Source organism: Balaenoptera acutorostrata, chromosome 4 (genome assembly GCF_949987535.1).
Source record: "Balaenoptera acutorostrata chromosome 4, mBalAcu1.1, whole genome shotgun sequence".
Taxonomy (NCBI): Eukaryota; Metazoa; Chordata; class Mammalia; order Artiodactyla; family Balaenopteridae; genus Balaenoptera; species Balaenoptera acutorostrata.
In genome coordinates, this window is record NC_080067.1 from 70,712,918 (window position 1) to 70,785,006 (window position 72,089).

Genomic DNA, 72,089 nt, shown 5'->3' on the forward strand with positions numbered 1-72,089 from the left:
GACACTCACTGGAGATGCAGCTACCTAGGAATTCCAGGGTAAGCAGCAAAGGAAAAATACTTAGGAAAAATTGTGTGGGGTTTCCATTTTATAAAAACTGTGATTGTTTTTAAATATTAGTCACTATAATAAGGGTAGGTATGTGTAACTACATTCCCAAATGCATCCTGTCTCATACCCTTCCTGTGATGGGTGAGGAAAATATACTATTTGGGGCTTGCTCAGCAACCCATTAGAATCAGAGAAGTCCACAGGCAGAGAGCTCGTGGCCCATTTGAGAAGGTTTACTTCTGCTTTTTAGTTTGTATACTTGTTTTCATCGGTTATATATTTACATTTAAAGTCGATGATTTCACAGATTTGTTTTAGAAAGGAGTAATTCCTCTCCACTTGAGAGTCCCCTCCCCGAGACAATTTCTTTCAACTATTTCAGCTAGGTTTTAGCTTGGTTTAGTTTCATATTTATTCCAGATATTGCCATTTCTTGATTTTTTGTTTTTCTCCCTTCTCCATTATCACATATACACATCCTTCCAGCCACCCAAATATTCTCATGACAGTTACTTCTTAATTTGGGCTAGGTCAATATTCTGTTTCTTTTTACAACTATGTAAACACTCTTCCCAGCTGAATCCTGTGGTATTCACTGATCACTTTTCCTTTCTAAATAACTATTTTTTTCTTCAGAGCTAATGATTGTCTCATTGCTGTTGTTTAATTTGCTTACTTTTCTATGTAGATAACACTAACTCATCCAAATCACTGCCAACTATTCAGCTCTTGTCTCAAAATGGTCAGAAACATCCATCAATCATTCCAGCAGTCATATATACTTTTTTTCTTTTTTTCTTTTTTTTCTTTTTTTTGCCGGGCCATGCGTTTATTGGTGAAGGAACAGTGCTGGCCGAGGGTCCTCAGCGGTCACACAGGCATGAACTCGAAAGCATGGCAGTCCACCCACTGGCGGCTCTGCGCGGGGACGGCGCTCCCAGCAGCGGGTTCCGCACGGGCCTGGGCGCCCAGCAGCCCGACGCTCAGCAGCAGCAGCGGCGGCGGCGGTGACCCCGGGGGCCTGCCCAGCGGCGAGGGACCATGGCGGAGCGGAGGGAGACCGGGCGCCAGAGGATCGGGTACGCCGCGACAGCAGTGTGGGCGACTCGGAAAGAATTATATATTTTTGAGGCATTCTTTCTTTTGTTGTTTTCTCCCTTGTTTAAAGGAAGTACATTCTTTGGCAGAGAACAGCTCTCTGAAAAAGAGTATATTGCAGGTAAAATTTTGAGAACTTGCATCTCTGAAGATGTCTTTTATTCTCAAACCTGACTGATAGTTGGGTATGATATCTAAGTTAGGAATCATTTCATTCAGAATTTTGAAGGCTCCCCTCCATGATCTTCTAGCTTGTGTAGCTGTTGAGAGAAATCTGAAATGATTCTAATTCGTGATCCTTTGTAAATTATTGCAATTTTTCCTCCCCTCCCCTCCCCTCCCCTCCCTTCTCATTTCCTACTAGTACAGGACATAAGAAAGTTTATTAGTAGCTCTGGACTTAAAGGGGGTGGGGGGACTTGTTGACTGTGGACTCTACTGATGAGCTTGGGCCATTTTATACCAATGTCTGCAAATCTTTCCTCTTAGGCTGATCACAGCTCTGGGGAAGAATCCTCCAGTCTTGTATTGGAGGACACAGTCTGGTTGCTGGCATTCTTGTAGCTGTGTTGGCAGAGCTGGCTGGAGACCTCAATATTTAGGACACATGCTTTCTTGTCCTTGTTTTCAGAATGGTGCCATGCTATCAACTGTGCCTCGTAGCCTGTAGCCCAGGGGGTACCTGTTTTATCCTATCCAGAGAATACATCTCCAGTGTTCCACCAGAGTAGGGGAGCGTGTACACCTGGCTGCAAGGTGTGAGGGAAGGGATCTAGAGAACTGTGCCATGAACAGACTTTTAAGCAAGTCGATTCACTCCCAAGTCCTGAGGAACTTGGTGTGAATTCATAGGTTTTTGAGGGGTTCTGCATGTAATTCGGTTCTTTTTCGACTTTTACCAGTGCTAGTTTAAGATTCAGCTTTTTCTGTGCTGCTAAGTTAATTAGCACCCATTCACTTGCATTTGACTTCCTAAAATTTTGTTGCTTGCAACTTTGTCTTTTTTCATTTTCTCTACTCCTGTGGATTTTTGCCTTTTAAGATACCTCTCTTCGCTGTTGTTTAAATGGAGTTTGAGAATGGAGCAAAACGGCGTACATTTTTTTCAACCCACCATTTTTACCAAATGTTCCCTGAGGACGATGCTTTGAATTGGTAAGATTGGGGGCGAGAGCAGAAAGATTCAGACCACAGTATTTCCACAATATTTCCTCAGGCTTAAGGGATTGGATTTTGAGGCCAAATTCTCTTTCCAATTTGCTTTCTTAGTTTGTGGACCTTGTGAAATTATCGAGGACATCACATTATTACCACTTTCACCCCTGTCAAGATAAGATGACAATAGCTACGATTCACTGAGTGGTTATCCCACGCCATTGCCGAGCCAAGCACTTTACAAACTATCTCATTTAATTCTCATACCAACTACATAAAGTAGGTAGTTTTATTTATTCTCATTTTAAAGATGAGGAAAATAATGCTTGGAGAGATGAAATAACTTGCCCAAGGTCATAAAGCTATAAATTTGAGGAATCAAGATTCAAACATAAGTCTGTCCATCTGTATTGTGAGGTTTCTGCTTATTGTAGGCTTCTTGTGCCTTGGCTGACGCAGCTTTTTACTACTACCATCACCACAGTGCCACCATCATTGCTGTTGCTGTGTGTGCCCCCTGCAACATCAGTTTCACAGAATGCACTTAACAAGTGTACAAATCCCTGAAAAGTGACGTTCTTGGAAAAGGAAATAGAAATCAGAGGAAAATCATGGTTGCACAGAGGGGAAGCAATATGGCACAAGCATGGGAAACTCAGTCCATATCAAATTTTTTTCTCCCTGAAGTACAGTCTCAATTATTCCTACATTGTACACAACAAACTGATATTTGGCACATGCTCCAATTGGGGGTATGCATCCTGCTCAGAGAGTCAGTCATTACTATGACAACAACTTCTTTATTTTTTTCTGAATGAATGTTATAATTAGCTGTCACATGAAATCAGATACAGCAACTGACAGCATTGTCAGACCCTCTAACCCTAGCAATTCAAGATTTCTTGGTGGCAGCAAGCACCGGGAGCCTTGGCCAAGTGGATGTCTCCAGATCAGGGCAGGCAATTCAAGGATGAGAGTTTTAATGACAAGCAACTTCTCATTAAGGCAACCTAGCTCTGATTAGATGCTGCCTCACTCTCACACATATAGGAGAAATCAGACTCTGCAAAAGGAATTATGTTTATTGAGAGGTGGTTGACTCAGGAGAATATAATTGGTTTATTTCTCCAGGCATGAGGAACCATTAAAAGTCAGATGCTGCATGTTTGTATAGGCCAAGTTTTGTATAAGGATACATATGTTGGTTTTACTTGATCTGCAGCAAAAGTAGGGAGGGGAAACTAACTTCCTGCACTGCCTACATTGTGCCAGGAGTCTTGTTAAACACTGTCACAAATGCAATGCCCATTAAAACCTCACCTATTATTTAAGGCAAGGCGAAAGAAGCCTTCAATGGAGACTAAGTACATATTATGCATTTTCATTTTAAAGAAGATGAAACTATGGTTCAGCAAAAAACAGGAATGCTTTCTAGCTGGAAACATACTCTAGAAATCCGTGTCAAATGTCAAAAAAAAAAGGGTGGAGAGAAATAAATAGGAATAATTGGGATTTCCCTGATTCGTATAATTTCCACAAATCTACTGCCAACTCCTGGCCATCCAGTGGTCCACACACCACTGACGATAGTTGGACAGAATATGGGAATCAAGGAGGGGAGGAATTAGAGACGGGTCAGCCTACTGTAGTGATAGGATCACTGATTGCCCATAGATCCACAGCAATGGTAATGCTGATGGGACATAGAGGTCGAGTGCTGCTACTCCTCATTTTACAGAGGAGAAAACAGCCCTGTTGCCCAGTTCACAGGATGAGTAATCAGCAGAGGAAGAAAGCAGACCTCAAAAGCCAGAATGCTTTTCCCTCCATCACACAGCCTCCTGGGGATGTTATATCAGGATTTCTCATATAAACTCTCTGCCCAAAGGAATGTTTGACTGGGTTCCCTCATAGTGGAATTTCAGACAATGTTTTAGGTGAAAAATATTCAGAGATGCCTTCACTTCCCCTTTTCAACAACACCAGACAGCCACTTAATCCATCTACACATACTAATCTAACTTGACTGTGAAAACATAATCATTCTACATCCCAGTCGGAGACTAAGTCACCATCATCATCCATTTCACCCTTTTTCCATCTGATGCACTGATTAAAGATTCTGTGGTATTATATCAATTTGCCTTGTCTACTCATAGGTCCATCAAATACCTGCAGATAAAGATTTGATCATACAAGAATTGTAATTTGCTTCTTCTTTGAGTTACATTCCATTTTGACAGACTTCACAGATACACACTGGAAATAAATGTTGTTATCCATAGTGTTAAGATCCTTTACTTTTCTCTTACTTTTCACTGGGAAAATGTGTAACAACGATATTAAGTTATTTTTCTTTAAATCAATCTGATAAAGGGAAGACTGAACAGAGAGTATGGAAGCTGCATATTATTCTTCCCCTCTTCTTAGACTTATATATTTTCTTCAGTTGGAAAGAGAAGCTGAGCTTGAACACCATTCCTGATATTAATTTGACCCTGAGAAAGCTATTTAAGGTTTCTGAACCTTAGTTTTTTAAAAATCTTTTAGTTGAGGATAATAAAACATACTTCAAGGTAGGAAGGTTGATAGAATTAAATTAAATCATATTTACAAAAGGGCACTGCAATACGTCAAATACATAATACAGTAAATGATAAATGGCTGCTTAATGTAGTAAAATGTGCTGAGTGACTAACATGTGTCAGCCACTGTGGAAAATGTAGAGGTGTTATTAATCAATAATTAATATTAATAGCTACCATTTATTCAATAAATCTCATTGGGCACCCAACAATGTATCAGGCAATGTGCTAGGCAGTTCCTGCCATCAAGTTGCTCATAGTCTCATTTGAGGAGGCAGAAGTAGACAGGCGTTACAGGATAGTGTGATCAGTACTACTAAAATGTTAGGAACAGGGGAGGAGTACCTAATCCAGGCTTGAGATGTCAGAGAGGGCTTCACTAGGGAGGTGATGACACATGAATCAGATGAAGAGGGATAGCATTTGCGGAAGACAGAACAATTTCCATGAAGTCCTGAAGCAAAAGAGAACATGGAACATTCAAAGACTGTTAGTTGTCTAATGCGTAAAAGTTGGAGGTAGCAAATAATAAGAGATGATGCTACAGAAATAGGAAAAGGCTGGATTATAAAAGATCATAGGAAGTTTAAGAGGCTTAGACTTCAATATAAAGAGAATGAGAGACATTAACCAGGGGAGTGGCGTTATCAGATTTGAGCTTTAAATGGTCACTCTGGCTTCAGTGTGGACAATGGATTGAGTGAACACAGGAGGATCATGAGACACTGCTGAGGTCCAGGTAAGGAATGGTAGGGGCTTAGACTAGGTTAGCTGGCAATAAGGAAGGATAGAAGTTGACAGACTTGAAAGAAGTTTGAAAATATTTAGTGACTGAGTGGACCTGGAAGAATCAAGGTGACTCTAGTGGCTAGATGAAAATTGGTGCCATTCACTTAACAGGGAACCCAGGAAGAGAAACTGGTGCAGCGGTGAGGTGGACAAAAGAGTGTAAGACCCAGGCTTTAAATCTGGAAGCTGGCAGCAATAGCTTAAAATCTATTTCTATAGAGTATAGATATAAAACGGGACCATATGTGGATCAGAGGGGTTACCTGTCTTATTAGATAGGGCTAAACAAGCTGACAATTAGGATGGCCTCTTTTAGAGTTTTATGTTTATCTGCAGGACTAATAAGGCAGGAACACTCAGATTCAGGTTTATTAACCAAACTGACCTCAGGTTAAGTGGCTAGGTCTGCAATATATCCTATATCTCATGGCAGAAGTAATATGGAACCGTCAATGCAAGACTTAGATCAGTGGATCCAGTAGACAAAACACCCAAATCATACAAATGAAGTAATGATCCAGGTTGAAGGTGACATTTGCCTTTTACCTTAAAAACTTCCTTTAACATTTATTGTAGTGTGGGTCTGCTGATGAGATATCCTCTTGGCTTTCATTTATCTGAAAAATTTTTATTTTGCTTTCATTTCTAGGTATAGAAATCTAGGTTGCCTTTTCCCTTCATTCCATTGCCTTCTGGCTTGCATCATTTCCTAAGAGAAGTCTTCTGACATTCTTATGCTCATTCCTTTCTATATAATGTGTCCTTATTCTCTGACTGCTAAGATTTTTTTTCTTTTTTCTCTGATTCATCAATTGGATTATGATTTACCATTTGTGTGTGTGTGTGTGTGTGTGTGTGTGTGTGTATCTGTATGTATGGTGCATGTACACGTGTATGTGTGTTCAATATTTATTCTGCTTGGAGCTTATCAAAACTCTTGGATCTGTGGGTTTACAGTTTTTATCAAGTTTGAAAAAAACTTTTGATGTTCTTTCTTCAAATCTTTTTATCTGTCTTCCATCTTTCTCTTCTCTTTCTGGGACTCCAATTTATGTATGTTAGACAACTTGATATTGTCCCACACTCACTAAGGCTCTGTTCACTTGTTACAGTCTTTTTTCCTATGTGTTCCTCATTTTGGAGAGCATTTAATGCTACGTTTTCAAATTCACTGATGGGGTTTTTCTTCTGCAGTGTCTAATCTGCTGTGATTCCCATCTATTATATTTTCATTTTTGATACATCTTTCACCTCTACAAGCTCCATTTAGATATTTTAAAATATCTTCCATTTCTCCTTAACATGTTTGTGTCTTACTTTACATCTTCATAAATATTTATAGTAGCCATTTCAAATTCCTTATCTGCTGTCTCCATCATCACTGTCATTTCTGAGTCTGTTTCTATTGATTTATTTTTCTCCTTATTATGGGCCTAATTTTCAAGTTTTTTTGAATGCCTGGAAAATTTTGATTGGATGCCAGGTCTTATGTATTGGTTGGCTGTTCTATTTAGTTGCATTCTTTTTGAGAGTGTTGGTCTTTGTCACAGTATATAGCTAAGTTACCTTCAGATCGATTTGATTATTTTGAGACTTACTTTTAAACTTTGTAATTATAGTGAGTCCAGAGGAGCCTTAACCCTGGGGCTAATTCAGCACCACTACTAAGGCATGACCTTTTTCAATGTCCTATCAATACCCAGTATATATCAAGGTATCTCCAATGGTTGGTGGGATTGTAAAAATATTCCCAGCTCTATGTGAGTCTTTTTGTCTTATGGAAGTTCTTTCTCCACCATTAGGAATTTTATCCCATACATGTGCATATCAGTACTCAGTCAAAGATTTGAAGGAATTCCTCTGCAGATATCCAGTGTTCTCTACTTCTCTATGTACCTTCTTCATCTTTGATACTCTGCTTGAACACACATGTCTCATGTGAGTCATACTTGGTGAATGTTGAGAGTGAAGGGCATGGGAAAATAAGAAATAAGAAAAGGAGGTTTTTTGTGCCTGGGGCAATCTAAAACTAGGCCAGGACATCCTGTGTAGGATAAGACAAACCATAAACTATACTAATTTGTCTAGAAAAGGTTCACAACCAGAGATCACTAAAGATAACATAAATCACCATCCCTCCTCCTGCCATAATCACATAATAAATTAGAATGTAGGAATCCCACTGCAAGTAGTGTGGGGCATGAGCCCTTTCATTCAAATATCAAAAACAGAGACAGGTCAATTCTTCCCTTTTTTAGCTTGGCAAGGATGCCTATCCTTTCTGAGCTTCAATTTTCTCATTTGTATGTGAGGATAATAACACCCATATCATAGAATTGTGAGGATTAGATGAGATTTTGCATGCAAAGGACTTAACACAGTGACTACCCACCATAAATGTTTAAAACCTTTTTAGCCGAAAATCGTAGATAATCCAGTTGAATCTATCTTTTCAAATGTCTCCTAACTCTGTCCCCTCTGCTCCATCCTTCCACACACCCTACATTCTCTATCAGGAGTTTGTGTGTATATCTCCTTACTGGACTATGAACTCCTTGTGTAGAGACAGAGTTTTGCTTATCTTCACTTCCTATCCCACCTTATCTTGAATGTTCATAACAAATATTCAAGAAATATTTGTTGAATAGACTGCAGAATTTGATTTTCTCCCTATACTTGGTGCAATAGATAGAAGAAATAAAAGAAATACGGCTAAAAATCTCAAGGTTCTTGAGGGCTTAGATAATTCCTCGTGGACATCTGATGCAGAGCAAACGGCTCAGTAACTCAGTCAATACAAGTCACCCACACAAGGACCCCAAGGAAATATGGAGCCTATTAACTGGGAGTCTGAAAGCCCATTCTACAAAAAAGTCTAACCAGTAATTTTGTTTGACATGCTTCTTAGACAACACACAGCAATATTTGTCTTCAGGGGACAGAAGAGGGTAAGGGGCTGAGAACTGGAACGAAAAAATAAAGCCACAAAAGAAAACTCCCAGCTTCAAATTTATGATTATATGTATTTGTGTCATTACTTAACACATTTTCAAACACAACACCAGTTAAGTCTAGCAGCTTAATTGACAACTGATGAAAAACACCATATTGTTACTCAGTTAAGTCACACTGATCTTGCTATTTGATCTCTTTTTTCCAATGCCAGTAATTTGCCAGCTTCATTACTGACAATGTAAACTGCTCAAACTCCTATGAGAGACACTTTGGGGAGGGAAGGATATGACGTTGTGGTCCAAACTGACACTGTTCAAAAAATACAATCGATAACCAGGAATGGTACAGTCCATAAAATAAGCCATTACTGCTTATGAGGCAGCGTTGGACACAGAAATGGTGGTGTTCAAAAGAGGCAATTATAATAGCTTTGATTTTTCTAAGCAAATCCATCTGCTTAATTGAATTCATTGGTCCACCTGGTATGTGATAACAGTATATGTGGAAATCAAGGAGACATTTCATATAGGTGGCCTTATTCATGAAAATATAAAAGAATGTTCTGTTCAAAATGAACAGCTTTTCAGCTTTTCCAGTGCTTGAAATTCCACCAATACTGTCAGTCTTTATAGTCTTTCTGACCAGAAAAGATAACCTTTAACTAATCAAGAACTGGGCAAGTTTTAAAAAATGAAATGAAGTCCACTGTTACTTAGGAGAGAGCAGGTTAGAGGAAGTATGAGAATGGGGCTACGGGTTTTTGGAGAAGACAGAGTTCTCTCAGCTCAGGTCAACAGCCTCACATCAGTGACTGGGAGATAGAGGCAGAAAGACAACTGTGCTCAGTGAGCCAGCTGACTGACTGACTGATCACTTCCTGCCTGCTGCTCCTGCTACAGAGCTTTCATTATTTCTCTCCAAGATCACTGCAAAACCTTAGTTTTTTATTGGAGTATAATTATTTTACAATGTTGTGTTAGTTTCTGCTGTACAGTGAAGTGAATCAGCTATATGTATACATATATCCCCTCCCTCTTGGACCTCCCTCCCACCCGCATCCCACCCACCTAGGTCATCACAGAGCACCGAGCTGAGCTCCCTGTGCTATACCGCAGGTTCCCACTAGCTATATATTTTACACATGGTAGTGTATTTATGTCAAACCTAATCTCCCAATTCATCCCACCCTCCCCTTCCCCCCACCCCATCCCTATGTCCGTTCTCTACGTCTGCATTTCTATTCTTGCCCTGCAAATAGGTTCATCTTTACCATTTTTCTAGATGCCACATATATGCGTTAATATATGATCTTTGTTTTTCTCTTTCTGACTTACTTTTTATACGTTGCTCCCCTCCACACAAATGTCTACATTTCTTCTTAAACTATTCTTCTAAAATTTTGTCTGATCATGTCAATCACCTGTTTTAAAATCTTTAATGGGGTCACACTTTACCCTTAAATTAGCCCCACATTCCTTAAGCTGAACTTTTCTCTCTTAAAGCTTCATCCTCCAGGCCTCCTCTCCACAATCCCCATGTATCTAAACATGTCACGTCCTTCCAAAGTTCTGAGTTTTGGCCATTGTGCCTCTCTCCATCAGGAATTTTCCTCCCTGTCTTCTCTGTTAGGTGGCCTCCCACACATTCTTCAGGGCTCAGGTTAAAAGTCAATCTTTCAGTAATGCTTCGTTGGACTCACTCAGCCAGAATTAATCACTCCTTCCTGGGTGACTACACAGAACCTAGTTTATATTATGTGACTGTCTCATTGAAATAATGTCGGTTGTCTGTCTTCATTTATGTTAGATTGTGAGGGCAGTGACTGTGTGTTGCAGAGGCAATGGGATGTTTGCAGGAGAAAAGTTTATTTCCCTTCTGAGCACACAGAAGGACCATATTTCCCAATTGCAATATGTCTGGATGTGGCTTAAAGCTACCTCTGGCCAATGCAATGTGAACAAAAGCGATGTAAACCACTTCCCACTGACCCCTAACATTTGATTCATGATTTGCATTTTTTTTCTCTTGCCAATTGCTCAGCTACAAGTTGAGGATTCCAAGAAGCTGCTGGACGGAAGGATCCTGGGTCTCTGAGCTACCACCTGAAGGAAATCCATCACAATGAACATTGGTGCCAGATTTCTCCTGAGCAAGAAATAAACCTTTATTGTGTTAAGACACTGGGATTTGGGGTGTTACAGCAACTAGCCTTATTTACTCTGAATAATGCTGGGTCTTGTTCTACATTATGATGCCTTCTTTCTCATTGTGATTTACAGTTGTCCACTCCTCCTGATCCAGTTCTGGCCTCACTTTCCTTTAGACTGGATCCCTTGGTCAACCATTTAGTACTATTATTGCCATCACCCTAGAATCTTCTTCTGATGTTTTCCTTTATTAGTACTAGTGTAGCTGTAATAGCAGGAGCAGTAGCAGTTGTCGATGCTCTTTAGGAGCATGTAATGCTTTGCAGATTAAATATTTTTGCCTTCATTGTCTTACTTTGATTTTGGTGTCTCACGGTTTCTGTCTTACCTCAAAGTGCTTCCTACCTGCTATCTCCACTCCTAAATCTGAACTGATACCACAGAGAAAGTCACACAATCTTTGGCTCTCATACAAGTTAATGCTATTTCCTCACTGCTATTGAGCACACCTCTTAGTCACCTCTTATACTCTTTAAGTCTCCATATACAGCTTGTTAAAAATGTTTATTAAGACTTTTTTTAAGAGCACTATTAGGCTCTCAGCAGAATTGAGAGGAAGGTACAGAGATTTCCCATTCACCCCATGCCTCCACATGTGCATAGCCTCCTCCATTATCAACATCCCCCTTCAGAGTGCTATGCTTGTTACCACTGACACATTGTAATCACTCAAAGCCCATAGTTTACCTAAGGGTTCACTCTTGGTGCTGTACATTTTATGGGTTTGAATAAATGTATAGTGACATGTTTCTTTCATTATAGTATCACGCAGAATATTTTCACACCCTAAAAATCCTCTGTATTCTGCCAATTCATCCCTCTCCTCCCCCAACCCCTGTCAACCACTGATTGTCTGTCTCCACAGTTTTGCCTTTTCTAGATCATATGGTTAGAATCATACAGTAAGCAGCCTTTTCAGATGGGCTTTTTCCACTCTTCATAGCTTTTTATCCAATTTTTTTCTACTCTCCTCAAAACCTCACCCGTTATTTCTAAAATTAATCCCTCTCGTGTACTTGATCTCTCCTTCCAATAACTTTTTTTTTCTCATTTCTTTTAGAAGGGCATGGGATCAAAAAATGTGTCTTATCCCTCATCCTACCTCTTTTATCATCATGCTTCAACGCACCCTACATTCCAGACATACCAAAATTCTTAGTTCCCCAAATACAGCTCATACATTTTTACATGATGCTATCTTTTTCTGAAATGTCCATTCCCCACCTCCCCAACCTGGAAAACTCTTATTTATCTTTCAAAAAGCAGATCAAATATCACCCCCTTTATGACGTCTTCTCTGATATTCCCAAGCAGACATAGTGGCTCCCTCCTCTGTGTTCCCATAGCACCTCAACTATCATTGTGTTATATCTCATTGCATTATCATTATCTCTTTGCAGGCCTCTCTACCCCCTAGACTGTTAGCATTTCTGAGGGCAGGACCATGTTTGATGGCTTGCTTTATTCTCAGCACTAGGAACAATGCCTCACACAAGCAGTTCTTTAAGTCAAGAAAGCAGGCAATTGAGTCTGCTCCTTGGAGAACTGGCTCAAGCATCCTAAGCATTAACAGCTTAGGACCCAGAGTAAGTGGAGCTGAAGTACAGAGAAAGGAGAGCTATCTTTGTATGGGACATTAGGCTTGGCTCTATTCTGTAACAACAAATTATAAACTTAACCTGGCTGAGTGTTCCATGTTCTTTTAGGTGATGGTCAGTCAGTCAGGTGTGGCCATAAGAGGGGACACAGGAGAGACACAGGAAAGCTTATTATACCCACAGGTCCTGGAGAGACAGAGTCACCACACACCATGAGGGGCCACAAGGAAGGAGTGCCAAGGAAACCAGCTCAACCAAGCAGGTGGGGAGCCGAGGAAGAGGAAGGACCTGTGGGCAAGCACCTTTACTAGGGGTCAGGATGGAATACACAAGAAAAGGTGCAAGGGGACGTCACTGATGCCTTTGAAAGTCACTAGGTCAGGAGATGGTAGGAAGAGGAACTTGTGGCAGGGGCCCACCTATCATATTGGTGTACCTGGTCACCTGGGCAGGGTACTCACAGCCTATCTGCGGGGATGTTGAGGCAACAGGAAAGAAAAGATAAACATAGTATAAAGTTTTAGAATTTAAAATACATGGAGTATCTTAGATATGTCTTAAATGGCCTCAGAAAGCAGAACTATAACCTATAGACAAAAGTCACAAGTAGACAGATGGGCACTAAAGATAAGAAAGGACTTTCTAACCATCAGAGATGTGAAAAATGGAAGAAGTTACCTTGGAAGGCAGTGAACCTCATTACTGGAGGTATTCAAGCAGAGGCCAGATGGTCGCTTGTGGAAAAATTGCTACATAAATTCATACAGCACGTAGAACCCATGTGGTGTTGTGTGGAATACGCATCAGTGCAGATCAAGTCAAGGCCCACCTTGTTTGGGGAAGGCTTGCACAAGTTGAACAAGCAAAGGTCAAGCTATATGGATTTTATATGACCATTCTTTCCAAAGTCTTTTCTTCATGTTTCTAGTGCAATAAGATATTCCAAACAAAGAAATATTTCTGAAGTCAAATATATTTGGGAACTACTTCATACAGCGCCCTATTGATGATACAAAGCCACTCTCAAAAAGACACTGAGATTTCCTGAAATAAAGGGAGCCATGTCACTTGGCTTATCTCAGCATTTCCCAAAAGTTTTGTTCAGCAAAACTTTTTATTGTGTAATATACCTGTGAATATTGCATGGTAGAATTCCATCTAATTCTGCTTTCACCAGGGTAAAAATGTTTCCCCTTGGAGAGAGGCAAATACAGCATTTTCTCCTTTGATGATTTCAAATAACACCAGGTCTAAAATATACAGGGAGGCTGCAGGCATACTAAGGGCTTCTTGCACTCAGGGGAAAAAAAAAAGGTATTACCAAACTCATATACCTTTTTTCATTGAATAATGATCCCACCCTATAAGAAAAATGTTAGTATTCTTCTTTTTACATAGGGGGAACCAGAGGCAGCTAGTAAGAGATGAAGGATTCCAAAATCCATTATATCCCATTACTCAACTCAGCTGGCATTGAGCTGGGAGCCCAGAAATGGAGGAATTCAACTAAGAGACTGTCAAGACTACTACTAGCTTAATGGTCAATGATTCTTGACTTCATTATTTGAGAACTGACAGTCTCCAGAAGCATAAATGTCACCTTGATAGTAAGTACTGGGGCCCATTAAATCCAGAAATTTACTTTTTCATAGTTGCCACAAGAATGAGAGTGCAGGCAAATATAATCATTACTCATTGGCAATATGAAAATCAATAACCCATTACTTCTGTCAGCTGTATCCCCAGACTGGGCCACCTTCTGAAGGAGAGGCTGATGAGTTACCTCCTGGGTGTGAGTCAGGACCTATATAAACAGGCTGGAAGTAAATGACTTAGATATGTCCACAGACACTGGGCCAGGCAGCAAATGATGGTAAATTCTGGATATTTTTACTGTCAAAAAATACATTTTATTATCCTCAATGGGCTCATACTTTGCTACCAAACTATTAATTAAGTAAAATTCAGGTTCTCCCATTTGTTTTCATCAATGGCATACAGAACTGCCAATCAGAGCTTGAGACCAGCATCTTCCTAGATGGTGTAACTGTGTTAATTTGATGTAACTCCAGTCAGAAGCAAAGAAATCTGATATTTCAGAGGCTTTTGCCTTCTCATTTCAGGTAAAAGCAGAGCTTCTCTGGGGCTATTTAAAATACAGAAAATTGTTTGAGATTATGGTGAGAATGGGTTGAAGGACATCTTAAACTTTTTTCATATATTTTGCATAGGCTCATTGGTATAATTATCTTACATTGTTTTGTAATCTAAAGAATTAATAAAGCAGATAGTAATCAAAAAGGACAATAGCCTGGGAACCCTTATTACAGCCTTCATGGTCTTGTAAGGGTCTAAAAACTTACATAGAAAACTAACCTAGATCTATCTCAAAGGACCCTTCTGACTCAAAAAACGTCAAGAAAAAAAATCCTATGACTTTATGTTTTGTTTTGTTTTCAGGGAGAAATGATTGCCCTGCCCCCCCACCGCCACCAGTCTGATCCCCCTTAGCTGTTGTAACAATTCTGCAAGACCCTTTAATACTCCTGCTAATGAGGCATCCTTAGGTCCTTGCATTAGGTTCATTCAGTGTCTTGCTGAGAAGGCTGAGTGGTAACAAAATTTAAAAAAATAAAAAAATAAAAAGCCTTCTCATTTCCACAACACAAATCATAGCCAGAAGCAAAAAAGGGGTGGGGGAATCTCTAAAAACTCCATACTCCTGCTACCTAAGCATTTAAGTAATTAGTTTCCCGAAAATTGGCTGCCAGACTTGTAAACAGCTACAAAGGTCTTAATATTTATTTTACAACATATTTCCAAACTCACTGCAAACAGCCTACAGGTTGGCCATTAATTGGGTATCTTTTATTTATTTTCTTTGATTGGAGGAGGGGTTGTTAGGGAAAAGGAAAACAGAGAAACTAACTTTATCATCCTTCTTCCACTAAGTTCTCCTTAATGTTCTCTAGAGTAAAAGGAAAAAATCTGCAGGAGTGGGTCTCTTTACACTAGCCCCTTCCTTGTAAAACTCTCACTTAAGATGCTACTTTTCATTGCTTCTTTTAATGACCATATTATTTTGCTTTTATTAGTTTGGCTTCTTTCTAACTTCTACTAATGGATGAGTTAACACATGACTCACACTTATAGTTATTTATTCTGATGCTTGGGGATACAGAGATGCTTTTAAAAAATTCCATCTATATAAGCATTTGGACCACTTTGCATTGAAGGCCATATTTTATTACCCATAAGAGAAAGATGCTACCCTGAGGAAACCAGTAATACTGGTAAATTGATAGCACTTTTGCCTTCTTAGGAGTCTAGAGGACACTGAGCGGAGGAGTTGCATCCTCCGCTTAAATTATTCCCAGGGAGAAAGTGAGGTGCTGCATGCTGTATTTGGGCATTTGGATCTCAGTTTGCTTTAGCCAGAGCAGTATGATAGACCAAATGATTTCCTAAAGATACAGTATTAAAAATAACTGAAAACATACCCATTAAGGACAAGGGTAGGAAAGTTGGAAAGAAGTTCAATTTGAACATTTAAAAACATATATTATGTGTCAAACTTGGTGCTGGGGTGCTAGGGATAAACAGATAAATACCCACTCACATAAATTCAGAATTTGGCAGCAGGGTATACATAAACAGCAGTTGATGTATAAATAAATGTAACCTTAAAGAAATGAATTCCAGTTTTTCGTAAGACGAAGTAAGCAAACATCATCTCTCCCATTGGAAGTAACTAACAATACTAGACAGTATGCATGCAGCATCTATCTGAGGACTCTGAAAAGTAAAGGCTAGCTGGCAGTTTGGGAAACCAGAAGTACTATCAAACTGACAGTGCCTTTATAGCTCCAAACCCAGAAGAGCATGCCAGGTGCAAACAGAAATTGCTCTTAGTGAAACCCTCTCTTTCTGGTCCCAGGAGCCCCTGAAAGACAGACGGAATGTGTAACTTTCCTCTGGTGGTGGTGGTGTTGTTCGTTTTGTTGTTTTCCACTCTCTCTTTCCCCAGCCCTAAGGCAAACCCATGGTGGCAGCAGTGGCAGTAATAACTGTGCCAAATAGCAGAAATGATGGCAGTGCCAGTAAAGCAGATGCCTAAAACTCTGAGCCAAGAGCATGGAAGGAAATCTCACTGCTTTCCTTTTCCCATCAGTCCTCTTGCCACTTGACCTGGGAGTACACAGCAAAAAGTACACAGCAGGGTAACTAATTCAAAGCCTCAGCTTTCTAGCCAAAGGACAAAGAAGGGGGATCCTCAGAGCTAGAAAGTTCCCAGGAGATGTGTAACAGGGGAAACTGGGGGAAAATAACCCCATAAAGTTGTGCATCAACTCCTGGGCTGACTCTTAAACTTCACATGCATGCACCCGAACTTAAACAGTAAACCACAGGCTTTGAGAACTAATCTATACAGTAGAGCACTGCCCAGGTCCTATACTGGTCACCTAGTGGCACACAGCAGGGCAGATACAAGAAGCATGCAATGGCTTTGAAAACTGACTTGACATTTGAACCACAGGCCTCAGAAAGCCAGCTTGAACTTATGGCCTGAACCCAACTCAGTCAATTGCCTGCTTAAAACAAAACAAAACAAAACCACATTCATATTTTCCATAGAACATAAGACCAAGAGTCTTCCAATGTAATACTCAATGTGTCCAGCACACAATCTAAAATTACTCAACATATGAAGGGAGAAAATTTCTATGACTTACATTCAACGAAGGTAACCTGAAATGCTACAAATGTTGGAATTATCAGATATTAAAGAAGCATTTTAACCACGCTCCAAGTGAGGGTGCTCACTCTTGAAATAAATGGAAAGAGAGAAAGCTGCAGGAGAGAAACAGAAGATATTAAAAAGGACCAAATGGAAATTTTAAAACTAAAAAAATACAATAACCAAAATTTAAAAATACAGGGGATGTGTTCAATGGCAGAATAGAGATGACAGAGGAAAGGTCTTTGAACTTTAAGGTTAGAAATTGGATAGAAATTATCCAATCTGAACAACAGAGGAAAAAAGATTGAAAAAAAATTAACAGAGTCTCTGGGACCTCTGTGACAATACCAAAAGGTTTAAAAATCATATTGTCATAGTCCCAGAAGGAGAGGAGGTAGAGTATGATGCAGACAAAATTTTTGAAGAAATAATGTTGAAAAGTTTACAATATCAGCAAAAAGCGCTTCCCTGGTGGTGCAGTGGTTAAGAATCCGCCTGGCAATGCAGGGGACACGGGTTCGAGCCCTGGTCCGGGAAGATCCCACATGCCGCGGAGCCCGTGCACCACAACTACTGAGCCTGCGCTCTAGAGCCCGCGAGCCACAACTACTGAAGCCTACCTGCCTAGAGCCCGTGCTCTGCAACAAGAGAAGCCACCGCAATGAGAAGCCCGCACACCACAACGAAGAGTAGCCCCCACTCGCCACAACTAGAGAAAGCGCGCATGCAGCAACAAAGACCCAATGCAGCCAAAAATAAATAAAATAAATTAAAAATATATATATTGGCAAAAAAATAGAGGGAGAGATTCAATGATATCCAAGAAGCATATTGCCTCCCAACAGGGTAAATTCAAGGCAATTACAAGCCAGATACATCATAATAAAGTTGCTGAAAGCAGCCAGAGTAAAAACAACACACTACAAATTGGGGGACCAACAATTTGAATGACAACAGATTGCTCATCAGAAACAGTGGAGGAGAGAATGCAGTGGAATTACATTTTTTAAATTCTGAAAGAAATTTACAGTGAACCTACTTTTTTTCATATTATACTATGAACATTTTTCTATATCATTCAATACTCTTTAAACACTATGATTTGTAATAACATAAAGCTTTGTTTTTAATATTTTATGTAATCATTTTCCTATTGATGAACACTTGTCAAATTTCCAAACTTTTGCTTATAAATACTGCTGTGATAAACACCATTGTACATAAATAATTATACACGCCTCTGTTTACATTCCCATTATGAATTCCTAGTAATATAGTTACTGGATCTAAGGATGTGGTTAACTGTTAGGCACTTGATATGCATTGCCAAATTGCCCTCCAGAAAAGATGTAAATTCTCACTAGCGCTGTATGAGAGTGTCTGAGTGCTACTAGTTTTTGAAATCCTCATCAACATCAAAACTAAAATTGGCATGCTATCGTTTCATTGGGCGTTTTAAAATTTTGTGTAATGTTAAATATTCGTCAAATGTTTTTCAGGCACTTGAATTTCTTTTCTTCTGAACTGTTTATTCATAATATTTGCTTTTTATTGATTTTCTTACTGATTTTTATGCGCTCATACTCTGAATCAACAGTGTGACCGGAAGCCAAGATAACCAACCCAACAATTCCCTTCCCTAGTGTGCACTGTTTTAACTGGGTCATTTTTTCCTCCCTACTTACAACTATTTCTCTGTTGGATATACACTTCCAAAGATAACATCAGCCATCACCAACCCCCAACTCCTCTTCTGCAGTCTGGCCCTTCTACCCCACCTATCTATGCCAAGTGCTTAAACAGAGCTAAAATGTGTGTGTGTGTGTGTGTGTGTGTGTGTGTGTGTGTGTGTGACAGAGAGAGAGAGAGAGAGAGAGAGAGAGAGAGAGAGAGAGAGAGAGAGGAGAGGCTCTCTCCACTTCATAAATACATTACATAAATTGTTCTTACAAGGCTTTATTATCAAAATACAACAGTGATGGTACATTATGTTTTTCTATCATTTTTTAAGGAAGAATCTCCCTCATGAGGATATAACCCAGGTGACTGAGTATGCAGCTGAAAAAATTCTAGAAAGATAATATCACCTCATTTTTTAAGGTTTTGTGTTTGCCTTTTTCTGTGCATTACAAGGATTTTTAATGGGAAAATAAAGATGCTTTTTCCAGAGGTGCTACCAGATTTTATACTAAAATTTCAGAAGTTGGTTTTTGTAGGAGTTTTTTTGGGAGTGGGGGGGATGGTACTTTGTATCCTTCCTCCTTCCCTCCCTCCCTTCCCTTTTAGAGTTGGGTTTTGAAGCATGGAGTTTCACATTAAAACAGGTGAAATCAGTCCAAACAGTGATATCACATGTGCAAAAACATAGATGCATGATGCTGGTGGGAAAGACTGAAGCAGGCAAGAAGTTGGAGAAACAAGGGAGAAGCTGATGTGGATCAAAGATGGACCTTTATGGGTGAGCATGTAATAAATCTGCTAGATTTGTAACCACTGGGCAGTGTATGAGGGAAGGTGCTCTGGCCACCTCATAGCGCAGGGCTCATGCACTCAAGGCTGAAGAAGGACTCCAGTGGGAAAAATTTCCAAGATATGTACCTAATTTGATAAAAGAATAATCATGGAGATGTAGGGTGCAGAGATGAGGAGTTACCATTCAGCCCTGTTCAGGGATATGCTCACCTTGTACTTTTCACTCCAGTCATAATGAACTGCTCCACTTAACACTAGAACACAGAGGAAACAAAGAGAAAGGCATTCCAGAGCCTCTGCTACCTTGCTGCAGTCTAATTTTCTGGCCTTATTTTCTATTACATGTACTACAAACTTTTTAGTCCGCTCACCACTTGTTATTCCTCTAATCCTCCAGGCACTTTTATATACCAATGCCTTTGCTCAAAGTGTTCTGTCTACTAGAGGACCTTACTTGTCCCTTAAAAAAGATTTTACCTGTCAAAAATCTTTTTTATGAGCCAAAGCCTAGTTCAAATAACATTTTCATGAAAACTTCCCAGAATCTATTCCTTTTCTCCACTGGAATTTACACACACACACATTCCTTCAATATAAGATTTTCAAAATATATCAAGTTATAGCATGTACTAGCTTTCTGTGTTTCTACTTGAATCCCACCCTACATCTCTGACTAACCTTGAGAACTCATTCCAGAAAATCTGCTTTATAGGAGTAAAGCTATTTTGTCGTGAATACCTCTCTATTTCATTGGTTACAAAACTCATTCAGAAGGTGTTGGGGACACAGAGATGAATGATTAATTATCTCATTCTAAGATTGGGAAGCCAGACAGGTACACACATGGTATTGGAATTGTGACAAATTTCTCAAACATGCTCAGAGTGCTAAGGAAGCATAGAGAGAAGCATCCCTGACTATCTGGAAGGGAGTGGAAGATCTGGTCACGGACGTCTCCTCAGATTGGACAGTGCCTGCGCTCACCCTGCAGGATGAGGGGCGAAGGGAAACAAGGGCATTGGAGGCAGAAATCGGATGTGTCTATTAGAGCCCTCCTGTTTGGTTATAAATACAAATAGCAGAGAAACGGTGATTTTTATAATGAAGAACAAAATTTTCAAAGGCGGAAATAAACTGCGTCTCAGAACTAAACCAGCACCAAGGCACTGAAGGCCACAGGAATCTTTCCACATTGACTTCACCTTCTCTTTCTCACTGTGGACTGACTGTGTCTGGTACCCAGACCACGCAGTAAAACATGGCCACCTGGAGCTCTCAGGCTTACATTTTTCTGGTCTATTGTAACATAACAAATTACCTCAATACTTAGTGATTTAAAACAACAAGCATTTATTATTTTATAGGTTCCATGTGTCAGGAATCCTAACTGGCTTAGCTGGCTCAGAGTCCCATTTTAATATATACCTGCTGAAAACCCAATCCTGTGAACAGAGGGGAAAGTTTTCAGGGAAAAGGGGCTGAACTTATCGTTCTAATTGAGTGGGGTTCTCACTGGCCCCTACACACACACACACACACACACACACACACACACACACACACACACACACACACACACACACACACACACACACACACACACCTGACCTCCCTGCCTTGTATCTGTTGTACATATTAGGATTCTGAAAACACTGTTTTTGAATGAAGCTTTGAAAACTTATATGTGATGAGATTGAGGCCCCAAAACAAGTAAGACTTGTTCAGGATCACAGAGCAGGTTAGTGGCAGAGCAGGGCAGAAGGTAGGGGTTGGCAGAATACCGGCATTTCATGCTGGTGCCTAGAAATGATGCATAGAGCCTTAGAAGTGGTTTTCAAGGAGGAGAACAGTTGACACCTTGCCTGTGATTGGGGTTTATGAGGAAGAATGGAGGTAGGGAAGTGCTGAAAGAACAAGTACCTGACTTTGTTAGAGGAAAATAATGAGACGATGATGCCGAGACTGGGAAGCTGGGTCAAGGGGAAGGTCTGTTTGCAATGAGTGAGACCTGCAGTATCTGTTGGTTGAGGGGCCAGAATGGGAGGAGATTTAGCATTTGAGGGAGCGGCGATCCAGAGAGAGTGGAAGAAGTCAAGTGCATGGAGAGAACTGGAAAGGGGGGCGCCAAGACCATTTGGGAAGGGACACAGGGCACTTCTTCATCAAAAGGAAAAGAAAAGGAGAAAGGAAAGGGGAAGAGCTCGGAGCAGTGCTCCTGGGGAGGCACAGGAAGGTGAGGAGCCTCAGGGCAGAGAGACAAGCAGTGTCCTGGGGAGACTGAGGAAAACGGGGCAGTCTTTGAGACTTAAGAGTGCAAGGAGAATTTGCACAGCTGCTGTGGGGAAGCAACTGGGCATAAAGAAACAGGAAACAAAAGACTGGTGAGGAGTAGTGAGGTCTCAGCTGAGGTCAGACAACGGGACTTTGCAGTGGGCTTACTCAGGTCCATTTCCCAGGACTTCTCTGACTGTCTAGAAACCAGCATCCCATCCCAGCCCTGTGGCACCCTGTGGAACTTTACTGTTGCTTTTGCTTAGACCTGGGGAGCTGAGGAATTAGTTAATGGTGGCCAAATGGACATTATAAAGATGAGGACCAACCATCCTTCCTCTTCACCAAAGACAAAAAATAAGGCCTACGGTATATGCAGAGACCCAGAAGAAAGGGAATTCAGTGGAGCAGCAGAAATATTGTCCAGCTAGATTCAGGAAAACAAATTCCTTCCCTATGATGGGACAACAATTAGGTTACAGGATGACATATTTAAGTCTTCAATTGGTTATTTCTTTTATATGCTTAAGACAAAATGTGCTTAAACTTCAGTTTGAGCTATTTAAGCAAATGTCAAGGAACACATTTGTGGCGTTGTCAAAAAGCTGGATGCATAATGGTGATTATCGCAGGCTTTGGAGCCATGCTGTCTGGATTTGAATCTTGCCTGTGCTGCTTAGTAATTGTGTGACTCTGGATGAGTTACTGCGCTTTCGTGTTTCTTTTTTTTTTTTTTTCCATCTCTAAAATAGTGATGACAACAGTACCTATCTCATGGGGTTGTTGTAGTAAGCCCTTGGCACAAAGCCTGATAAACAGCATTCAATAAATATTAATTAGCTATTATCATTTTAAAAAATCAGATTGTTTAGTGAACTTCCTTGAAGCACTGGCTCTCGGAGTGGAGAACTTCTGAGATCATTTGATCCTATGGTTCTCAAACTGCGCTCTTCAGAGCCTGAGGGTAAAAGAGAGATGCTTCTGGGGTTCCTTTGGGGTAAATGGGGTGGGAGCAGAGCTGCTATTGCCCCAGCAGCTGCTTCCATAAGAATACTTCTGCTTCTGTCAGCTTCACATACTTAGTAGGCTTCTGCCTATAGCTGAAAAGAAGCTTTCAATATCGAAAAAGAAAACTGAACTAACTTTACAAATGAGGAAACTGATGTTCAGAAGGGGAAATGACTCGCCCAAGGTCAAATGCTGAGTTTTCAGTAGAGCACGATCTAGCACCCAGGCCTCCAGCCTCCAGTCCAGGGTGTCTCTACTGCAGCTCTCTATCTGCAGTTCAGGCCCCACAGCAAAAAGGCCTAAGATTTTTCTCTCCCCCAGGACCTAGCCCAATCACATTTCCTCTGAAGAACCTTTCCCAATTCCCCAGGCAGCTGGCTATCCCCTCCTAGAGCTTCCCACAGTGCCTCTCTCCACATAATGTTTTAAATGGCCATTTTTCATGATGGATAAAAGATCCCACTTTCAAATGCAATCATATTTTATCTATGTTGAACTTCCCAGTGCCAAGCCCACTGACTAGCACATAGTAGGTGCCGGGCAAATAATGGATGTGAATACACGTTTTAAATCAAAAAGCTGATGTACAAATGTGATGAATAATTAATGTTGCTGTTATTATTATGGTGAAGGAGTGGCAGATATAACAGTTCTTGTCCCAAATGAGCTAATTACTGAGTTGGCTAAAAACTTTTACAAAATTTATTTCTTTTTGAGAATAAAATCTGAGTCCAAAGTACCACATAGGGTTTAATTTTGATTTGTATCGTAAAATGCCTCTGGAGTTGGAGGTTGCAGGGAGAGTGGGAGGGACTGGTTAAGGGCAGCCAGTGTCTAGAAGAAGGTTTCAAGAAGACACACTGACCCTGTGTGCACAGCCAGAGACCGGCTTCTTTCTCCTGTACAAGGCCCGCCTGTGAGCCCCAAGAACCTTCTTCCTGTAAGCACCTTCCTCGGCTGATTGATTAGGGGAAACCTTTTAATGAAGGCATTAATAAAAGAAGCTCCAGTGCCAGAGGGGTCCTGCACTAATTAGGATGGTGTCAGTCAGGAGAATAACCACACAGACAGCTCCGAGTCTTTTCTCCACGGCGGGGGTGCAGGGAGCTGCCAGTTGCTGCTGCCCCTCTGCCCTCTCCTCCCCACCGGGGGCCTGTTTGTTAAAATCTGCTTCCTAGGGGCTTCCCTGGTAGTGCAGTGGTTAAGAATCCACCTGCCAATGCAGGGGACACGGGTTCGAGCCCTGGTCCGGGAAGATCCCACATGCCGCGGAGCAACTAAGCCCGCGTGCCGTAACTACTGAAGCCCACGCGCCTAGAGCCCGTGCTCCACAAGAGAAGCCTCCGCAATGAGAAGACTGTGCACCGCAACAGAAGAGTAGCCCCTGCTCACCACAACTAGGGAAAGCCCGTGCACAGCAACAAAGACCCAACGCAGCCAAAATTAAATAAATAAATAAAATAAATAATAATAAAAAAAATCTGCTTCCTACACAGTCAGCCCCCCTGAGAATATGTGGGCCCACCCTGCCCCAGCCAGGACCTGGGGAGGTGGCACTGTTAAACTATCTGGGACGCCTCTATCCTTACAGGAAGCACTGCAGCTGTGCACATTTCCAGGGAAGATGGAGAGACAGCAGTTCTAGGCCTTCTCAGCCTCTCAGTTCCCTTAGCTGAGCAGAGAAGCTTTTGCCTTCCTCCCTTCACTCTCCGTCCTTCATCTTATAACCTTCCAAAGTGACCAACTATCCCATCTGTATCAGTCAGTGTTTTCCAGAGAATATATACATATGTATATGCATATGGAAAACACTAAGATATATATATGTATGTGTATATGTGTGTGTGTGTGTATATATGTAGATGTGTATATATATGTACATATATATATATGATTAATTTGCAGAAATTGGCTAATGCAACTGCGGGGGCTGACAAATTCGAAATTTGTAGGGCAGGCCAGCAGGTTGGAAATTCAGGCAGGAGTTGATGCTGCAGTCTTAAGACAGAAGTTCTTCTCCGGGAAAAAATTCCTTGATGTTATGGAGTTTCCATTCTAGTGGGAAAGACAAAGGATAAATAAATCCCTGTACCAGGTGGTGGTAAACGCCATGAAGGAAAGGAAAGCAAGGTTGTGGGAGTGAGAGTAGGGGGTTGCTATGAGAGGTCGAGCAGTCGGGACGGACCTCCCGGCTCTTTATGGTAACATCCAGTTCAAGCTGGGGGATGGCTTCCGCCACGGGCAGGGCTGGCTGTCTAGTTTGCTACAGTCCACAGTCCCACGAGTCTCTGCTGTTACCCACTCCTGGCCTAGAGGAGCAGGCAAAAGGGCAAGAGCTGAGATGGCAAGAGGGAGGCGACAGGAACTGACAAGGCCAAGAGAAAGCCTCTGAAAGAGAGGGGCCTCTGGGAAGGGCTTGCAAAATGGCCTCAACTGGTGCAACGGAGACTCTGCTTGTTTCAGTTCCTCAAATCAGTGTAGCTCTTAGAACAAAGGAAGCAGCTGTCCTTCCACCAGTGAGTAGGTGGCATGGATTTGCTTCCGGGAGGACCAGCCTCCTGTGGGAGGAGGAGAGAGCAGAGGAGGGAAAGGGAGGGCCCACGCTTCTGTACTGTGGGTGGTGGGGACTGAAGGTGCAGCCTGTGAACCACAGCCTGGAACGCTCCCGTGAGAGCTTCTAGTAAACGCCCCAGGCTGAACCAAGTTTCACGGAGACCCAAGCACAGCCTTCCTGTTCCTGCACCACCAGTCTCCACCTCGGCTCTGTCCTCTCCGGGAGGAGCCCAGCACCCAGCACACACAGGCTCCCCACGGCCTTGGGGACCCGGATGCAGCATCCCCAGTGCCCCATCAACTGCACTGTCTTCAGCTGGCCCCCGGTCTCCTGTAATGATGCCCTGTAAACAGCCACGTTAGGCGGGGGTAGCGGTGTGCCCCTAAGAAGTCAGAGAGGGCTGGAGGAGCCCAAGACTCACAGCCTGTCCCTGAAGGAGAAATCGTCCTTGGGCCCTGGGATGGTGTCTGCAAAGTGGGAAGCTAAGCTGAGGGGAGTGTCAGGCATGGGGTCGGGCCCTAACAGTGGGGATCCTATTGGGTCTGTGGACTACATTAAAATGACTGTCCTCTAAAAATATAGGACCCAAGTATTTGGGCCAGCACTCTTCTGAGTAGGAATCAGCCACACTCTGGAACTTGCTTTTCAGACCCAAACTTCAGGCTGCTCAGCCAAGAGGGAACTCAGAGAGCGCTTCCCCCACTGGCCTGGCACCACTCACCATCTCCTTACCAGGTTAGTAACCTCAAGGGCAAGAGTTTGCCTCCCTGGGGACTCAGGGGCTGGCCTGCATTTTTTGCATCTCTCTTAGGAAGTGAGGGATAGTCAGGACATCTCTTAGTAAAACTGAAGATTACTGACAAAATTCCCTTGCTGCAAAAAGAAATCTCCCCCTGGCAGAAGCAACCTAACATTCTTGTAATGTGGGGTTCTTAATCTTTCCTGTGCCTGGACCCTTTGGCAGTTTAGTGAAGTCCAGAACTGATCTCAGCATAATGTTTCTAAATGCATAAAATAAAAAAATAGGACTACAAAAAGTATATTGAAACAGTTATCAAAATATGTTTTTAAAATTATGATGTCGTAAAGTTGGTGCTTCTTTATTAACGTTCTATATAAAAGATTTGTGGTAGGGCCTAATAAACTGCATATTTATGAGGTAAAAAAAAAAAAAGAAGTTCTTCTCCGGGAAACATTTGGTTTTCGCTCCTAAAGCCTTTCAATGGACTGGATGCGGCCCACCCTCACTATTAAGAGTAATCTCCTCTGCTTACAGTCAACTGATTGTAGATGCTAACCCCATCTGCAAATTACCTTCACAGCAACACTTAGATTAGTGTTTGATTAATAACTGAGTATTATAGCCTAGCTGAGTTGGCACACAAAACTAACAATCACTCCATCTTTATGACATTTGAACCTCCTAATATTTCTTTAAGCTAAGCAGAAAAGTTAGCATTATCTCCATTCTACAGATTAAAAAAACTGAGGCTTCTCTAAGTTATACCCTGCTTACTTTTACACAGCTAGGAAATGTTATTGCTGGATGTTAAAATTAAACCACAGTTTTCTGGAATCAGTCTTAAGTCCTTAACATGAAATGATACCGCCTTTCTCATACAATGTTCACTCATTCATTCAAATAATTATGCATTGGTTCCCCACCACATGCCAGGCACTGACCTGAACAGGATGGACGTGGGGTCCTGATATGACGAAGCTGACCCCCTGCTGAGGGAGATGCACACAAAGACACTAAAGACACACACACACACACGTGAGCACACGGAGATGCTCGCAGGGCTTAAAAGGCTTCTCTGAAATGACTGATGACCTCTGGAAGAAGCAGGAATTGTCATCCATAACAGAGAAGCAAGAGATTGAGAAGGCCATTTGGAAAATGCAGCTGTTTTTTCAAAGACAGAGACAAGCTAAATAAACTCAGCGTCAGTTTACTTTAGAAGAGTCTAAGACCTCTGTCTGTGGTGGAGAGGGAACGAGTCAGGAGCCAGGAAAGAGTGTCTTGGTTTTTGCCTTTGGTGTGAGACAGGCCGTCAGGGTGGGAGGCGGGTGGGAACCAGCGTGGGGCAGAAGGACTGGCAGCTCAGGGCAGGCTGGCCAAGCAGGCCCCCCTGGTCTACTCCTGGCCTCCATGTGCTAAATTGTATGAGGAAGGATGAATCAGTTACCTCTCTGGCTGATGAAGACATTTTATTTAGGTCACAGAATCACTCAAAGTATTTTATGTGGTTTTCTGCAAATGCAGAATATGTATCTTAATCCTGTATCTAGGTATCCCTTCCCTCCTAACATCACCAGACCAGAAATGGACCACCCCCGAACAATAACTGTTGTATAGGGTTTCACAGTTTACAAATGCTTTCAAATATATTATCCCACCTAATACTTGGAAAAAATGCAATATAGACACTATAAAATTCCCATTTCACAGAAGAAACTGAGGTCCAGAGAGGTTAAATGACTTAACCGAGGTTTCTAGGTCAGTATTTTTGAGGGCATTAGATCTCAGAGTGTTTCACCTAGTTCCTACTGCTCAGTCATCAAAACCAAACATCATCAGTACTTTAGTTTACTAGGGCTGCTGTAACAAAGTACCACATACTGGATGGCTTATTGTCTCTCAGTCTGGAGACCAGAAGTCCCAGGTCAAATGTTGACAGGTTAGCTCCTCCTGAGGGCCATGAGGAAGAACCTGTCCCAGGCCTCTCCCCTAGCTTCTGGTGGTTTTCTGGTTTTCTTTGGCATTCTTTGGCTTGTAGACACAGCACCGTGGTCTCACCTTCATGTTTCCCTGTTGTTCTCCCTGTGTGCATTTCTGTGTCCAAATTTCCCCTTTTCATAAGGACACTAGGTAGGCATATTGGATTAGGGGCTCACCCTACTCCAGTAGGGCTGCATCTTAACTAACAACATCTGCAAGAACACTGTTTCCAAATAACATTCTGAGGTACTGGGGGGTTAGGATTTCAACATATGAACTTGAGAGGGACATGACACCATTAAATCCATCACAATTAGTGTCCCTTAAATCCATCATCTTACTACCCTGTGAAGTAGGCAAAGCTGAGATTATTATTCCCATATAATGGATGAGGGTTAAAATCTTCAAGGTAAGGTGAGCAGCCCAAGACCACTGGGTGACAAATCTGTCTCTGCCCTCACTCTGCCTCACCACTCAGCTTTAAAAGCTGGGCCTTGGAGCTTCCCTGGTGGCGCAGTGGTTGAGAGTCTGCCTGCCAATGCAGGGGACACGGGTTCGAGCCCTGGTCCGGGAGGATCCCACATGCCGCGGAGCAACTGGGCCCGTGAGCCACAACTACTGAGCCTGCGCGTCTGGAGCCTGTGCTCCGCTACAAGAGAGGCCGTGCTAGTGAGAGGCCCCGTGCACCGCAATGAAGAGTGGCCCCCACTCGCCGCAACTAGAGAAAGCCCTCGCACAGAAACGAAGACCCAACACAGCCAAAAATAAATAAATAAATAAATACATACATAAATTAAAAAAAAAAAAAAAAGCTGGGCCTTGAAGCTATGTTATGGCACATGGAACCCCACTGACGTCTTAGGTTTAGGGTTCAGTGAGGGTAGAACAACAGCCCACGTAGTCCTTGAGAAATTGCTGGTTGAGAGAAAATGACTGACTCAATGAAATTCTTAGACTGTGAAGTACACTTGGAAGGGATTTTAACTTGAAAAGGAAAGAAAAATAGTGCTGGATCTGTGTGTCGTCAGTTTCCAAATACCGTACCAAGGAAATGGAACCAGCCAGAGGTCATACAAGGTTAATGAGATACTGAAAAGGTTACCTGTAATCTTTGGGCACATTAACATTCCTTTGTTGCCATAACTATATCAGCAAAATTTTTGTAATCCAAAATAGGATCAAAATATTTGAATGAGATTATCTCAGACCAGAAAGCCTTCCAAAATTACCTAGATTTTTCTGAAGGGAGCAAGTATTCTTCTGCTTCATCATAAACACACAAATTATGGCATGCCTGGTAGAGAACTGATTGGAGTCATAACTGAAGGCAGGGCCTTTCAGATGCGTTATGGAACATGAGGCAGTGCTCTGCCCCTCCACAGCGCAGTAGAGAAAGCCTACGGTTGCAGATAGAAAACACGGATTTCCAGCCTGCCTTGCTCCATCACTTTCTGACTAGATGGGAGGCAAGTCAGACAGTGGGACATGTTGGGCATTTCAGGTCAGAGACATGTGGGTTTGTGTTGTGTGTGTCACTCACTAGCTATATCACAGGGGCAGAAATTTAAGCTCTGTGAACCTTGGTTTCTTCATTGTAAAATGGGTATAAAAGTCATTAGAATTAAGCAAGATAATGCATATTAAATGCCTGTCACATAAGTGCTCTTAATGTGAGTTGTTTTTCCTCTTCTATCTCTCTGACTTCACCCTATCTACCTTCACACAGTTTTTCTGATGATAACTAAGGAAAAGGGAAATGATTATCTCTTGGAGGCATCCTAAAGAAGCATTTTTTTAAGTAAATAAAACCCTTTTCCTGAACCTTTGTTGTTGTTGACATGCCTGAGATTTTGAGGCTGTTGCATAAATTCAGTAGATCTGAGGTTGAACCAGGCAACTGGTTGGCAAGCACAAACATCAGCTGGCAAATGCAAAAAATGGCATTTCCAGAAAGTATTTCTAGCAAGTTATGCCCTGTTGATCTAACAAAACATGCTAATAGCAACCATGTGGACCACCAACCCCCCACTGACATACACTGTTCAGGCTACAAAGGCTCTGCAGAGCTTTATTTCCTTGAGCGTCGTTCGGCCCTGTCTGTGCACTGGAGAGAGACACAAGTTGTTATTAGCAGCCTGGACTGTCATGAATACACTGAGCCACAAAGCAGCTAATTGGTACTGGAGCCAGGACTTAAACCTGAGCTTCGGGCCTCCCAGTCCACCACACCACATTGACTTCTGGCCTGGAATTATCAGTCCAAACTCCACCCCAGAACTCTGTGCAAGAGGTAGAGCTAATCCCCAAGCCGAGGCAGTGCCGTATCTGTGAACCTGTGTGCTGGGGCACTGGGCTCCGCCCCTTACTCTTCCTATCCCCCTGCCCATCACCCACCTCCCCAAAGAGTCAGGGCCTCCTCCCCCAAGAGGAGGGGAACTTAACATGGATTCCCACTTAGCCAGCAGCCAGTATTAACTTCTGTTCCTCTTTACCAAAAAGACAGATTTTTACCAATGTATTGAATACAGCTGTTTTCTTGATAATACTGAATGGACGAAGAACATAATTTTATTTAGTCACACATTCACAGAGGCCTATCATATGTCAGGTCAGTTCTGTGGGAACATAACATTAATCAGAAACAGACACTGCTTCCAAGGAGCTCACAGTCTAGCAGGGAAGATAAGACACACATGGGGATGGCAGGAAGGGGAAGAGTCCTAAATGGCTGTAGCAGGTAGCCTCGGAATCCCAGTCCAGAACCTAAGGGGCACCGGCATGGGCTGCCTCTTTCTCATCTTTCTCCGCTGGAGTGTTTCTTCTGTAGACCAAGGTATCCTACCCAGGTGTCTGGAGCTGCCCTGTGTAATAGAATCTTCAGCAATGTTAGAAATGTCCTATTTCTGTGTTGTCCACAACGGTAACCACTAGCCACGTTTGCCTACTGAGCACCTGGAATGTGGCTAGGGCAACCAAGGAAAAGAAGTTTTAATTTTACTTCATTTTAATCAATTTTGATTGTAGCTAGTGGCTACCATATTGGACAGCACAGAAGTACAGACCAGAGAGAGGACAGTGATTCATGACCATCATATTTAGGGGGGCAGCTGGAGGCGGTTATGGGGAAGAGTTCTCCCACTGCCCCGCTGCCCCTCCAGAACATCTGTCATCACCTGGTTGTCTGGGAGTATATGTCAGGAGGCTGAGACACAGAGGGCTGGGTCCTCTGAAGTGTCACTGAACCAACGTGGTCAGCCGGACTCTCCCCACACCTACATGTGGCTGCTACCGGCAATCCTCCCTTCTCCTTTGAGGGGTAAAATTAACAGGCTCTGGCAAGGTGCAGATTTGGAAAGGTGCCAAACCTCCGTGAAAGAGAAGCAATGAGTTGTCCAAGAAGCCCCAGGCATCACTAGCAAGGTCGTGCGGCGGCCTGAAGGGAGTGTGAAATGGCCGTGTAGAAACCTGTGATCCAGCCCCACCTGCCGTGAGCTCCCTCTGTGACCCTGAGTAGCTGTTCCCTCTTGCTGGGCCTCGGCGCCCTTTTCTGTAAACTGAGGGATGAATTTTCTGATGTCAGCCAGCTCAAAGCTTCAGAGAAAATCTTACTCCCAGAGACAGCAATTTAACAGTGAAGGAGAGTCTGGGGATGTATTTTCCAATGTGAAGCACAAGGCAAAACTAATTTAGCAGAAAATAAAAAAATGGGAATAGTCGAAAGTACATGGTGTTACTGGCGGTAAGCAAGTGCTACTCGTGAACTTAGCAACAGTAAGAAGAAAAAATGCCTGGAAGATTACAGAGGAGGAGGGGAAGACTGATGAAGAACCCATAAGAATAGAGGGTGGAGAACAAGAAAGGCAGGGGCCACAAGGGGCAGATAAATAACAAGAGAATCACCAGCCCGTGCAGTCAGTGAAGGGTGAAGACGGCAGCAAGCAGACCTCCCTGAACTGGAAAAAGCAATTTGATTAGGGGTGACGAACAGCACATTTTTTGTCCCTGATGCAGAACATTCTGACTTTAGTCAGTGTCTGAAAGCACAGGGGAAAAAAATGCCTGTGGGAACAACTTCAGTCAGTCAGTCAGTAAATATTTATTGAGCACTCTGAAACACTGGCTCTCAATCCTGGATGAATATCAGAAGCACCTGGGGAGCCTAAAAAACACTAAATAATAGCTTGATGTCCTGACCCATTCCCAGAGACCCTCCTCTAATTGGTCTGGGGCGGTGCTCGGTGCTGATGGGAGGTTAAAACTCCGCATGTGCTCTGGCCTCAGCTGAGAATCTCTGGTGTCTGGTGTGCCAGGCTTCGTGCTAATCCAGGACCTACAACGGGAACGAGATAGACATGCATGGCCCCTGTCCCTACCAGTGTAGGTATTTTGCAATATAACAAAGACCCAGTGAGGACTGTGGAGCAAGAATGACCTCTATACCATACGTGAAGAAAATGACACTCAGAGAAGTGGTCTATTTCCAAGGTCATATAACTTGAAAGTCATTAGTCCAGGATTCACCTCCATTAGGTCAAGTCTCAAAACCCAGTGCTCCTTCCATCACATGACCTCAAGCAACAGGATGCCGAGAAAGATGACTTTCCAATGGTCCCTTCTCTTTCATTTTCAGCACCTGAAATGTTCACCAGGCCCTGACCATGCCTAGACTTGTCAGACTCTTAAGTGCCCATGGGCTGCAGGGAGTGGCCAGACGCTAGGGACCCTGGGATAGTCCTAATGTAGATTACAGTAGAGGGACACCTTACTTGAAGTACTTGAAAAGGGGGGGAACAGTAATTTATGAATACCTAATATTTGCCAGGCACTGTGCTAGATGCTAAAGACACAGAGATGAAAGAAAGTCAGTCCCACTCTTCAAGGATGACATAGCCTGGTAGGAGGAAATAAGTGCATTATGACATGATCATGAATGTTCTAGAGTAGGAGTCTGCAAACTTCTGTAATGGGCCAGATAGCAGGTATTTTCAACTCTACTAACCTTGTGGTCTTTGTCACAACTACTCAGTTCTGCCATTGTAATGCAAAAGCAGCCATAGACAACCCACAAATGAATGAGTATGGCTAGATCCAAATAAAACATGATTTATGGACACAGAAATTTGAATCACACATATTTTCATGTGTCACATAATCGTATTCTCATTTGATTTGTTTTTAATCATTTAAAAATGTAAAAAATCATTCTTAGCTTGCAAGCCATATGCAAACAAGTGGTGGGCTGGATTTGGCCCATGGGCTGTAGTTTGCCAGCCCCTGTTCTAGAAGTACCATGGAAGGGAGCATGTGGGAGGACACGGCCATGTCAACCAGGTTTGGGGGATCAAGGGAAGCTTCTCAGAGGAGGTGGCACTTTAATTTCCCCCAGGTGACCTGGCTGTCTGTTAGTCCATGGTTATTTTCCTACTTGGAACATAGGTTCAAATCACCTATAGATTGACTCCTGTGCTAGCTTTAACTCTCCAGATATTCTTTAAAAGCAGAAAAAAAAACAATTTTAAAAAATGCTCCTCAGATATTTTCATTGGATGCCCTCTCTGCATTGGAATACAGAGCTGTAAAGTTCGCTTATGATAACAGGAATTGATCCCTGCTTTCGTAGAAGTTAGGAGACACAAGGAGGAGAAATAACACTTTCTGAGCATCTTCCACGTGCCAGAGACTGTTTTAAGAATCTTACTTAAGTTTTCTCATTTAATCCTCACACCTACCCTAAATGTTATAATTATCTCCATTTCACAGAAGACAAAACTGAAACTCAGAGATGTAAACCTTCGCAAAGTCCCAAAATTAGTATGAGGCAGAGTTGGAGTTTGAACTCCAGCTATCAGATTTTAAAGCACAATTTCCCTTATCATGCCTCCTTTCCTTATAAAATGATTATTTCTCATGAAAAAGGTTTGCAAACAATTGAAATAGCGCAAAAGTTTCTAGAAAAATTGTGAACTAAGCAAATACCTTGAAAACTAACTTTCAATTAAAATGCATCTGGAAAATATCATCTGTCAGACTCACTCTCTCACCTGTCTGTATCAAAATTTCATCCAATTAAAAGATTTAAGATACAGATTGGTAAGGAAGAGCAATAGCTTTTAGAAAACCAGTCTTTATGAGGGCTCTTAATATTACTGGAGCCTGAAAGGTCTATATCTCCGATGACAATTCTTATGGGGCAGTTTAGGAATCTAAACTTTTATATAAATGAGTTCCACCCCAGGAATACAATTCACTATTACTTCATTAATACTCTCCTTGTAGTTTTTATGGAGGGAGGAGGCAAGTAATATTGCTTCTGGTTTTGAGGCGTTTGTTTCATCATTGTCAGGACCAGTCTGCATCATATGTTCCTTTCCTGAAAATCAGGGCTACATGATAGCCACTAGAAAACTCAGGAAAGAGAAAGAAATCCTTAAACAGTGCTAGCCTTGCCCCAGACAGGAGCCCCTATCCATACTGGATGTCCAGTCAGAAATCTTGTTTTTCTGTTGTATGCGACAGCTCAGGCCTTTGTCACTTCCCAGACTCCAGCAGGGAGTATTTGTTACATACTTCCCAGGTCCCCGATTCCAAGCCTTCAGGGGTCCAGCCCTTCCTCACCTCCAGTCCCTGCCTTTTGCGGTTGAAACAAATGACCATAAGCCAATCCCACGTGCATCCCCTGCACCATAGGTGGTCATATGCCTAAGCCACCCCATTCAGAGTGAATCTTAGAAGTTTTGCTGGTAACGCTGGGAGCGGGGGGAAAATACTTCTTCTTTACCATTTGATTATTACCTGATGGCCATACTGATACTTTTCAGGGACAATCTGCCTGAGAATGGAGTTGAAAGAAGGAAGGAGAACAGAGAAATGGAAAAGAAACCAATTTTCATGACGTCAGGGATCCTTGGATTAAGTCACATTTGCTACATCTGTTAGATGAGCCAGTACATTCTATTTTTTGCTTAAATTTTAATTTGTTTTTCTGTTGCTTGCAACCAAAAGAACTCTACCAAAAGAACTTTAACCCCCTACCTTCTAATCCAGTGCTAGTAACAGAGTCCCTCTGTCCCATGTTGCTGCCCCATGTCTCTGGCCTCATCACTCAATGAGTGTCCTGGTTCTGCTGCTGTCAGGACCGAATTTGTTCTGGCCAGTTCTACCTCATACCTACCTTGGAGCCTGGAAAATTCACCAGTACCTGCTCCAGACTAAACAGAAAAAGGCTACCTTTTTTTCTCTTTTTGCTTTACATTTATTACATAAAAACACATATTTATAATAAAACAGTGATTTAACACATGGCTGACTGGAGAAAAATATTTGTTATTTATAACCTCTCTTTACATAAGAAGTGTGGATCCAGGTAACTATAGGATTTTTTGTTTGCTGACAATAAACAAAAACCTTTATCCTCAGTGTACTGGCCTTAGGCTTATTTAAAGATATTACAGAGTGGGAAAGGATATGCAAGCAGGGAATCACTCTGTCTAAGAAGAGGAGAAACTAAGAGGCCTCAGAGAGTAATTGTTCCATGGAGGCAGGAGACAGCAACAAAGAGGCTGCATGGGGACAGGTGCAAAGCCAAGCTTTGTATGGAAAGAGGCATGGAAAAAGAGGCCAGTCTCGGGTGGAGTTTAAAGGGGAACTCCTGTGCACTGTGAAATGTCCTCCTCTGCCTCCCCACCGTGAGTTTAATAGTGTTCGACATTGCTCATTATTCCTTATGAGTGAAGTTAATCTGGAGGGAGCTTGGAAAAAAAGAACTGCTGGGACAGGACTGAGCAGCAAGCTTAGGTTATGCCTATCAGGCATTTGGGCTGAAAAGGAACTTGGATGCAGATGCTTTTGGGTAAAGAACTAGAAAATCCCCTTTACAATAATCCCGTTTATATCCCAGCCGAACTGAAGTTCCACTCTATATAGGAAGCAGAATCTGGAAGCCCCAAGGTTTGAAAGTGTACGTCTGCATTAGAGCCTGGAAGTTTCTGGAAGGGAATAGATCTATGTTCTTGTACTTACTTGCATCTACTAATTTACATAGTGAAAAATTTTATTGTCATTAAATATACTTCTGCCATATCATTTTCAATAGCTTTATAATATCCATTATACAGCTGCACATTTATTTAGCCAATATCTTTTGCTTGGCATTAAGACTGTTTATATGATTTTTAAAATAAACCACACTGAAATGTTGTAGATATGTACATTTTCCTTAGGAAAAATTCCTAGGATTGGAATCTATGGGTCAGAAAAAAATTTGTAGTTTTAGGGATGTTAAGGCAATGGAAATATATACATATGCAAAGACTTGAGAGTTGCTTGCAAAGTTAAGGGTCACAGTTGATTGAAAAGCTGCTTAAGTCCATACGTTTACCCCTGGGAAAGCCTTAGAGCCAGGGTGCTAGGGCTCTCATCATCTCACCAGATTGGGATGAGTATGCAGACTAAAATGGCTGTCTCCATAGGGAGCCTCAGAGATGAGCAAATAATATTGGAACTCTGCAATCTTGGTACAAATCCCATAAAAGACCTTTAGTCTCTTCCTGTTCTCCAAATTTCTTTGTATAAAATCTCCACTGACTCCACTTTGAATACAGAAAAAGAACTCAGACTGCTTAATCACAACTAAAGTCCCCAGAAGAATAAATACAGAAGAGATGATAGAAATAGAAAATCATCCTTTTGTACGCTCCAAAATAATCATTGATTCAGGCAAGGATCATCAAAAGGAGCTAAAACAAAATTTATAGGGAACAGGGTATTTACCACAGTACCAAAATATCACCACACAAATTACTAATTCAAATTAAAAAAAACATATCATTGCAATAAGAAGATCTGATGGTCAGCACATTTCACCAAGCGATCAAACCTAGCATCACTGATAGTGGGATAGCTGAGCATTAGGTGCTTCTCTATGTACTGAGGTGCAAAATTAAAAATCACCTATGATGTATTCTTGACCCAATGGGCTTAATCTGAATGTAATCAAGCCCCTCTAGACCTAAATTCCAGTTTACAGAAAATATGAGGGACAGAAGAACAAACTAAATGATACCATGAAGAAATAATCAGAAGAAACCTGAATGTAAGATGTTCTATAGGACATCTGAACTCTTCAAAAAGTCAATCACATTAAAAAAAGAAAAAAAAGTGAGTGAACTGCTTTAGCATCTAGACGGAAAGAGACTGAAGAGACAATGTAACAACTGCAACGGTTAATTTTATGTGTCAACTTGACAGGGCCATGGGGTGTCCAGATATTTGGTCAAACTTGATTCTGGGTGTTTCTGGAAGACATTCACATTTGAATTAGTAGACTGAGTGAAGCAGATTGCTCTTCCTAATGTAGGTGGGTCTCATCCAATCAGCTGAAGGTCTGATTAGAACTAAAAGGCTAAGAGGGAACTCCTTCTGCCAAACTGCCTTCAAGTGAAGACATCATATTTTTCTTGCCTTCAGGTTTGAACTAAAACATAGCTCTTCCTAGATCTCGAGCCTGCTGGCCATGGACTGAAACTACACTATCAGCTCTCCTAGGTCTCTGGCTTGCCAGCTGCAGATCTTGGGGATTTATCAGTCTTCATAATCACATGAGCTAATCCCTTATAATAAAACTATATATGGATATAGATATAGATATATAGTTATAGATATATTTTGATATCTCCTCTGGAGACCCTGATTAACACAACAACTAAATCCAGTGTAAAAACCTAGCCTCAGATCTGACTCAGAGAAAAAAAACAAAAATAGCTAGAATACATTTTTAGGGCAGTTAGGAACATTTGAATATGGAGTCTATATTAGATGATATTATGGAATTACCATTAATTCTCTTAGAATTGATCATTGTATTATGGTTAAGTGGAAGATTGTTTTTATTCTTAGAAGATAAATGCTGAGGTATTTATAAGTAAAGTGGCTTCACTTACTCTGAAATGTTACAGAAAAAAAAAAAAATATATATATATATATACACACACATACAGAGAGAGAAAGAAAGAATATATGCCAAAATGTTAAAATTGTTGAATCTCATTGAAGGGTATATAAGTGACATTATTTTAATCTTTTTTGTATGGGAGAAATACCCTAAACTTACCATTTTGCACTCCATCTAATCTCTGCATGCACTGCATGTCTGTGTGCCTACGTTGCAGAGAGCCCCAAGCACCCGTGTCCTTCGTACTTTCTTCCACTTCCCATGCTGGCCAGAATGTCCTCCCCAACTCCCCTGGTTTTATTTTCTTCTCTTTCTAACTTCTTAAGAAATGGACTTAGTGCTTTGAATTTAAGACTTTCCTCTTTTGTGATATAAATTTTAAGGCAAAAATTTCCCTTCTAATTTCTCTTTCAACAGCATCTTCCAAGTCTTGACACATTTTCATTCAGTCGATTCTAAATATTTTCTAATGTCGTGTTTTTATTGTTTCTAATTCAGTGTTTTATTTGATCCATGATTTATGTGTGCTTTAAAAATTTTTAAATACATGTGGGCTTTTAATTACCTTTGGAAAATAATCAAACATACGCACTGTGATCTGATTTTTATGTTCGTTGAAACCTGATTTTTATGTTTGTGGAGAAGTATGTGGTTAATCTTTTTAAATATTTGATATGGGCTTGAAAAAGTGGGCTTTCCCTGAGATGCAGGACTTTATGTATCTGTATTAGATCAAGGTTGGTAATTGTGTTATTCAAATGTTTTATATCCTTACTAGTTTCTGCCTACTTGGTCTGTCAGAGGGAGGAATGTTAAAATCTTCCACCATAACTGTGGTTTTGCCAGTTTCTTCTTGTAATTTGGACTATTATATACATATTTTTTTTTTTGAGGACTTATTTTTAGGTGCATGGGAGGTACAGGGGCAAGGTCATCAAAAATAAGGAAAGTCTGAGAAACTGTCACAGTCTATAGAAGAGACTAAGGAGACATGAAGAGGAAATGCAATGTGTTATTCTGGATGGGATCCTGAAACAGAAAGGTGCAGTAGGTAAAAAACTAAGGAAATTGAATAAAGTATAGACCTTAGCTAATAATAATGTATCAATACTGGTTCGTTATTATAACAAAAACATCATACTAGAAGATGTTAATAATGGGGAAAGCTGGGTGTGAAGTATATGGGAACCTCTGTACTATCATAACTACTTTTCTGTAAATCTAAACTATTCTAAAATGTAAAGTTTATTTAAACAAAAGTTGTGCAGGGTTAGCGACACCTCCTAGGGGAAATGTAAACCCTAACCCAGGATTCACAGTATTTCCAGAGATAAAGCCCTTCAGATGTTGATCTCAAACGGAAAGTTACAAAAACAAAGGAAATTAAACACTGAGACAGAGAGAGAGACACAGAGAGAGAATACATAAGAAACAGCAGATTAACAGCTCCCAAGAATTTGAGATACTAGATTTATCTGCTATAGAGTATAACAATTATTTTAAGTCACTAAATGTATGAAAGAAGGAATTTAAAACATGGGGAAATAGAAATAGTGGTTGCACAATACATTTCTTCATTTACAGAAAGTTATGAGACCAAAAAGACAAAGAAATGATCTTTTAGCAGACAAATAATCAGAAGAATTTTCTCTCTCAGTAGTATAATCAGCCATGCATCTTGCTGTAATATTCAGTGGTCATTATCAGACACATAAGGGCTTAAACACCAGTTTTAGAAATATATGTCACAAGACTGACAAGGTAGCAAAATTCAGAGTAGCCTTAAGAAAAAGAATGAGAGCACCACTACTAAATGATCATATGTAAATTTGGGAATAGAGACCATAGAAGATAAAGTTTTCCAATTACATAAAGAACTTTTATTTTCTCTGAGTTTTTCCCCCCAAAGGAGAAATTCACTTTCTAAGAATAAAATTGCAACTCTGCGTTATTTAATAAAGAGTTTGTACAAAATCACTAAACTTTGTCTACAATCTTGTGTGATTTTGCAGACTCTAAACTCTTACGTATGAAAGGGTGAATTGTAACTCTACTTTGCTTTCCAGTGTACCTAAAGCTTTAATTCCATGATCTCTGGGGCCTAAAAGTGTTTGCTCACTTGTACAGAATAACAGCTGATACTTTCACATGCATTTCTGAGCTTCTTGTTTGCAGCATGAGTCAAATCAGAAGACAACAGAAGACCCTTTCTTAACAAAAGGACAAGAGAGCAAAGGGAGAGAAGCATCCTTTCTTTTGCTTTAGAAATTTCTTTTACTCAAGTGCACAAAATGGTTTACAGCTCAATGAATTATCACAAAGTGAACACATCTGTGTAATGACAACTCAGGGCAAGAATTGTATCATTATCCCTTACCCCTTTACACTTTCTACCTCTCCCTCTTACCTCAAGGTATCCACTATCTTGACTTCTAACAGCATAGATTAGTTTTGCCTGCTTTGAACTTTATACAAATGAAATTTTTAAAATATGCATTGCCTGTGCCTGACTTTGTACAAAATCTCATGTTAGATTACCCATTTATTGTGTGTGTAGCTACAGTTTTTTCCACTTTTATTGTTCTATAGAATTTCATTGTATGAATAACAAAAGGACAAGAGAGCAAAGGGAGGGAAGCATCCTTCTGATGTAAAAAACTCTCCTTAGAACCCTCTGCACATTCAGTTGTAGTCTATGCAGCTATGACTCAATTAAGTGATACTAATTGCCCCAAGCCAAGAATTATTTTATTTTTCCTCCTCTGTCTAAAATATAAACTCCCTCACATGGGAGCCAGTTAGTCATCACCACTGTAAAAGGGCAAAGAAATATGTTACAGTCTGATTAAATTCACATGCTCAGGACATACTGCTCAACCAAAACAGCATCTTGTGCTCCTATTAGAATTCTATTACAGGGAATATTTTTCAAATTTATCACCAGTTTTCTTAGGTAAGAGGTAGAAGCTATTTTCATTTTCTTACAAAAATTAAAGAGCAAGAAGGGGTTTGTCCAGGCACATAAAACAACAAATAAGGAAACAGGAACCAGTTCTCCTGACCCCCTGCCTAGATCCTAAGAAGCTTTCTTCTGGGGATATCTAGGATTGAATAAGAGAATTAAAGTATAATAACTGAATGTATCAAATGTAAGAGGCAATTGCAATTTCTCACTTTCTCATTCCCTTCAGAACAAATCGTTCAGCAAGTGTACCTCAAAGAACTTTCAAAATACTCACCAGTTCCAGCCTTCGTTCATCTCTGTTACTTCCTCCATATTCCAGACTTGCTATCATCCTACCTTGGACCATGACAAAGACCTCCTAAATGCCACCCTTGTCTCTCCTGCCAGGCTTCAATCCATAAGAGTTCATAAGAGTCAGAGTGTGCTTTAAAAAAAAAAAAAAATGAAAGCAAGATTCACTCTTCTGCTTCAAACCCTCCAGCTGCTTCCTGTTGCACTTGGAGTAAAAGTGCACCTCCTTAGCACAGCCTCCAAGATGCTGTATAACCCGGTTGTGTGCTAACAGTTCTGGCCTCACCTCCTGTCAAACCAGCCACTCATTCACAGCTTGCCATCCATACTTGTCTCTGTCTCAGTGTCAAGCCCATTGCCACCTCAGGGCCTTTGCACTGGCCATTTTCTAAGCCCGAAAAGTTCATACCTAAGATCCCCAAATGGCTGGCTCCTTCTTGTCATTTTGGTTTCAGTTTAAATGCCACCTTCTCAAAGAAGACCCGCCTAACCTCCCTATCTAAATGGTGCCAGCCATTCTTTCTCTCTCCATTTTGTGTTACTTTACTTTTAGTACTTGTCATTATTTAATACATTTTTAATCTATCTATTTTCTATTCCCCACCTCTCTCCCATTAGTATCTTAGTTTCATGCAAGCAGGAAATTTGTCCACCTTGCTTATTAATATATTCCCAATATCTGGTATGATGCTTAACACATAAAGTGGGTAGTAAATAAAATTGATACAACTTTTTTAGAGAAAAAGGCTAAATAAAAGTTGGCTGGAGTGCAGAATGGTAATTTTTTGCTTATAAGAATAGAATGAATTAGAATTATTTAAGGAAATCCTGTTTAAGTGAAGTCACCCATCACTTGAGAGCATCCTATTTTACTTTGTCTCATGTCCAAAGGTATTGACAAAACACCCATTTGACAAAGATGGCTGGCTGTCCATCCAAATTTATGACTCCCCTTCCTTACTGTAGGATTAACACTGGAACTTGACTGCCCATCCTAGAACAGTGTTCCCTAATCCCCTCCCACAAAGCCCTACTCAAGCTTGCAGTTTAGTGTACCATTTTGATGACTTCTAGCCAGTGAGATGTTAAGGGAGATGATGTGTGCCTGTTCCAAGCCTGGCCCATAGGTCCCCTCCACGCAGTACTCCTCCCTGCTCTTTGCCACATCTAACAGGAATGGAGTTGATGCTCAGGACAGCCGTGGGAGCCCTGTGTTAAAGATGGCGGATCTTCCACCTGCTTGAATCTAAGAATGAGAGCAAAGAAGAAGCCACCCACTAAAGTTTTTACTCACTGGTACTATTTCCTGAGTCAAAAATAATTTTCTATTGCATTTGAGCCATTATGCATATTAGGGTTTACCTGTTACTGCCGTTAGCCTACTAAGTAATATTATCTAAATATTGGGTAAATAGAAAATATCACAAGAGCAGGTTTGTCCTATTAATATTCTTCTTTATGGCTCTTGGGAGACTTAAAGCAAATACTTTTACACTAAATTTAGGAGATTAGAAAAGAAGGAAGGATTGCAAAGCATGAGGATACATGCTAAGGACAAGAAGGTGAAGGATTGGGCTTCCCCGGTGGCGCAGTGGTTGAGAGTCTGCCTGCTAATGCGGGGGACACGGGTTCGAGCCCTGGTCTGGGAAGATCCCACATGCCACAGAGCAACTAGGCCCGTGAGCCACAATTGCTGCCTGCGCGTCTGGAGCCTGTGCTCCGCAACAAGAGAGGCCGTGATAGTGAGAGGCCCGCGCACCGTGATGAAGAGTGGCCCCCGCTTGCCGCAACTAGAGAAAGCCCTTGCACAGAAATAAAGACCCAACACAGCCATAAATAAATAAAATTAAAAAAAAAAAAAAAGAAGGTGAAGGATTCAAGCACAAAATGACAATTTCCAACTGGCCATATTCCTGCACAAAGACAATAAAGGGGCTTCCATTCCCAGAAAAATAAAGTGTATAGAAAGTTATTCCATGGAGATGGCAATATTTCCGTGATCAAGGTAAGCTCATAGTTAAGTTATAAAGGAGGAAAATTTTATCTGTGGTTTCCTTCTTGGGTTCCTCTCTTACCTTCCAGCCAATGCACAAGCCTCCTTCCCTTAGCTGTTCTCTCAAAAGGGTGCTGTCCTGGCAATCAGGAAGTCTAGCTTCTAGCTTGGTCTCTCTGCCACTTCTCTTGAGCTAGTTACTTCACCTTGCTGGATCTAAACACCTTTTTTTTCTAGAAGGAGTCGGGTAATGATGGCTGGCTCTTAGGTTGAGCGTTGTTTCCTGTTCTGACAGAACATTTGCAGAATGGATTAATCAATGTTTCAATGCCTTGGGCCTTCGTATCCTGGAGAAACAAATTTTCAAGAGCATCCTGAGAGGTCTTTAGGGTGGTGTTTTGTGCTACAATTGAGGGTGAGAAAAGCTTACCCCTTGATAGTCTCTGAAAAAAGAAAAAGAAACCCTTGGCCATATACATGATATTAATTCTGGCTGAAGGAGAGTCACAGCCAGGCTCACTGAGGTCCCCCCTGCCAGTCTGTGAGAATTGTTTTTCTGCTAAACCCTGCTGGCAAAGCTCATCCTCAATTTCCATCTGAATGACCTCTCTTGGGAGATTAACAGAGCAGCCTTTGTTCTTCTTTAATACAAGACTTTCATAATGTGCAACTTCTGTGCAGTGGCAGGCACCCTGACCATGTTAATTCTCACGAACTAATCTCCTCTATCTCCCACCACAGAGGCATGAGTGGGCCCTCACTAAGGTTAATGTGGCCCCAGGGACTGCACGACCTTCAAGAACACCTGGGGTACAGCCCCATATCCTCCTCCAGTGAAGTTCAGAGAGATTATTACGGTGAATGCCACACTTTAAGAGACACCGTGACCAGACACACAGAATGGTGAAGAGATTCAACCAGCATGACTCATGGTTATCCCCAAGTAAACTTTTGGGATGTGCTGGGGAAGAGAGACTGAACTTGAAAGACCCCAGACATCAATACCCATATAGGTCTTTTCTCTGAATTCCTTCCATTTCCTCACAGAAGAAAACGTTCTGCCTTGAGGTTGAGACCTCAGCCTGAGGCTCTGGGAGTGGGTCTTGGAAAGGTAGGTGGGAATGCCTGGGTTCAGTTTTCAGAGTTTCGTCTTATCCCTTTTTTGGGCCACACTTCTCACACCAGCCCTGCGCTGTCCCCAGTTTAGGATTAAGTGATTCTGTTTTCTGAAGGGACAAATCTCAGAGCTCCAGTGTCGAGGGGCATGAGGATTTCCTAGTGGTCTGGAGTAAGGAAGGAACTGGAGCTGCAATTATTCTCTTTTTAAATTCCAACTAATCTTGCTTTCACCCCCAGCAAACCTGTCCCCCACTTTCTCACCCAGGGCTGAACCTCTTAGAGGTCTGTAGGTCAGGTTCATGTTGGCTCACTCCTTACAGTATCCCATTCCAAGGCCCTTAATTTGCAACTGTCTTTAACCGGCTTTCAGACCCCACAACACATGTCGACATCTCATTGTCTGTGGGCTCCTCTTCCATGCTCCGTGTCCTCAGGACAAGGCACATCTGTGAGCAATTCATTATTTTGAAGAGAAGTCCAGATTATTTTTTAAGGCAACATTTGAAACTATGAATGTCCTCTAGAACTCTGTTTTGGAAATTGTTGGAAATGTCTGCATTTCTTAGTAGAGGCTACTTCCACAGAGCTCCTGAGTCTCTGTGGAATCAAAAATCACTACAAGCCTCAAGAATTCTTTACCGGAAAGTGGTCTCAGTAAAGAAGTAGAGAAAATGAGAAGCTTCTCTTGGAATGCAGACTGACAATTGTTTGAGAAATCCAAAGTTTGAAAAATCATCTTCAGGCAGCTGTAAACTTCAAACTGATAGAAAGGCCTCTCGAACTTCCCTCTTCCAGGGAATTCTATGAGTTGGTTTTCTTACTGTGTGAAGGAGCTGCAGGAGAGTTTCTCTGTTTTCTGGTTCTATCTTCTAAAGTCTAATTAGATTTGAAGTGCAGCCATCTAGCTCCTCCTCCACGAAGTGCTGAAGCAGCTCTGATGCTCAGAAGTCATGGCCAGAAAATATTCCACGTGAACAAACACTCTCATGCACTCATACGCACACATTTAATTATTTAAACTTCCAAAGGCTCGAGTCAAGCAAGTTCTTCCTGGGGGAAAGCCGACTTTGCCCTCTTTTCCCCACTCCCTCCTCCAACCTTCACTCTTGTGCAGAAATGTCAAGGACATTCTTGGGTTGACATCAAGATGCTTCTCCATCTAACAGTGACAGAGAACCAGTGATGCTGGGAAGCTTTTCTCCTGTGGGGCTGTGAATCTCTGCTTCTCTCTCATTAATCAGGGAATTTTACTTCCTTGGGCAAAATGGAGCACAGCTGTCAATTATCCATGACAGAGGAATCATAATATTATTTTAGTTTATCTTCAGCACCCCTCCAACTGTTACTGAGTTATTTTGGGTGCAAACCAGGTTATTTTTGGCTCTTCGAACGTATTCATCTTCATGAAGAAGAGGCAGAAGAGCAGAGTATTTAAGATCTCAGTGTCAGGCACACCTGGATTGAAATTCTGGCTCCCTCATTAACTGGCTATGGCATACTGAGCAGGTTACTTAGCCTATAATTATTATATATTATCTATGAAATGCTTAATTATAGTATCTTTTCAATAGGACCCTGCGGAAGATAAAATGAACAAAATGTACAGAAAGATATGAACATATACATTAGCATATAGTAAATGCTCAATGAATTTAAATTATTTTTGGTATTGGGAAGATGAAAAAAGCACGTGTGTGTGTGTGTGTGTGTGTGTGTGTGTGTGTGTGTGTGTGTACGCGCGCATGCGTGTAGCTAGGATAGGTTGTGAGGGAGCAGCCAAGATGGCGGAGTAGGGAGACCCCCGGAGCTCACCTCCTCTCAGGAGCACACCAAAACTGTAACTATCTGTGGAACAACCCTCGGTGAGAAAGACCGGAACCTACCAGAAAAGATCTTCTAAAGACATAAAGAACCCCAGAGCATTTGGCTTTGAAGGCCAGCGGGGCTTCAGGAGTCTCACAGGACTGGGGGAAGTAAGACCTCACTCTTAAAAGGAGCACGTAAAACCTCACACACACCGGGACCAACGGAAAATGCAGTAATATGATAGGAGCCTGGGCCAGACCTACTTGCTTGTCTTGGAGAGTCTCCCGGAGTTCGGGGGAGTCCTCACCCTGGAGGCGTAGACGCTGGCGGCAGCCAGATTTGGGAACTCCTTTCACTGCTTCGTGAAAGCCGGTGTGGGACCCTCCCTCTAGCGCATTACGGCCAAGACCTGGCCCCGCCCAACAGCCTGTGTGCTTGTGCGCCTGCGCGCCCAGCCCAAACTACTAACTGGGTTGGGACACGGCCACACCCTTTGGCAGACAGGTTGCCCAAAGACTAAAGAGCCCACAGCTGCCTCTAGGCCTCTAGACACACCTCTTACACGTGGCCCTGCCCCCCAGAAGACCAGGACCCAGTTCCGTCCGCCAGGGGCCAGGCACTGACACTGCCCTCCAGGAAGCCTTCACTAACCTCTAGACCAGCCTCACCCACCAGGGGGCGGACACCAGACCCAAGAAAACCACAATCCCATAGCAGTCCTGGGACCAGCTGGGCTCTCGCCCTGCCCACTAGCAAGCCTACACAAGCTTTAGGACACCCTGGACCCCACACCCAACTGGGTCAGGAACCGTTCCCCACCCCCATCCCCCCAGCAATCTGACATCAACTCTGGGATCCCTGGACCCTGCAGCCAGACTCCAGGACCTGGCTTTGCCTGCCAGTAGTTTGGCACTAACCCCAGGACCTGGTTTCACCCACCAGTGCAGGCGGCAGCAGCCTCAGAGTCTTCTGGACCCTGACTCCGCCCACCAGAGAGCCTGCACTAAACCCAGGCACCCTGGGGTTCTGCAGTCAGCCGTTTCATGACCATGAAACCGGACAAATTATCTTAGGACTTAATGAAGTTCAGGTTCTTTATGTCTTGGCACTGAAGGAATTCAGCAAGAGGCAAGTGATAGATAAGAAGTAGATTTATTAATATAGGACGCTTCTGGGTCGGCAAGAGGGCTCTGCCCCAAGAACCAAGAGGGCTACGTTTTTATAATCAAAGGAAAATTGGGGAGGGGGAGAAGACCACCTTCTTTCTTTTCCTTTGTAAAGATATTGCAGGAAGATGGGGTGCAAGAGGATGGTCATGTCCCAGGTTTTGGGCAAGTTCCCAGGATGAGCTGCCAAGTGAGGGTCCTTGGCTTTTCACAGGAAATAATTCAAGAGTGAGCCATAGTACAATGAAAGCAGGTTTACTGAGAGAGATTCCATAGGCAGAATGCGGTCTGTCTCAAAAGGCGAGAGCAGCCCTGGGAGATCCACACTCCATAGACAGAGTATGGGCCATCTCAGAAGGTGAAAGCAGACCCGAGGCGTAGGGGTGGTTTGTTTTTATGGGCTGGGTAATTTCATAGGCTAACAAGGAGGAGGATTATTCCAACTATCTTGGAGAATGGGAGGGGATTTCCAAGAATTGGACCACTGCCACTTTTTGGCCTTTTATGGTCAGCCTCAGAACTGTCATGGCGCCTGTGAGTGTGTATTTAGCACGCTAATTATTACAATGAGCATAGAATGAGGCTCAAGGTCTACTGGAAGTTGAACGTTCTGCCATATTGGACCTAGTAGGTTCTAACCAGTTTTTGTCGTATCCTCAATGGCTATGTCATTTTTTTAAAGGTTGTGCCCTGCCTCCTTCCTCCTGTCTCAACCAGGCCCTGCTAACCAGCAGCCAACAGCATCTGCATAAGGCAGGGCCTGGCAACAAACCGAGCTAGGGGCCAACCAAGCCTACCAGACTGCCCACATAGTTAGCCCACCACAACAGAAGGAGCCGTGCAGCTGTCTTAGGGGGAACCCCTAGAGCATACAGCTTGGGTGACGAGAGGGTAGTGCACTGCTAGGACACATAGGATGTCTCCTACAGAAGGCCACTTCTCCAAGATCGAGAAACGTAACTAACCTACCACATACATAAAAATACAACCAGCAGCTTTGGCAAAATGAAGTGGCAGAGGAACACATTCCAGATGAAGCAACAAGTTAAAACCCCTGAAGACGAATTAAGTGAAATGGAGTTAGGCAATCTACCTGAGAAAGAGTTCAGAGTAGTTGTCGTAAAGATGATAAAATAACTCGGGAGAAGAATGGATGCACAGAGCGTGAAGTTAGAAGTTTTTAACACACAGAAAATATAAAGGATAACCAAACACAGGGCTTCCCTGGTGGTGCAGTGGTTAAGAATCTGCCCGCCAATGCAGGGGACACGGATTCAAGCTCCGGGCCGGGAAGATCCCACATGCCACAGAGCAACTGAGCCTGTGCACCACAACTTCTGAGCCTGTGCTCTAGAGCCCATGAGCCACAACTACTGAGCCTGTGTGCCACAACTACTGAAGCCCGCATGCCTAGAGCCCGTGCTCTGCAACAAGAGAAGCCACCGCAATGAGAAGCCTGTGCACCACAATGAAGAGTAGCCCCCGCTCGCCGCAACTAGAGAAAGCCTGCGTGCAGCAACAAAGACCCAACACAGCCAAAAATTAATTAATCAATTAATTATTAAAAAAAGAATAACCAAACACAGATGAAGAATAAAATAACTGAAATGAAAAATACACTAGAAGGGATCAACAGTAGACTAAATGATACAGAGGAATGATCAGTGAGCCGGAAGACAGACAGAGCAGTGGCAATCACTGCCACTGAACAGAAAAAAGAAAAGAAGTGATGACAGTTTAAGAGACTTCTGGGACAACATCAAACACACTAGTGTTCACATTATAGGGGGTCCCAGAAGGAGAAGAGAAGGAAAGAAAGGGCTGAGAACATTTTTGAAAACATAAAGCTGAAAACTTCCCTAATCTGGGAAAGGAAACTGTCACCCATGTCTCTCGCCAAGAGAGAATATTAAAAGCAGCAAGGGAAAAACAACAAATAACCTACAAGGGAACTATCAGCTGATTTAACTCTGCAGGCCAGAAGAGAGTGGCACAAAGGTGTGTGATATTGCAGAGATTTACAAGACTTAAACCAAGGAATATTGCCACTCTGCTGGATTGATGTTTCTGATGGCTCCAGTCCAACACCTGTCAGAACTTCTCCACAATTCCCTGGGAGGAAGGATCACTCTGTTTCAGAACAGATCTCACTCTATGTCCAAAGGTAGCCTGGTCATCTTCAGAAAGCTCAACTGTTAGTAAATTATTTGGATTGAAAGCTAAAAATATGGCTCCTGATCATTTTCATATGTTGGTGGAGCAGCCCATTGAGGGCACATGATACAAGTCTAATTTGGTCTCCATGTCATGGTCCTTCAGGAACTTGAACACAGCTATCAAGTACCCCATGAGTTTTTTCTTGGCTGAGGCCCTGAGCTGAACATGTGCATTTCCTTCCAGGGTTTGCTGCATGCCTTGGACTCAGGCTTCTCTCCATCCTGGGCACTTATCTCCATTACCATGAGTGGTACCTCATCATGAGTGGCACCCAGGGCTGAAGGCACAAGTGCAGGAATGGTCTCACCAAGGCAATTCATCTTTTTCTCAATTTTTAAAAATTATCTCCTGAGCTCCATGAATATTCCAAAAAGGCCACGTGAAAGGGATCCATATGCCAGACAAAAAATCTGAAATCCACCATCCAGTAAATTTGAGCCCATTAAAACTCCTATGAATTGTGCCAACAACTGACTGTTTTTAAAGTGGTATCTGTGCCTTTGCTTATCACATGTGTTAAGAAACTTGAAACAATCTGGAGTTTTGAGGAAACTGGGGCTCCTAGATTCTCTTTTCAACTCTGCTTAGAGAACCAGTCCTGTGACTAAAATTAGATTCAAGTTCAACTTCAGTCTCTGCCCTTTATCAAAAGCACATGTTATAAATGTGTAAACTTGTTTACCTCTCTGAATTTCAGTTCCTCAAACCTTTGAGGTGAAGCCAAAATCCCTACTTCACATGACTACAGTGAGAGGTTCCTGGACCAGTGCTTGTAAACACGCCCTGCACAGGGTCTGTCACAGGAAATGCTCTGAGGTACTGCCACCTACTGGCTTTCATTAAATACAGACTCAAGAATATATATGTTGCAAGGACTCTTTCTGCTCTCTATTTCAAAGCAATCTATTAGAAAGTTAAAGACTGTTAAGAGACCTCTTTGAGTAAAATAACTGTGGAATGGAGTTAGGAGTCCTGGAATCTATTTCCACCCAGCTCATGTGACCTTGGGCAAGTCCCTGTCTTGGTGAGGGTCTCAGTTTCCTTATTTGTAAATGGGAATTCTAGTTATGATGGGAAGATTTTTCTGATATTTTTGGACTCTAATTTACTCTCTCCCCTTCCAGCTTACATCATTGCTTGACACTTCTTGGAAATATCCTTCAGAAAACTAAATTTTGTTTTAACTCTAAAAAATATGTTGAATAAGAAAGAATAGCGTTCCCAGAAGCATTCAAGCTAATGTCCCAAAAAGTAATTTAAATGATTTCCTCTTACTCTATTTATGAGTGGAAGAACTTTGGAGCTACACAGTATGTCAGTTTGTGTGTCATTTCTATTTTCCAGACAGTGAGGAGTTATTCTAAGAAGGATAAATGGACAGGTCATTTATCACTCAGGCCCCCTGAGCACATCCAGTGCCTTCCTTAAGAGTTGATGAGAAAGAGGGATGCCCTATACAACTGCCCGGTAGGTATCAGGGGGCCAAGTCTTCTAACTAGCAAGCTTGCCTTTCAAGGTTGCCTGAGTAATGACCCCGTGGTAATATCCACACCTCCAGGCAAAGTGACATGTGATAAAGGAAAAAAAATAAGAGCCCAGCATTTCTATAACACCATACTCTTCATCCTGTTCATACCCATTGCAGCAATATTGACCCTAACATACAGCTCTACAATCTGCAAAACAATTTTATCCCCAGTAGTTCACAATAGCAATAATCCTGCAAAATAATGGGGCATGACAGGAAAGAGCAGGACTGAGACTATTACCATTTCGTCTTGGTAGAAAAAAAAAAAAAGAGCCTAAGTGAAGACATAGTATCTTGCAAGGTTTCACACAGTTAAAGATGGAAAGAGTGGCAAAATTTAGAACTTGAATTCAGGTCTTCTGACTCCAGATGGTTTGTTCAGTCCAGGACACCATATTGCTTCTCACTGTCATCAACTTGACTCCCACAGAGGTGCTGAATTCCAAGAGGACTGGTGGAAAAGGATGTCACCATGAAAAGGACATCATGGTGAAAGTTGGTAATTCCAGTAGCAAAGGGAAAATCCGGATGTCAGAACAATGGGGCAGTCACTTACGAACGAATAAAACTATCAGACTTCCTATGAACACTTCTCCGATGTTAGGAGACAATGAAAACTCTTCAAGCTTCAGAGGGAAAAGGATTTCAACATAGAACTCTATACCCAGTCAAACCATCAATCAAATCTAAAAGTAAAGACATGTAAGACGCTTTTGGATGTGCAAAAACTCAAGAAGTTCACTGCCCTTATACTCTGATTAAAAAATACTACTTGAGATGCATTTCTCCATCAAAATAGAACAGAAACTTGAAAAAAGAGTATGAAATAGGATCCAAGAATCAATGACAGCAGAGAATGACTGAGGATTAAGGGAGACTAGAAATCAAGTAAGATAGAAACCATTAGATGGGACATTTGGAAGATTCTCCTTTAACCTGAAATATATTAATGGCATGGAATATTTCCTTCTATATGACTTAATACATACTTCCTGGTTCTATATTGAATAATACTTATATAACCATAATATTGTAAATTCTGGTCATTCATTTCCTTTTTTATAATTCATCTATTATATAATCACATAAGATGTATTTACAAAAATAGAAGAGAATGTAGATGTAATAAATTTTATCAAATAAAAATAATTATAGAGGAAAGAAAAATTTGGAGTTGGATGGGTATACCATTGTCATTTTCTTTATAGTAAAGATTTTAGCTGTCTAAAGTTTGGTAAATCATGAAATAGAGTTTAGTGGTATTACTTAAATTTATGAAGACAACTAAGAGAATCTCCAAAAATAATAATCAAGCTAACAAAAATTAGGAAGTGGAAGAGGAAGAAAAAATGGGTAGTAATGTCAGTGAGTAAATTCCTTAGACCTCATATCTAGGAACTAATAGCTCTGTCTAGAGTTAATACATCAAAAAATAGGGATCTAAGTGTGTTATGTAAAATTATAACAATAATTACCAGTAAAACTAAAGAGAGTACGGACAGTGGCTGTCTCTGGGGAGAGGGGTTGGTAATAAAATAGAGGATAATTTTATGTTTTATTTTTGTTCCTCTGCACTGTTGTAATACTTTAAAATTCTGTGCATGCATTAATTCTATATTTAAACAAAGGAAAATTCAGTCTATTTGAATATCTTATAACATGTGGATGAAAATCTAGGTGATGGTTTGACGTGGTGCTGGCATATACTTGAATCAATACAAAGAAAAGAAAGAGAAGACTGAAAAATCAGGTTCATATCCTTTATTTTAAAAGTGAAGTATCATGGGGCTTCCCTGGTGGCGCAGTGGTTGAGAGTCTGCCTGCCAATGCAGGGGACACGGGTTCGATCCCTGGTCTGGGAAGATCCCACATGCCGCGGAGCAACTAGGCCAACTAAGCCCGTGAGCTACAATTACTGAGCCTGCGCGTCTGGAGCCTGTGCTCCGCAACAAGAGAGGCCGCGATAGTGAGAGGCCCGCGCACCGCGATGAAGAGTGGCCCCCACTTGCCGCAACTAGAGAAAGCCCTCGCACAGAAACGAAGACCCAACACAGCCATAAATAGATAAATTAAAAAAAAAAAAAAAAAAGTGAAGTATCATGACCCAAGAGAAAGTGACTCCCCAAGGAGACTTTACAGTGCTAACTATAAAACTCAGATTCATATTCTGATCAAGAACTGAGTTGAAGAATTTTTTTTAATTAACCAACATTGTCCCAAAGTTGAAGCCCTGTCATAGCCAAAATTTGGTAACTTTTGGCACAGTTAACCACCCTCTCAACCACCTTTCTCAAAAGGAGACGCTCTTATCTGTTTGCTTACTTAGTTATAAAATCAGATCATCTCAATGTCTACTTTACTAAACAATGGATTTCCAAGAGTTGTAAACCACCAAATCTCAGATCAGTGTTATTAACACAATTTTTGTGCTTTTTCATTTGCCATAGTTTAGGGACAAGCCTACACAGACTTAGGATGTATTTACACATAAGCAAATATATCCTGTTTTCTCTCATGAAGCCTGTCAAACTGACTTGGGCAGAAATGCCAGGCCTCTATCACCCACCAGGTCTTTAATTCAGATTGATTGATTCTGTGACAGGTCATGGTCCACTCAAAGGGCATTTTCCTCTTTTTTTCACTGGCCATGCAGAGGTGCTGAATGCTTGCCCTAAACTAGCTTTTCTTCCTTCTTTTCTTCCCTTCTTCCTTTCTTCTCCTCCTCCTCCTCCAACTCCTCCTCCTCCTTCTTCTCTTCTTCCTCCTCATACTTCTTCTTCTTCTCCTCCTGCTCCTTCTCCTTCTTCTTTCTAAAACTAGACCAACCTCAACAGAGACCTTAGCTTTTCAAACCCTTCTTTGTACTGAGCTCAATACCTTCCTAGCTTCAGTTTTCCCTACTCACTGCACTACCACTTACACCCCTGCAGGTGCCAGGTTAATAGACCCTTCATCAGGCTTCACAGAACCATGTGCTTTACCACCTCCATGGACAGCTCACTCCACCTATACCTCCTTCCCCATCCATCATGCCCAAATCCTACCCTATATTTAAGTCTTAGCTCATGGATCAACCTCCTCCATTAAACCTTCCTTTATTCCTCCCCCACCCAACCCAAATTTAAGCAATTGCTCCCTCCTCTGCTTGTTATGGCTTTTTATCTACTCCTGTCTTTCAGCTCAAGTCTCTATGTACCTCACACTGGAGTTATTTATGCATGTGCCTCAACATCTGGTCATTCTGTGGGATCCATGTCTATTTTTGCTCTCTGTCCTCTTGTTCCATAAGGCCTGGCACATAGTAGGTGCTCAGTAAATATCTATTGAGTTCTACTGTTTGCCAAGGCTTTCATAGATGATAAATGGTAAAGTTGGGACTAAATCCCAGGTTTTTGACTGCAACTCAGTGCATCCTCCATCACACCCATGGCCTCACACATTGCACCACACATTTAAAGAGCTGATGTGAGCGTTTTGAACTATGATAGGAAGTCAGGGGGAACATCATGACCTGTCCCAGCTTGATATCAATTCAAGCTGACAATGTGAAGCATAAGGTATGAAAGTGCCCTTAGATACAGCAAATGTTAGGATTTGCCATTTTGATATGTCATAGGTAGTGAAAACACGCCAGATTCCATTAGGCACATTCAACATCCCTTAAAGAAAGGACAGAAGATGTTTGTTGGAGTGGCACGGCTGCTACCTACTCTTTAACCTATTGTCCTCAGGTGAAGGAAATAAACTGTTTTCTAAAAGTGGTTTGCACTTAAAAAAGCAGACTTCAGGAAGCATTAGACTTGCCATGTGTACTTTCTGACTTAGGTGATTTAAGAAGTTAAAAACTAAGAGGCTAACTTATTTACTAAACCTGTCTTCCTGGACAGATCAAAAAAGAAGAGCACAGTTTTGATTTATTATAAGTAATCAGTTTTTAACCAAGAAATGTCTGCATCATTTGAAACATTGAAACCATAATCCCAATCTAAATTGTTGTTGGGTTTCAGTTCCTATTTCATCCTGAGCAAGTAATAAATAATGATCCATAAACCTAAATGTAATGGGAACCACTGAAGACGGTTTAGCTGAACTTAATTTTTCCTTTTGTATTCTGAGTCAAGGAAAACATCTATAGCAACTGCACATTAACATGCTACCAATCAAAACTGCATCGTCTGAATCTCTACTCTTTCACAATGCCCAAACAAGTTCATATTCTAGTCACCTGTCTTCCTTATTATATACAACCCACTTGCATGAGATCTCTATTACCCAATAATAGTCAAGTCCCCCTGTTCTATTCAGAAAATTGAGGCTTGAAGGAATGCACTGTCTGAAATACTCATTGATTTGTACAGTGTAACAAAAAAAAAATTTTATCTAAGACTTCTTAAGTAAAATAAGTCCGGGTACTTGATATGAGAGTAACCCCAAGTCTTTGCATAATAGGTAATACCTAGACACTTGTAATCACACTACTCTTCTAGGGGTTCAGAGTGCTTTGTAGCCGAGGAATGAATCCATCCTTTCAATTGCTGCTGCGCGTGTAGCACTTGTGGTGTATTTGTCATCTACCCTCCTTGTTCATTCAACTAACACATTTTCCCTTCATTTATATGGAATGCCACACTCTTTAAAATGTGTCACTGCTACAAGTAATATAAACGTTCATTGGAAAGCATAAATCTCCTCAAAACAAGGATGAGAAGCAAAGTCCCATTTGGATACTATAATGGGTTGAATAATGTCACCCAAAAAGATACATGTGAGTCCTTACCACTATACCTGTGAATGTGACCTTATTTGGAAATAGGGTCTTTGTAGATACAACTGAGTTGAGGATCTCAGGATGAGATCATCCTGGATTTAGAGTGAACCATAAATCAAATTGGTGGTTGGTATCCTTATAAGAGAAATGAGAAGAAGATTTGAGATACACAGACACAGAGGAAAAGGCAATGTGAAGACGGATACAGAAACTGGAGTGATGTAACTCCAAACCAAGGAATGTCAAGGATTGCCAGCAACCACCAGAAGCTAGAAGAGATTCAAGAAACGGACTCTTCCTCTGGGACTCCAGTAGGAACCAACCCTGCCAATACCTTGATTTCAGACTTCTGGCTTCCAGAACTGTGAGAGAATAAGTTTGTGGTACTTTGTTATGGCAGCCCCAAGAAACTAGTACAGACTCAGTAGTGGGTACCTAAACAGAAATTTTTGGCTCAGCAAGAAAAGGAAAGTATATGTGCATGTGTTGCACGTATATGTGTATATATGTTGGAATCAATACTGTCAACATAAAACCTCCTGCTTCATCATGAGACTGGCAGCTGAGAGGAGTGCTCAGTAAATATTTGTTCCAGGAATGAATAAAGTAGTTTATCAGAAAACTAGCAGTGTACATGCTGTGTGGATATGGATCAGCTACAAATCTTCCCAAGGTTGGAAGAAGTAAAGAGATTGCTGAGTCCCTTTTTTTCCCCATCTATCTAGGGGACATCAAGGAGAAAAAAGCCAACAAGCTCTACTCCCCAAAGACTCTCTTGCTCCCATTGGCCCGTTGAAAGGGATCCCCTTTATCTCTGACCCCACAGTTTCCTTTCACTGCCTTGTGTCACAGTCAGTGTGTATATAAGGTCTCTGTCATATTAAAGCAAGCAACTCATGGGCAATCCTATACAGCAAAAAGTGACTGAATTCAAAATCAGGGGACATAAACTTTCTTTCCACTATGACCCAGAGCAAGCTACGTCCTCTCTGTGCTTAGGCTCTTCTATAAAATAGGAACAAAAATCCCTGTCAGACAGCCCTTGCAATTTTCTGGAAGTTGCAAATAAAATAATTGGAGTGAAAGTATAACCAGAGAGAGCATGCCAGAAGAATAGCCAGAAAGAGTATAAGCTAGGAAAATCAGTCCACATTAAAACAAGCAAAGAATCATTTGCCTTTTCATACCTCATAGCACAGTTTACCACAGAGAACTGCACGTAGAGGGTCTCAGTAAATGTCTGGAGAATGAATGAGGGGTGTCCAAGAGCATCGTCCTCACTCAGACTAGAGCCTTGAAGCTTCAGAGCAGAGTTTGTTAAAGGCCCTTGAAAACAAACAAATGAACCAACTAGATAACCGCACTCTCCCTAACTCCACAAAGGGCGCCTTGGGGAATAACAGAACCCAGCGCTTTATTTGCAAAGGGGCTCCTGGCAGCCCTATCCCTGTGCAAATGGAGTCCCCCCCTGGTCATGGTCAGCCTGGCCAGAAGACCAAGAGACACTCCTTCTTCTCTAGGTTTCAGACTCTCAAAACTGTGAGCATCTCACATTTGGCATTTTCTCATTTTGTAGAATCATAATGAGCACTTAATTCCTTAAATTTGGATAACTGCTAACTGGATTCTTAGTTAATGTAGAATTTGAGACTTTTAATTTCTCCCATCAAAGTTCCTAGTCTTACTCTATTTCAGGCCCCTTGCCAAAGATCTTTTTGTAGTCTTTGTGCGGAGGCTTCTCATTGCAGTGGCTTCTTTTGTTGCAGAGCACAGGCTCTAGGTGCGAGGGCTTCAGTAGTAAAAGTCTTGTTGTAATGCAGTTGGTTTATGCAACATCTAGATGTGCTTCTTCAGTTGTCAGAGAAGCTTAGGAAATTTTACTGAGTCAGTGATAAAGCAGGAAGGAATCTGATAGAGATATTCTCCATATGTTCTTAATTAGGAATCCATGGACCGCCATAAGGTCCATGTATGGGTTTCAGGAATATTATAAACCCCCCAAATTGTTTGCATATTTGTATGTTGTATGTGTTTTGGGGAGGGGCAGCCACTTCCAGATCTAGAACAGGTTAAGAATCACCAATCCACACCAACTTTTTCATTGAAAATACTTTTGCTAATATGCTAATGTGTTACTACTACTACTACTGCTGTATTGAATACTTACCATGTATTCATGGAACAACCTTCTAACCTAGGTATTTTTATTATTATTATCAATGAAGCAATTGAGACTAAGTAGCTTGCCTTAACTTGCCTGGGGTGCTCAGCTAGTAAGATAGAGCAGGATTCCAATTGGCCACAGTCTAAAGAGTACACTTTCCACTACACAATAGCAAGCCTCAACATGTTTTTCCTCTAAACTTTGTGTGACGTTGCTCATCACTGTGACCCCTTCCTAGGGTCACTGTATCTGCACGAAACTGTAGGTTACCACTCAGTCTCAGTTTGCTCACCATAAACTGGATCGGTGATTTGCCTCCTTGTGCTACCCATGGCCATAGGTCTCAGACACTAGAATAATGGTCTGAAAGGGAGAGGAGGGAGGAGGAGCAAGGCAGACCCATGGAAGCGGTCTGACTGTGGCTCTGTGAAGAAATGCCCGAGCAGACTGCTGGTCCAGTCCCTCTTCCATATGAGGACGAAACCCCAGGAAGCAGAAGTGACATGCTTAAAACACTGATCAGACTGGAGCGTAAAGTAACAGAAGTTATGAAGACTAGGAGGTGGAACACCCAGGTTCTAGTCCAAGTTCTGCCTTGTCAGGTAACTTCAGGAAAGTCTCCCTGCTTCTCTGTTCCTCAGTTCCCTCATCTAAAAAATAAGGAGATTGAATCATACAGTTTCAAATTCCCATTCCACCTCACCGCACCAGGAGTAACTAACTTGAGCTTCACTTTTTAATATGTTTTGAACATGCATTGAAGAAGTGCAAAGTATTAGAACTGTAAATCAGATCTCACGTAATTTTCAAGGTCACAGAGTCTGGGAGGATGTTTTTATTTGTAAATCATCTCTTATTTTAAAAGTCACATAGAAAGTTAATAGAAGTCATTATTGGTGAAATCATCAAAAAAAATAGCACAGTGTGATCAAGGGGAAGCAATTTAAGATGATGGATTTTCAACTAGCTTGTCTCCTGTCAATTTAAAAGCTCTCTGACTACTCGCTTTCCATTTTCAAACTCAAAAAGCTCATCACGAAAATGACTGAGCCACACAAATTGATATAACTGCTTTAGGAATCCTGTGCCCACCACCATCCCCTTCCTGGTCTCCCAGCTTTATCTAACATTTCTATGAAGAAAGGGAATGACCATTCATTGAGGCACTCACAATGTGCCAAGATTTATTTAAGGGATTTAACATACACCATCTCATTTAATACTCTCAACAACTAGGGTGGTTATGTGACGTAGTCACTTGGAGGGGGTTGGTCCTTAATCCCTGTGTGCATGGCACAAGTTGTGCCCCTTGCCCTTCTCCATGCTTCCTAATTAGAACAAGATCATGATGGCTGGTACTCCTGCAGCCATCCTGAGTACAAGAAGAGTCACACACACACACACACACACACACACACACACACACACACACACACACACAAGCAGGATTTCTGAGCAGCATAAGAGGACCTAGAGTCACCATTGACATTTATGGGTGATGTGCCCGTGATGGACTCCAGATTTTTTAACGCTTGATAGAAAAATAGATCTCTATATTATTTATGCCACTTTAATTTGTTTTTCTCTTACTAGCAGTTGAATTCATTTCCTAACTGAAACACATGAAATAGGCCAGTGGTAAAATATTTCTTGAAGACATTTTACTATCTCCAAAATTTATAGCCATCAAGGTCTCTCCTTGAGAATCTGGCAGTAAGGAGAGGGGAGGACAGAAATATGCTTACAGTTCAGGAGTAAACAGGGAGTAAACTGGACACAGCTAAAAGTGTCAGGTCTGCGACTGAGGGAAAAAGCTGTGTTGGGAGATCAGCCATCAGGACTCTACCTTGGCTTGGCCACTAAATGATGGTGATCTTTTTTTAAATTTTATTTTATTGAAGTATAGTTGATTTACAATGTTGTGTTAATTTCTGTTGTACAGCAAAGTGATTCAGTTACACACACACACACATATATATACATTCTTTATGTGTATATATATATATATATATATATATATATATATATATACACATTCTTTTTCATATTATTTTCCATTATGGTTTATCACAGCATATTGAATATAGTTCCCTGTGCTATGCAGTAGGACCTTGTTGTTTATCCATTCTGTATATATATACCAGGTTGCATCTGCTAATCCCAAACTCCCAGTCCATCCCTACCCCACCCCCCTCCCTCTTGGCAACCACAAGTCTGTTCTCTATGTCTGTGAGTCTGTTTCTGTTTCATAGATAAGTTCATCTGTGTCATATTATAGATTCCACATATAAGTGATATCATATGGTATTTGTCTTTTGATTTCTGACTTACTTCACTTAGTATGGTAATCTCTAGATCCTAAAAGATGGTGATCTTGAACAAGTCACATCCTGGGCCTCAGTTTCTTCATCTGTACAATGGAAGGTTAGGTTAGAGATCCCCATGGTCCTAATGCAGAAGGTTAACTAGGCTATAAATCTCACAAAGCAAGAACCCCCCACATTCCCAGTGATTAGAAATGAGGTTTCTGTGAAGCCCCTCCCTGGGGTATTTCACATTCAAGTAGAGACTCTCTGAAACTCTTGTGACTCCCTCGTCCCTCCCCACACTCCCACCCTTTGCCAGGAGACATCCATGAATGTGCATGAAGGATGTGCACTATACCGAGGAGACATCTCCCCACATGCACAGAGTCCTCTATGTGCTCATGAGGTCCTCCCCACTCCCATCCCATCTCCAACATCTGTCTCCCACACACTTATACAGGAGTCTAGCCAAATCTAGCAGATAAGGCCATTCCATTCACACAGGACTATAAAAACCTCATTTTCTATATGAGGAGTTCAAAGAACTGCACAAAACTGTACTTTCTTTCTCAAGTGTTCCAAGAAATTTACAGCTTTTTCTCTTTCATATATAGAAATTTATTATCAGCAGACACACTGAAATTTCTGAGCTCTGGAGTCTCTGTATAGAATGAGACAACCTACAAAAATACAAAGGTATAAAACAATTGTTGAACAGACTCTAGGAAAAGAACAAAAAAGCAAAACAAAAAGCCAGAGAACCTCGGGCTTCCCTGGTGGCGCAGTGGTTGAGAATCTGCCTGCCAATGCAGGAGACACGGGTTCGAGCCCTGGTCTGGGAAGATCCCACATACCGTGGAGCAACTGGGCCCGTGAGCCACAATTACTGAGCCTGCGCATCTGGAGCCTGTGCTCCGTAACAGGAGAGGCCGTGACAGTGAGAGGCCCGCGCACCGCGATGAAGAGTGGACCCCGCTTGCCACAACTAGAGAAAGCCCTCACACAGAAACGAAGACCCAACACAGCCATAAATAAATAAATTAACAATTGAAAAAAAAAAGAAAAGAGCCAGCTTTAAAAAAAAAAAAAAAGCCAGAGAACCTCAGATCAGCACAGTTAATGGATACTACATGATCTCACAGTATTGGCAGAAGAAACCACAAATTTGGTTCTAAACTTCCTAGTTGCTAAGGCAAAAATTCAGTCAGTTTCAGAGCCACTAACTTCCTAAAAGTCACACAATCTGTAGCCAAGACAACCAGGAAATTTAGGGGCAGAGTTGGGACCCTCAGACTCCTTCCCAGTGCTAAACAATCCCCAACAAACCCACTGACAATCCCTTATAGACAGGGCAAACAGAAAGCTGAGGGACAAGGCTCTCCTAAAATATGTCAACATCGAGTAGGTCAAGCCACCAGAGATTGAGGTTGTTTTCAGAACTTAGTGTTCAGCCAGCGTGACCAACCACTGCAATAAGAAGGTTACATTAAGGATGAGGGTAGAGGGATGGCTAGTCAGAGATGCATCAGTGAAAAAACATCACAGAAAGGAGAACTGTGGTGCCCATCCAAGCAGTATCCCCGGGATGGAAAACCTTTAGAGTCTAGATCTGGAACTCTTGTGGGATGGACAGTCTGCTGCTCTTACCATTTGATGTGTGTGATTCCTCTGACTATGACTCCATTCTCAACAAGCAAGCTTCTGATTAAGGTTCGGCTTCCTAGGGAGACCTTCCTCTGGGACAAGGCAGTTCTGTCATATAATTTATGAATTCTGGTCCCTGTGGCCGCCATGGTCCTTCATTGGAAATCTATAATTTTTTACATCAACTTCATGAGCTTGGCTTAGGTCTTCCCTGGGAGGAGAATATACACTCTAGTGCTCATAAAATTAGGTCTGAGCCTGCAGGACTGAGGGCCAGACTATGACCAATTCTCTAAGGGAAGGAACACATCGTTTCAGAACTCTTGGAAGGTACCCAGCCAGTGGTTCCCCTGGAGACCCCTTTCGCCAGCCTTGTGTTAAAACAGCCACAGGGTAAGCCCTGAGGAGAGGTTGAGTTCCACACAAGAAAGCTCTTGGCTTTCTTGCCTCCCTTCTTCCCTAGCTTGTTTGGGTAACCTCCATGCACAACCTTGGATCTGGCCACCAGTGATACTTGTTTCTCCTCGGAAATTGTGCCTGCCCCAGATCCTGCACATTGATGTAAAAATCATTAAATCTTAAACAGCCAAATTGCTAGTACTTTACATTTACTAGACCCATTTCCCTATGGGCAAATTTGAAAATTATATCTCTTCCTGGGTGTTTTATACCAGATTTCAAATAGCCCAGCCCAGCATGAAACCACAGGGAACTGAAATGAGGACAGAGGCAGAAGGTGGAGAAGGATCAAATTTATCTTCTGATTAGTTGAGATGAAAACTGACTTGAGAGACACAAATGGAATGACAATAACATGGTTCATTGGCCTGATGGCCTGTTGTTCATAAACAGATAATGGAACCCCTGAAACCCTGTGTGGTCTATTTGTGATGACCAAACAGGATTGGCAGAGCTGTTTTCATTTTGGACTTCAAACACATCCCTAGGTTAGTGTAAAATACAAAAAAAAAAAATTCTTTTTTTAAATAATATGAAGAAGTCATGGTACATCCAGTAGGAAGTCAGAATTGAGAAGGAGACAAAACAACCTGAGTTACTGACCTTTTAGAGTTAAGTTTTGAAACAATCTCCCCAGAGGGCCTTTGCTGAAATGTCCTTCCCAGCCTGCGATCAGGAAACAAGCTCTAAATTCATGTCTTAAAAAAATTTTTTTTTTATTGAGGTATGATTGACGTACAAAAAGCTGTACATGTGTAATGCATACAACTTGATGAATTTGGGTAATTTTACACCCATGAAACCATCATCCCAACCTATGCCATAAACATATCCATCACCTCTAAAAGTTTCCTATTACTCTATTTATTTGTTTTATGTTTATTTTTTGTAATAAAAACACTTAACATAAGATCTACACTTAGCAAATTTTAAATATACCATACAGTGTTGTAAACTACAGTTCTCTAGGTCATATTCATCTGTATAACTGAAACTTTGTACCCTTTGACTAATACCTCTCCTTTTCCCAATCCCCCAGCCCCTATAAACCACCTTCTACTCTCTGCCTCTATGAGTTTGACAATTTTAGGTTCCTCATATAAGTTGTAACATGTAGCATTTGTCCTTCTGTATCTGGCTTACTTCACCTAGCATGATATCCTCTGGTTCATTCATGTTGTCACAAATGGCAGGATTTCCTTCTTTTTTATGGCTGAAGAGTATTCCATTATGTGTATGTACTACATTTTCTTTATCCATTCATTTATCAGTGGACATTTAGGTTGCTTCCCTATCTTAGATATTGTGAATAATGCTGCAATGAACATGAGAGTGAAGATATCTCTTCAAGATTCTGATCTTAATTCCTTTGCAAGCACACCCAGAAGTGAAATTGCTGGATCATATGGTAGTTCTATCTTTAATATTTTGAGAAACCTCCATACTACTTTCCATAAGTGTTGCCTCAAGGAACTAGAAAGAGAAGAAAAAACTAAGCCCAAAGTTGGCAGAAAAAAGGAAGTATAAAGATTAAAGAAGAAATAAATGAAGTAAAAATAATTTTAATCAACAAAACTGAGTTGGTTTTTTGAAAGGAATAACAAAATTGACAAACCTTAGCTAGACTAAGAAAAAAGAGAAGACTCAAGTAATTAAATTCAGAAATGGAAGAGGAGATATTATAACCAGTGCCACAGAAATAAAATAAGGGACTATTGTGAACAATTGTATACCAACAAATTGGATAACTTAGAAGAAATGGATAAATTCCTAGAAACATACAATCTACCAAAACTGAATCCAGAAGAAATGGAAAGCCTGAACACATCAGTGAAAAATAAGGAAACTGAATCAGTAGTTAAAATACTCCCAAGAAAGAAAAGCCCAGGACCAGATTGCTCACAGGTAAATCCTACCAAACATTTAAAGATTTAATACCAGTCCTTCTTAAACTCTTCCAAAAGCTAGAAAAATAGGGAACACTTCCAAACTCATTTTATGAGGTCTGCATCAACCTGATAACAAATCTAAACAAGACACCACAAGACAAGAAAATCAATATCTCCATTGAAAATTGATGCAAAAATCCTCAGTAAAATAGTAACAAACCAAATTCAATAGCATATTAAAAAAATCAATTTGTATTTGTATGGAAATATGTATGGAAATATGTTAATATAAATGTTTCAGACATTACAGGAAACGTCTAAAAATCTTATATGTTCTGGTATAATGTTATAAGTAATAATCCTAGTTATTACTTTAAAATGTATATCTCAGAAATAACTAATTTTCTTGTCAACTGCATTATTATGAACTTTCATCAAATCTTTAACCATGGTCATTTTTAAGTCTTTTGTCATTTACAGACAGTTCTGGGTGTACTCTGATGATTTTGCAAATATGTTCCTATAAAAGGGTTTCATCTTCAAGAAATTCATGGAAAAGACTCTGACAAGTACAGGTTTCTGGTAACTGACTGTACTGCTGAACTGAATGAATAAGCATTTTCAGAACTCTAATGAAAAACTGATGAACTCATAAAAGTGCTAACAAAAGATCAAGATGAAAAAAAAGAAATTAATTACATGGGACTGAGTGAACTGATGAGGATGAGTATAATTTTTGTGACTTTCTGTCTGAATTAAAAAAAAAAAAAATCCCACAAGGACTCAGAGGAAAAGAATATACAAATCAATTTTCACTGCAAAGTAAAGGAGCTGTTACAGTGGAGGATTACTGGACTGAATGTCAATATTATGACATAGTATAAGTGTGTTTCATGTTTGGTAATTGCAATCATTGTTGCTTTTGTTGTGGTCATCCATGTACAATGCTTGGTGTCAGTCTATTTATCTCTTGTAAAAATAAAATACAGTGTGTGTGTGGAAAAAAAAAAAAATCATGCACCCTGATCAAGTGGGATTTATCCCTGGGATACAGGGATGAACCACATTAACAGAATGAAGGAAAAAACTACAAGATCTTCTCAATAGATGCAAAAAAAAAAAAAAAGCATTTGACAAAATTCAACACTTTCACAATAAAATTTCTCAAAAGAATTATGTATAGAAAGAATTTATCACAACAAAATAAAGGCTGTATATGAAAAGCCCACAACTAATATTATATTCAATGGTAAAAAATTGAAAGCTTTTCCTCTAAGGTCTGGAACATGGCAAGGATGCCCATCCTTGTCACTTCTATTTAACATAATACTGGAAGTCCTAGCCAGAGCAATTAGGTAAGAAAAAGAAATAAAATGCCTCCAAATTAGAAAGAAGTAAAATTAATCTCTGTTTGCAGATGACATGATCTTATCTTATTTGAGTCAGCATCCTGACACTTTTCCTTACTTTGAAGTCATTCACCCTGGTGTCTTACCTCCCCTAGTGAACGGTCAGTCTTTGAGGGAGGGGCTGGGTCTCATCCATCTATTTTTCTTGCAGTGATGGCTTCATGCCATTCACTTTGCAGGTGCTCAGTACAGGTGGAGAAGGAAAATGTGGGTAAACTATAGTGTAAAGTGAGTCCCTCATAGGTGTATGGTACTTTACAGTTTCCAAAATGGCTTCACAAATTTGATCTCATTGGAACTTCCAAAAGCTCTGGGAAGTTCACTGGGACTATTACCTTCTGCTTTAGATAAAAATGCTTTTATCGTCTACAGGTATCACTTTTACAGATCAGCTCTAAAATAGGGATTATAATAGTCCCTACCTCATAAAGCTGCTACAAATACTAAATGGAATAAAATAATTAATGTATGTAAAGGTACTCCCACAGAGCCTGGCATTTAGGAGATGCTATACACATTTGCTGTCATTACTTTTTCTCATTCATATCTTATTTAATCTGGAATCAGAAGACTAGAACCTAGATTTTCTGCTTCTGAATCCATGGTTCCTTTTAGTACGTTCAGGTCTCTGGCCTACCATGAACCACTTTCTGCTGGAGCCCTCCATGGCCTCATCTGTGTCACAGGTGTTTGAAGTGGACCTTCTCCAAGAACACTTCCTGCCATAGACATCTATGGCCATTTTCATGAAATAAATATTCTTCCTTTCCTGGGAAGCTTCTCTTTTTCCTCCAGGATTCACCTCTTCCCTTCCAGAAAAGAGAGAAAGTCTTTTGTTCCCAAGGACTTCAGCCCTCCTGAATTCTTCTAAATAGACCTCTGCTCTCCACCTGGATGTGAAACAGGTAATGCCCCCTGTACAATGGACAGAAATGCCATTGCATGCCCTCTATCGGAGAGGTACTTGGACAAAGTGAATGAGGGGCAGATAGGCACACAGCAGTAGTGAGGAGACCCTGGCCACAGTCCTAATGCCAGATCAGCTGCCCCAATTTCCAGGGGGAAGGGAGCTTAGTTGAAGGAGGGTCAGTGTGGCTCACACATTCCCAGCCCATCACCAGAACTGCCAGGTATGCTGGCTATGCTGTGGATCCTTCCTCAGATTATTAAAAGGTCAAAAACAAATTAAAAAGTTAAACCACTAAACAAAAAGCAACCATCACGTCCTAGGGATTTGAACACAGACACTAGTTGCTGGATTTATTCTAACACAATAGAATCCTTTCTCCATTCTTGTAACCACTTGTCAAGGCATGGTGGGATTCCCAGTCCCACAGGAGTCCTCTCTGACCTCCTCCCAGCAGGAGAAACCTCTCTCTTCCATGTGAATGAACTCCCACGTTTTCTGTCCTCTTTTGAGACACTTAGTTCTTCTGCTTTGTTAAAAGTTGTTGGTCTATTCCTGACCTCAGACACCACTCCAACATACAGAATTAACTTTGCTCTCTTGGGTACCAAGGCAACCCCTTCTACGTGCTTCTCCTGGAGCACTTACCTCATTTCCTCATGGTTATTTGCTTAGGTCAGTCCCCCACTCTCCACTCCCATCACCATTCCTGAGTTCCATTAGAACAGAGAAGGTATTTTTTCCTCCTTTTATCCCCAATGCCTCATACAGTGTTAGTAATTGTGAACTGAATTCCGCGGGATCAGATTGAGATTTAGTCATCGCAAAATGTGCCCGGCACGTAGGCACTTGCTTATCACTTGTTAATTGAATGGAAATTCTGAACTAGTGGCTATTTCCAAGGAAGCAAGTCTTCATTGTTTTTCAAGTTTACATTACAAACTTAGATAGTAATGGGTATCAAGGAAAACCATGTATGAGTGGGAAGAATGGTTCTGGGAAAAGTTTTGATTCATGATAATCATGTTTTACGAAAACCCATTAGCTTTGCAAATGACTGGTCTCTGAAGTTCATAAGTTATAGACTGGGAAGTGGTCTTAGAGCAATGCATCTAGTTCAACTCATATCTGATAGTTGAACATCCAACCTACGTGTGAGCACCTGCAGAGATAAGAAAACGCTAGTTCTTTTTTTTTTTTTAACATCTTTATTGGAGTATAATTGCTGTACATTGTTGTGTTAGTTTCTGCTGTATAACAAAGTGAATCAGCTATATGTATACATATATCCCCATATCCCCTCTCTCCTGTGTTTCCCTCCCACCCTCCCTATCCCACCCCTCTAAGTGGTCACAAAGCACCGAGCTGATCTCCCTGTGCTATGGGGCTGCTTCCCACTAGCTATCTATTTTATATTTGGTGTGAAAACACTAGTTCTTTAAGCAACAGATTCAACTTTTAGGCTGCTGTGCTAGAACGTGCCTCCTATATTAGTCAGTCATTATGAACAATGATGAGGAGGATTCTGTGGCCCAAAGGAACATGTTGTATATAAGGGCAAATAAACAAAAGGAAAGCAAGGTACAAAAGCCTACATAGGCATCATGAACATACCCACGAAAAATATGCATGGCAGGGGAAAAGGTGGAAGAAAATATATCAAAATTATAATTTATTCACTCCCTTACCAAACAGCATTAAGGCTCTACTCTGTGCTAGGCACTGTTCTAGGTCCTATGGGTATTATATGAACAAGATAGATAAGCCCTCATGGCTAAGTCATGGTGATGAAATTGAGCTGAATTTTGTTTATTTTCTCTGTATTCCACATTATCTGGACTAGGTTTATATTGATCATTGAAATCCTATAAGGCTTAAGAAGTGAAAGCACATGAAAAGAATCTTTTATTTCTCTTATCTTGGAGTTCTTAGAAAAGGTATCATATTAATAGTTCTTCTCATGAAGAAGATGCTGAGCTTCTATTGAGGAAGAGATTACCAATTGTGCCAAGGTCAGTGTGACATGTCTGCAAGGAACTTACCAGCTAGGCAATACTTTCCACGAATCTAAAAGAATAGAACAACCACACAATTCTCAAGTTGGAGAGGACCTTCCAATTTATTTATTCAGATTACCTCGATTAAGAGCAGAGTTAGACCAAGAAATCACAGGATAATGTTTTAATAAGACCTTATGGAGGGACACTTACAGTTGGGTTTCCAGCCAGCATCCCTAGATGTTCATTCAACATCAGATTGAAGTCCTCTGAAAACAAACCACTTCAGATATTTGAAATTCAGAAATTATTGCAAGAGAAAAGTTTTGTTCATCCAAAGCTTCATGAATAGCCCATGGTGGGGACTTCTACACTTCAAATGGCTATTCCTTCAGTGTTTGGTTGTCTTCTAAGGGAACTGGGCTGGAAGGTGCATGAGCACCTGCTCCAATCAACTATGTGAAATGGTCCCCATGCATTACCACAGATTTATGTCCTCCCGGCAATATGGCTGTGAGTGATAAGCAGCACCTCCTTCAGGAAATACCTAGAAGACAAAACTGCCAATCAAGCCAGGGTTATTTTACCTAGGATCACAGCACAGAGTTTGGGGAGGAAGTCTGATGATACAGACCAAAGCTGTCTCAGTTGAAACTCTCTGGAAGTCAGTAAAAATATTACCCAAATTCTAAATTCACCAATAATGGAGTTCAACCAAATATCCGTATTGGCCCATGCCAACAACTTCAAAACTGAATTTTTCTTGTGCTTGCTGGAGGGAATAACACCTCCCAAGGTAGCTAGCTGCTTTAGTAAGCTTTGCAACCTATGTTCTCACAGGAGCTGGACGCAAAACCGGTAGTGTTCTTTGGCAGAGAGAACTTTGATATAAACAACATAAGTTGTCTAAGGAGAGGCATGTTTTGCCCCGGTCTGATGAGATTAGTAACATTATCTTCATTTTCACAGGCTTATTTACTGGCAACCAGAATCTGCCTCAGAATCTTGCTCTAAACTTTACAAAATTCCTGCCCCTCCAGGTTCACTCCTCTTCTTTCTATTTCAGGACAAGATGTGGAGGTGGCTGCGTGACGTCACAGGGCTTCTTAGCAAATATTTATTCTTGTCACACAGGGAGCCCCAAAACTCAAAGGCTCATTTGTTAAGATCTGTTTGAAGTGTCCTTTTTTCCAATAAGAAGTATTTTAGATTGGGGTTTTTTGAATTTTTTTTTTTATCCTTTGGCAGTTTCCTGCCTCAATTTTTTTATTACAGAATGATCAATATAATAATTTACTCATACTTGCATAGGAAAGCTCTTCGCCTGCTTGTAAATTAAATAATTATTTTCTATTGAAGACATTTCCTTTGAAATGAAAGTTCCCGAAATGGATGTTCCTGGGAGGGTTCTAACTCATAAAAGTTGAGAGTATTAATTGCTCTTTTGCTATTTCTAATAACAGTATCACTAAGACTGAATGAGTCATCCATTAAAGTAATGAGGAATGTTGACTTAAAAAAATGCACAACATGAGAGTTGCGAGTTAAGTTTTATTTGGGGCAGGATGAGAACTGCAGCCCGGGAGACAGCGTTTCAGATAACTGAGAAACTGCTCCGAGGAGGCGAGGGGAGAAGCCAGGATATAGAGGAGTTTTGCAACAAAGGACAGGTAGTCGGGGCGTCAAAAGATTATTGTTAATTAAAGAACACGAGACATCTCAAATTAAGGAATTTAGCACTTTTCTATATATGGGAAGATGCAAGAGTCTGGGCTCACTGAAATCATTCTTTTGATATGCACCTCAGCTCTCTGGGGCCAGTGTCTTGTGTTTTCACATCCTGAGTTTCCTCAGGGCTCACCGCAGGAAGTGGCTGCAGTCTGATGGCTGCTAGATGACAGGTATTCTTTTCAGCCCTGAGTTTCCTCAGGGCTCACCGGCTCACGTTGGAGGGCTGCAATCCTTGATGACTGTGACATCCTTTGTTTATTGATATGGCAGGAAATATTCCATTTATAAATATTCCATTTATCAGGAACAATCGTAAATGGTGCCCACTCTGTGAGGAAGGTCTAGAGAGAAGCAAGTTGCAAAAAATCAAATCTATTTCACAGAAGCCAGGATGGATGGTCTTTTTGCTAAGATTCTCTTAGAAATTGATCTGCCCTGTGAAAACAGCAGAACACCTGACACCAGAAATAAATCTATTATTAAGCCAAATTGTTTTGTTGGCTGTTCTTGTACCAAGTTTTTAGCCTCTTGCTTGTTTCCCTAGAATCAAAGGTAAAAGAATCTCTTTCTTCCAACCCAGGAACCAGTGAACACTATGTAAGAGAGAAAATGTGCAGGTTCAATTCTCAGCCACGATGCAGGCTAGTTAGGGCATGTAACCTAACCAGCCTCTGTGCCTCAATTTCCCCAGCTGTGAAATGGGATTCTCATTCCCAGCATCCTTATCCTATTGTGTTATTGTGAGGATCAAATAAAATAAAAAAATAAGAAAAAGTGACATGAACTAGAAGTGCTCTGCTCTCTTGTCACTGAAATTATATCTTGATCGCATCTCTTTGTTTTGTAGGAGAGGAGAAATATTCTTCCCTCTACCCTCCTAGGCTCTAAGACTGCGGCCCTTGAATCAAAGTGATAAATATTAGCAAGAGAAAAAAACCGTTTTGATTACGTATGCACCAGAGAACACAAAGAAAAACGTGGCTCTAGGAGGTGGCTGGCTAGAAGATTGATGCTTATATACCATCTTCGTTTCAACAAAGCAAGAGGGGTTGGGGGACTTCTGGAGGGAGGGAACAAGCTATGGGAAGGTGAGAGGAGAAACTGTAGTAAATAAAGGTTGTCTTATTATACAGACAAGAGTCTTTCAGCTGATAAGAATTGTCTCTCAGTGTAGCTAGGGAGACATCTTTACAAATGGAAATTTCCTTTATAAATGTAAATTTCATTTACAAAAGGAGAAATTTATACTCTTATTTTTAGGCGGGGCGGGGGGTGGTGGTGGAAGGGGGAGGTGAAGAGTTTTTTTCTGCATCTGCTGACTCTCAATTGCCTTCAGCTCAAAATAATTCATATGCCAAAGAGGCATATTTTGAGGTGGCGTATTCTGGTATCCTTCAGTATCATAATTTATCTGATACATGCCTGTCTCCCTACTGCACTGTGAGGCCAGGGCTTATCAGTTTCCATGCCAAATTAACAGGGCATTCCTGTGAGTCTCTTTAAAAGGCATAGGTCTACATGGCACCAAATGATGTACAAAGAGAAAAGAATCAGTTACTCAGTTTCACATCACGG